We start from the raw sequence: 72,089 nt of genomic DNA, 5'->3' as shown, positions 1-72,089 counted from the left end.
GTGGCAGGAGTGCCAAATATACCAACCTTTGTGCAGACGATGGGTTCTGATTGGTCCCCCGAGTTCCTTTTGGGATGTTTAGGTGTATTAATAAAGCTAGTTCAACCTGAATGATCACTGCTAACCAAACTGCCATGGTGAACCATTCTGGCTTCAGTTTCAGCCTGACCACGCCCACTACGCAAGTTTTCACAAAAACACTGGGCATAATGGACTAAGTCTGGTCCTCAGTGCACCTCAGAAGCTCATTTGAAGCACCTCAGTCCATCACTATGGTCTGTCCAGATCACGGCTGATGATGGTAATTTACCAAACCAGACTCACATCCTTTGAAGTTTATGATTGTGACATCATGCTGGCATTAACGTGGTTCTGACTTCTGTCCTTCCTCAGAAGAGGTGAGGTGGAGGTGAGGGCTGCTGTAAGGTACATTGTGTGTGTGTGTGTGTGTGTGTGTGTTACATCCTTTACATCGAGTCACCATTGTTCCACAGTAGTGATGACAAGAGGACGACTTGCTCACACGCGTTCACTTTCCGTCTGTCACCAGTGGCGACAACACACACACACACACACACACACACACTAGAAAACAACAGGAAGTACATGTGCAAAACTATGTGGAAGTGTTCTCTCTTTAAACAGGCTGCCCATATTTTGGAAATGACTTCATAAAACTATTGATTACTCTGATGTCTGAGCTTTGACTTCATAAAACTATTGATTACTCTGATGTCTGAGCTTTTTTCAGTTCATTCCAAGTGTTTCTTTATGAAGCGCTATGTAAGCTACAGCTAGTGTTCTCCAGGCATCTGCCAAGCTTTATCCATCACAAAGACAGAACTAGAAGAAGTTTTCTGCTGCTCAAGAGTCCAGACAAGGTGTGCTTTACACCACTCCAGCAGCTGCTTGGCATTAAGCATTGTGGTTTCAGCCTCAGAAATCCAATTCATAAAGCTGCTAATAAAAGGTTCTAGTGCTGATGCTTCCAGAAGCAGTTTGGAACTCAAGGTGTTGCTTTGGACCAGAGATGTTCACAAGTCACAAAATACAAGTCCGAGTCAAGTCACGTCTTTAGGTTAGAGTCCGAGTCAAGTCACGTCTTTAGGTTAGAGTCAATATAATATACATAAAACATATATTGGAAATGTAGAGTAGAATTAATAACAAATAATATGTAAGTTACCAAGAAGGTACCAGTTAAAAGCTTAAACTAATACGTTTTGTTTTCATTGCAAAACAAAAGCTCACAATAAATCACGGTACAGCGACCAAAATCCAAAACACAAATAAATCATAACTACTGCTTATCTTAGCTTATGTTCTTCCAGATGCTATTAAATGTATAACCGTGTGTCCCATTAGGAATATAATCTGTTATTTTGTAAATGTGCTTATAATTAAACACCCCCAAACTTTTCCTGGTTGTGAAGTAAAACACTAACTAACGTTAGAAAGCCAATCAAGCGTTTACTGACACATCATCTGTGTGACACAAACTGAATAGATGCAAATAACAGCATTTCTCACTAAAAATTACAATCAAAAGGTCTGATTGGTTCAGAAAGCGGTCTTCCAACCATTAGTGCCAATTTTGTCGAAGCGTTTCATTCACCCCAGTTGTTCCTGTGAAGTGCACTACGTAGGGTATTCCAATCCAAAGATAACAAAACTGTTCAAATGAAGAGAACTTCAAACCGTGTAGGGAGTAGGGAGAGACGCTTCATCATACTGCCGGATGCTGGCTGTAACATTTATCCATTGCGTGCGTTGCAGGTTATATATACTGTATATAATTGTCACACATAACTAATGTTAACACATGCTGACACTAGGGACTCTTGTTGCTGGAAAACACTAAGCACAAGGCAGGAACACTTTGGACAGGCAGCCAATCCATCACAAGGTTTCGACCATCACCTCAGACACTTTAGCCAGTCATGTCTGTCCCAGCCAGCTGATAGCACCACTCAGATGCTGGCCTAGTAGAATAGATTGGAACTGGGTCCAGGACCAGGATTTTTTACAAGGTCAAGGGTCAAGTTTTCCGACCCCCTTGAACATTTTTTCACACTAAAAACATACCCAGTGCTTCAGAGAGAAGAGGCGTTCTTTACATGTCATTATGTTGAGCTTTATAAGCTTTTAAATTTGTCAAACTTTTTTACTCATCCTCCGTCTGTCAACGTCTCACCCTGAATCACCATCTAACCCCGCTGGTCTGACCTGCATGAACTCCTCGTACCCACCTGAGATGTGAAAAACAAGTTATTTCCAGTGTCACCCGGCCGGGAGTGTATGATTTCATGAAGCTTCTGTTTCAACACACAGGGTGAAGGTATGCACTCAGGGTTCCCAGCACAGGCTGATAATAACCCACTCTGACAGACAGATGATGGAAAAGATTTAGGAGTTGTCCTGCTTCAGCTTTCTACTCCCTCACACACACACACACACAAACACATACACACACATACACACATACACTATATGGACAAAAGTATTTGGACACCAGACCATGAGCTTGTTGGCCATCCCATTTTAAAAACAAAGGCTTTTAAAATAGAGTGACCTTTGTGTGATTTTTCAGCTACAACAGCAACACAAAAGCTTTTCACAAGACTTTAAGTGTGTCTGTGGGAATTTGTGCCCATTTAGTCAAACAAACATTTGAATGGCTGCGCACTGATGTTGGTCAAGAAAGCCTCAGGGCTCTGTGCAGGCCGCTGGAGTTTTTTTAAATCAAGCGTTTTACACACACATTCACTTATATACAATTACACACACACACACACACACACACACACACACACACACACACACACACATACACACACACATACACACATATATAAACTCACAGTTTCTTTCCCTATTTTAAGCTCTTAATCGTTTTTCCATTCTACTTCTTCTCTTGTACTGCTGTAAACAAGTTCATTTCCCTGAGGGAATCAAGCCTTTTCTGAATACACATAGATACACACACCTACACACTCATACACACTAATTACACATACATACACATATACACACACACATGCACGTTCAATTCTATACACTCATGCACACTAAATACACATACATACACATATGTACACACGCTATTACACGTACGTACATACCCTCATGCACATACAGACATGCATGTTCAATTCTACACACTCATGCACACTAAATTCACACACATACACATATACAGTGTATCACAAAAGTGAGTACACCCCTCACATTTCTGCAGATATTTCAGTATATCTTTTCATGGGACAACACTGACAAAATGACACTTTGACACAATGAAAAGTAGTCTGTGTGCAGCTTATATAACAGTGTAAATTTATTCTTCCCTCAAAATAACTCAATATACAGCCATTAATGTCTAAACCACCGGCAACAAAAGTGAGTACACCCCTTAGTGAAAGTTCCTGAAGTGTCAATATTTTGTGTGGCCACCATTATTTCCCAGAACTGCCTTAACTCTCCTGGGCATGGAGTTTACCAGAGCTTCACAGGTTGCCACTGGAATGCTTTTCCACTCCTCCATGACGACATCACGGAGCTGGTGGATATTCGAGACTTTGCGCTCCTCCACCTTCCGCTTGAGGATGCCCCAAAGATGTTCTATTGGGTTTAGGTCTGGAGACATGCTTGGCCAGTCCATCACCTTTACCCTCAGCCTCTTCAATAAAGCAGTGGTCGTCTTAGAGGTGTGTTTGGGGTCATTATCATGCTGGAACACTGCCCTGCGACCCAGTTTCCGGAGGGAGGGGATCATGCTCTGCTTCAGTATTTCACAGTACATATTGGAGTTCATGTGTCCCTCAATGAAATGTAACTCCCCAACACCTGCTGCACTCATGCAGCCCCAGACCATGGCATTCCCACCACCATGCTTGACTGTAGGCATGACACACTTATCTTTGTACTTCTCACCTGATTGCCGCCACACATGCTTGAGACCATCTGAACCAAACAAATTAATCTTGGTCTCATCAGACCATAGGACATGGTTCCAGTAATCCATGTCCTTTGTTGACATGTCTTCAGCAAACTGTTTGCGGGCTTTCTTGTGTAGAGATTTCAGAAGAGGCTTCCTTCTGTGGTGACAGCCATGCAGACCAATTTGATGTAGTGTGCGGCGTATGGTCTGAGCACTGACAGGCTGACCCCCCACCTTTTCAATCTCTGCAGCAATGCTGACAGCACTCCTGCACCTATCTTTCAAAGACAGCAGTTGGATGTGACGCTGAGCACGTGCACTCAGCTTCTTTGGACGACCAACGCGAGGTCTGTTCTGAGTGGACCCTGCTCTTTTAAAACGCTGGATGATCTTGGCCACTGTGCTGCAGCTCAGTTTCAGGGTGTTGGCAATCTTCTTGTAGCCTTGGCCATCTTCATGTAGCGCAACAATTCGTCTTTTAAGATCCTCAGCGAGTTCTTTGCCATGAGGTGCCATGTTGGAACTTTCAGTGACCAGTATGAGAGAGTGTGAGAGCTGTACTACTAAATTGAACACAACTGCTCCCTATGCACACCTGAGACCTAGTAACACTAACAAATCACATGACATTTTGGAGGGAAAATGACAAGCAGTGCTCAATTTGGACATTTAGGGGTGTAGTCTCTTAGGGGTGTACTCACTTTTGTTGCCGGTGGTTTAGACATTAATGGCTGTATATTGAGTTATTTTGAGGGAAGAATAAATTTACACTGTTATATAAGCTGCACACAGACTACTTTTCATTGTGTCAAAGTGTCATTTTGTCAGTGTTGTCCCATGAAAAGATATACTTAAATATCTGCAGAAATGTGAGGGGTGTACTCACTTTTGTGATACACTGTATATACACACACATGCACACTAAAAACACACGCACACTCACTTACTAGACACTTAGATCTAAAAGAGGGGATTAGATGTGAGATTGGATGCATGATGACATGGGCATAAAGTCTGACACACCTATCTGGGTTCTACTCTGTCAGTGGGTGCACACACACACACACACACACACATACTTTAGGCTTTGTGATCTCTGTTTATTTAGCACTGGAGAATCATGAACACTCCCACTCAGTTCATTCATTCATTCATTCATTCATTCATAAAAAAACAACAAATAAGTAAATAAATAAATAAACATTTATAATAAATAAACTACTACTAAAATAAATTCATAATATTAATTATAATTAACAATTATAAATTTATTTCTACTTTTGTCAATCAAATAAAAATTTAACACATTACAAATTCTTGTTTAATTGTGTTTTACAAAATGTTTGTATAATAAAAAATATAATTAATAATAATACAAATTAATGAATTAATAATAGTTATAATAAATAGATAAGCAAATTCAATACATTATTACAGTATTATTAACAATAGTTATAATAAATAATAATAATAATAAATTGTAAAACAACAAATAATAATTTAAATAAATTAGTTAAATAATAATAAATACATTCGTAATAAATAATAATAATAATAATAATAATAATAATAATAAGTGTTTTTAATGCAGTGAACTTCAGGAAATATGACAGTGATTAACGCCAGGTACTTTAGTTACTTGTTTAAAGCCAGAGACAGATATTGTCTGATCTAGCCACTCACACACACATACACACACCTACACACACAGGGCACCCTTATACCAGTCAAGCTATGGACATGGTTACATCTTACATTTGGCGAATTCCAGCATGATGATGTTGTGTCCCTAATCACAAGCCAAGATCAGAACTTTTTGCAGGCCACTGGAGTTCTTTCTTACCAAACTCATCAAATAAAGTCTGTATGGGCCTGACTTTGCATAGAGACACAATCAAGCTGGAACAGGAAAGGTTCTTCCCTAAACTGTTGACACAAAGTTTAAAGCATGTGTAAATACATTTGTATAATACATTTTAGCAGATTTAGACAATATCAGTTGGTGCTGTTGAAACCACCACCACTGTATCCTGGTCAAGGTCGTGGTGGGTTTCCCAAATCACTGGGCGCAATGCAGTAGCACAAAATGGACAGGACTTTGGACAGGAATTCATTGCGGGACCTCAGCCATCCCCATCAGACATAGCCATTTGCACGTGCATGTAGATGCCTGACTGGCCAAAACCACTACTGGGGATTCGAAGCCTGGATCCTAGTGGAAGTAGGCTAGTGTGGTTAAAACGATATTAAATCCTCCTGTTATAAAAAGAATCTTTACAAATGAGTACAATAATCCTGCAAAGCTCTGTCTTTCTTTCTCTTGTAATTTCTCTTGTAATTATTGTCTGAAAGCCGGTTGGAACCTCAGACGGGTCCATGGTTCTCCACGCTGTTTGTTCCTGTGGTTTGTGGATCTCGGGGATTAAGGGACGTTAAGGAGAGCAGGGTGATCACTCAGCTTCAGCCCTATCTGAGGGCTTTTTAGGGATTTGGAAAGAAGGAAGCGCACTTCAGTCTCTTTGTTTCCTTAAACGCCCTCATCCTGAGCTAAATTAGCGACATTCCTCCTGATCCTTTTGTCTGTCATCATTTTACATTAAATAAGAATTCAGCCACCAAGGGAAAAAAAAGTTTATGAACCTATTTAGATATTTAAAAGGTGAAATGAATTATTGCTAGCACGGCTGCGTCATGTGCTCCAGAATGCATGACTTCACTAGTTTTGTTGCACTTTGCAACCTTGCTGGAAGTTAGTCACTCAGTCCACTCATCCTTCAGGAATTAGAACATACTGATGGATTTTGCAATACAGAATTATTTCCTAACTTCATTATGTTATCATTCCAGATAGGAGACGATCGCAGAACAGCTCTGAACAAAGATCCACCAAGTGAGTCATGAATTGAGAAACCATGATGGCGTCTTATCATGATGTTGATGTTATTTACTATTACCAGATTGTATCAGCTAGAGCAGCGTCTGATGAAAAGCACTTTAATAATGGAGAATTCAAATAGTATGAAGCAACCAACAGAGTTCTTTACACTCTGAGGGGCCAAATAGTGGGTGCCTGAATTTTAAATGTATGTCTCGAACTTCATGACAGTGAACACAATGACAAACATTGTGGTCCTCAATAACAAGGATCCCAAATACCATAAAACTACAACAGCCTCACAGAACTAAGAGGCACCTCTATGACCCAAATATATTGTGATAGAAGCAGATGCACAAATATTCATAACTTGGTATAAAGAGCACAACACCTGGACTCCTGTTCAGCAGATTTAAACACCATTGAAGTTGCATTGAATGAACATTACATTTTCGGGATTTAGCAGACATCTTTTATCGAAAGCGACTAACAGTACTGGGACAGTATGCAGTCTGAGCAATTAAGTGTTAAGGGCCTAGCTCAAGGGCCCAACAGCAGCAACCTGCTAGGCTACAACTGATCCATGATTAACCAGATCCATAATGGAGTGAGCAGCATCTGGTGGGAATTAGGACCAGGTGCACCCTATGGTGCAAACCTGATGATTCTGATGATCTCATGTCTAATAGCACCCCTATATAATGGTCAGATGATTCAAGAGATGATGAACATTTATATTTACATTTTCAGCAATTAGCTGATGCCTTTCATCTAAGGTGACTAACAGAACTGGGACAGTATACAGTCTGAGCAATTGAGGGTTAAGGGCCTTGAACCAATGACCTTATGATTACTAGTCCAGGCTACAACTGCCTTATGAACATCTGGATTAAGCCAACACGAAAGCTCCTTTTATGTTCAGCGGATTTAAACTCAATTGAAATTTGACAGAAGGCTCTGGAGTGCAGACTGTGGAACATGTTCTTCTTGAAGAAGATCCAACATCTCATTACAGAACATTTAGAACTTGGATGGGAGCTTTCAAAGAAGTATTAAAACTGAACCATCCTGGAGGAACATCCTGGCCTTACACCCTGTTGGCATATTTATATTCATGTAGGATTATTATTTTGCTTTATTTTGTTCACCCCCTGCTGCTGGTGGGACATCGTGGTTCCACAACATTGTCTTCATGAGCCAATCCTGGAGAGGTCCTGAGGGCTTCCTGCCTGACAGTGACTACACTGTAACAACTAAACTTTTCTTTTTTCATAGATCTGCCTAAACAATCAGAATCAGAATCAGAATCAGAATACTTTATTGATCCCAGAGGGAAATTGCAGTTATTACAGTAGCACCCATTTATGTAGAAAGAATAAACACTCTACTAGCTAAAAACTTAGAAGAAGAAAAAAGAAGAACATTTTGTAAATAGAATTAAAAAAGTTATTTGCACATAATTAAATAATTAAATGCTTGCATTATTATTATTGCACATATGAATACAATTGCACTGAATATTGCACAGAATATTGCACAGGTGAACCACAGTGTCACATATTAAGGGAGGAATTATAGAGTTTGATGGCCACAGGTAGAAAAGAGAATGAGTCTTGCACTGAATGTGCTCCTTTGACTCATCACTGTGGCATAAACACACAAACATGACAGCAGTGTTGTGAAAAAGTATTTGCCCCCACCACTGTGGGCAAATTTGAGCTCCAGTTTCTTACTGCTTTAAATCAGACATAATAGACATGCTGGTTATCAGACATGAACTGCTGCCCTCAGGTCTCATCAGATCATAGCATTTCTGCTGGGTTTTAGTTGGAATTTAGATTTGGCAACATCCACAGCTTGCATTTTAATTTTTGTCCTGCTGCATAATATAGATGATCCAAGATTCTTCTCAAGATGTTTCTGGTAGAGTGTAGAATTCATCGTTCCCTCAATAACGTCAACTTGCCCATGTCCTGATGCAGCAAAGCATCCAAACAACCTCCATCACCACCAAGTTTCACTGTTTTTTTTTAATTCCGGGTGGTTTTGTGTGTCGGACGAGCACTGACGTTTCTCCTGGTTGGCAGTGACTTCCTTCTAGCTACACTTCTATGAATCCCATGTTTGCAAGGTCTCTGTCTTGTTATGGAGTCAATTTTACCAGACTGGCCACTCATGGGTAGATTCACCACTGGTTTCAGCCTTCTCCATTTGTAAATAATGACTCTTATAGTGGTTCTGTGGAGTCTTAGAGCTATATACAAGAATTAGTAACCATTTTTACAACATCTTTCTGGAATTCCTTTAGTTTGTGGCATAGTGTTCCTGAAGAAACTTTACGGTCACTGTTTAATTTACAGCCAGCTTGAATCCAGAATAAAATGGGCTCATAAAAGGGTCAAACAGGGCCCTCTTTTCTTTCACTGAGACGCTCCATCAGGTTATTACCCTCCTCTGCAGCAAAAACACCCCCCACCAGGCTAATGCTGATAATACTAGCACTGAGAAAACACCAAGGTGGATTCCTATTCTTCCTCCCTGATTCCTTGATTGTTTTTCTTCTCCACCCCACCCCCCTCTTTATAGCACGTCTTCTTCTTCTGCTTTCAACAGCCGCATCACTCTCACTCATTCATCTACACCGTTATCCAAGAAATCTATCACGATTAGCGTTATTAACACTGGCATTTTTATGGACTGATTTGTTTTAATCTCCTCTAACAGGCCACAGCTTTGCGCCTGGCTTTGGTTTAAAGAAAGCAAGTGGTGCTTTCTTGCTAAACTGCCAGCAGATTGGATGCCAGGCAGGATCGATTGGCTGGCAAACTTGGCACGGTGGCAAAGGACATGCCTGCGACGGTGGAAATGCATCCAAAAAGATGAAGGATGCACTGTTAGGGAAGCAGCACAGCTCGTAACTGAGCATGTTTTCCATCGGCGGGGTCCTTTATTTTATAAATGATTATTATTTATGATTCATGAATGCTGTGACCGCTTTATTAAAACTAAAAACAGAGAGAAAATGATAAGATGTGTTTAAACAGTGCTTGTTTCTTTATGTCACACAGCAGATCAGTGTGATTGTTTCCATATGAGCCCCGTCTTTTAAAAAGCATTTATTAATCAGACATGCCTACCTAGGAGGGCACATGGCACGGCGCGGGGCGGATAAAAGGCCGCAGTGCGATCCACGACGGAGCCGGGCGCATGTGCTCCGCATTATCATGTTGACTTATGCGTGCTTTTTATAATGGATCGTATCGTTTTTATCTAGCACGCTCCCAATCAAACGCTCTTCTGGATTTTAGCAGCAGATCCAGTGTCGGAGCGTATTACAGACCAGATTGTTTATGGGACACAGAGACGTCGTGTTTTATATCAAAAAACTCTCATAAACATCCCAGAATGCAAAGTAAGCAGAAAAGGAACCTCTGATATCACTGCCAATTAAAAAACAATGAGCGGACCGAGGATGGGATCTTTATAGTGCAGTACAGGATGGAAACTGCACTCAGGCGCAGCTGCTGTATGATCTGGATGAAGCAAGATGAAGATGCTGAGATGTTTCACATTGAAAACCATCACAAACATCCAAATATATACATACATTCATTCATTCATTTTCTTACCTGCTTATCCAATTAGGGTCGCGGGGTGGGTTGTGTGCTGGAGCCTATCCCAGCTTTTCAATGGGTGCAAGGCACACAGTAACACCCTGGACGGGGTGCCAGTCCATCGCAGGGCAGACAAACATACACACACACCCATTCAGTTATAGGGTAATTCAGTGACTCCAGTTAACATGACTGCATGTTTTTGGACTGTGGGAAGAAAACCGGAGCTCCCAGAGGAAATCCACACAGACAGGGGGAGAACATGCAAACTCCGCACAGAAAGGACCCGGACCGCCCCGCCTGGGGATTGAACCCAGGACCTTTCTGCTGTGAGGCGACAGTGCTACCCACTAAGCCACCGTGCCGCCCTCCAAATATAAACATAACTCAAGTCACTGGAGGACACACTATACGGTCAAAAGTATTAGGACACCTGAACATGAGCTTGAAGGACATTTCATTTCAACATTTCTTTCCACAGGATTCATCATTCCACAGGATCCATCCACTCACTGGCGTTTGTGCCCATTTAGAATCAGGCACCAATGTGGGATGAAAAGGCTTGGCTCACAATCGCTGTTCTGATTCATCCCAAATTGTGCAGACCACTGGAGCTCTTTCATACTAAACTCATCAAACCATCTCTTTATGGGTCTAGTTTTGTACACACGACTACAGTCATTTACATTTACACTTGCAGCATTTAGCAAATGCTTCAACTGAGCAAGCAATTTGAGGGTTAGGGCCGTGCTCAGGGGCTCAACAGAGTGGCAACTGTTTAATTTCCTGGAGGATCAATAAAGTATCTCTCTAACTAACTAACTTGGCTGAGGTAGGGCCTGAACCGGCAGCCCTCTGATTACTAGTCCACCTTAACCGCTGATCTACCACTGCCCTAGAGCTATAAGCAAAAGCTGTGCAGGAGCAGAAATAGGCAGGATGATACAAAACTTGCTTGACTATGAACAGTGTCCATTTTCCAGCAGTTCCCTTGCAGACCTTTATGTCCTTTTTGGATCATATCTGACCATTCTGACATTTCCGCTCAACATAAAATGACAGTTTGGGTTTTCTTCCCAGATGTTGCATAAGTTCACTTTTCAATGTAATTCCTAACAGGTGCAATTAAACTATCCCTAAATATAGGGGCACAGAGAAGTCACCAGCTGTAGTCTATGAAATTAGAAGACCATGCCATAGAGATTTTTTTAGACTGCCACGTTCATGATCACTGGATATCCGGTGACTTTGTTATGCTGTGGACGGCGTTTAGATGTCATGCATTGGGTCCACTTGTATATACGAGAACATTCTAATAGGAGTGGTCTCCTCCATAGTGGTAATGGTTTTATCTAAAGAGCACAAGAGCTCACTACCACAATCAGTGCAAGAACAGCTGATGAGGTGATGAATGAAGGGCATTTGGTCACTCTGAACGTGATGTTTCAAGGCAGCAGGTAGCAGCAGTGAGTGTCAACATTAACACAATGTCTCAAAATGACAGAGAGGATGGGTGTGTCACACCTGAGGTGTTTGAGATCACACTGCATGATACAATAACGTGTCAGTGCCACCTCAAACAACACACCAGCGAGACACACTAACGATATTATTAAGCCAGTGTGAGTGGAAGAGTTGTTTCAACTATGACTATACTATGGCTATGATCAGCCATAACATTAAAACCACCTCCTTGTTTCTACACTCACTGTTCATTTTATCAGCTCCACTTACCATATAGAAGCACTTTGTGGTTCTACAATTACTGACTGTAGTCCATCTGTTTCTCTACATACTTTTTACCCTGCTTTCACCCTGTTCTTCAATGGTCAGTACCCCCACAGAGCAGGTATTATTTAGGTGGTGGATGATTCTCAGCACTGCATATCCCAGCTTTTCAATGGGCGCAAGGCACACAGTAACACCCTGGACGGGGCGCCAGTCCATCGCAGAGCTGACACACATACACACACCCATTCACCTATAGGGCAATTCAGTGTCTCCAATTAACCTGACTGCATGTTTTTGGACTGTGGGAGGAAACCGGAGGCCCCAGAGGAAATCCACGCAGACACGGGAAGAACATGCAAACTCCACACAGAAAGGACCCAGGCCGCCCCGCCTGGGGATCGAACCCAGGACCTTCTTGCTGTGAGGCGACAGTGCTACCCACCGAGCCACCATGCCACCCTGTCTATGGAATATTCAACAAAATTTTTGGAGATGTTGCGGGTGCTTTTTTGTGTGTAGGACGAGCACTGATGTTTCTCCTGGTTTGCACTGACTTCCTTCTTCACACCAGTGGACGTTGCTTTGTGCACAGGGGGAGAACATGCTGGAATTAGATAAATAGGACAAGACAAATCAAAAGTACAAGCAGGCATGCAGTGGAACTCAGTAAATCCAGTGTCACCTTCTGCTTTCTGCCCTTTAGTCGTCAGGATCTGATTATTATTGTGCATTACGTAAACACACTCTAGTAATCCAACACACACACACACACACACACAGTAGAGCCGATGTTTAAGAATGGAGGCGAACAAGATCAGCTCGCAAGACAAGACAGGAACTGATCCGAGCTGAAGTATTTGGTGTGTTTGAAGCTGGTATGAGGGGAATGCAGGGGAATTTTATTCTCATTATTTATTTTAATTCCAGTCTCTTTGCTTTGGACGGCATCTCACAGCTTTCTAATCCGTCTCACGTTCAGGTTGCGGTTTCAAAGTTTAGATCACGTTCCATCACCGGGACATTTCCACCCCTCGCGCCCCGCGTGACCTTTCGACCAGACCCGTTCATTTTACCGAAAGGATCAAGTTCCAAAGCTATCTGTGTAAAAATAGCAGCATAATTCTTTATAAACAGGCTCGACCTTGGTCGATTCGAAGCCGCTCGCTGTTAAGCTTCTGGTAAGTTAACTTGATGAATTAAAAGGAGGGTTTGGGAAACACGAGTGGGCGCTTCTCCAGATGGTGGTCCGGCTCCAAACTAAATTCTGGAAGGAATAACTGTTGCAGGGTGGGAAAAGAAAGCGACTGAGCGATGGAGCCACGGGTGTGTTGGTTAGGGAGGAATGATCTGAAGTTATTTCTGTACACCGACCTGACGGATGATGTTGCAAGGTGTAAGAACGTGCTGATATACGGATTACTGAAAAAATAGACTACGTTTGAGACATACTGGTGCACTGCCAGTGTTACACATGGAAGAAAATCAGAGTGCAGAGGGCATTTTAGTGCACAGAGTAACCAGATAGCACTGATTACACCAATAGTCTCAGAATCAGACGTTCTAAGTCTTTTGTGTCTGGGTTTATCTGCTAAAAGGCTGCTGTATGCTCCAGAAAAGCTTGCAAGTGGGCACTCAGGTGGCACAGTCAAATAACACTGCCGAGAAGAGAGTTAAAGCATCAGAGTTCAACTACAGTTCATTACAACTTTTCAGCAGGTTTATACAAGGTGAGTTTAACATTATAGCACTTACGCAAATAAAAAGTCTATTAATTAAAGTGCTTACAAATTAACCAATTAATTAAGTCACTTGCCTTAGAATGAACTCTTCTTTACCTCACACATACCTGCACAATTATATGCCCATACCTATGTATAGTTATTTATTTAACAGTTCTATATTATTATTATTATTATTATTATTATTATTATACAAACCTAGTATTCCCACTCCCATGCTTATGTTTTAGTGACACTGACATGGTGGTGGTGTGTTAGTGTGTGTTGTGCTGGTATGAGTGAATCAGACACAGCAGTGCTCCTGGAGTTTTTAAATACCGTGTCCACTTACTGTCCACTCTATTAAACACTCCTACCTGGTTGGTCCACCTTGTAGATGTAAAGCCAGAGATGATCGCTCATCTATTGCTGCTGTTTGAGTTGGTCATCTTCTAGACCTTCATCAGTGGACACAGGATGCTGCCCACGGGGCGCTGTTGGCTGGATATATTTTCGGCTGGTGGACTATTCTCAGTCCAGCAGTGACAGTGAGGTGTTTCAAAACTCCATCAGTGCTGCTGTGTCTTATCCACTCATACCAGCACAACACACACTAACACACCACCACCATGTCAGTGTCACTGCAGTGCTGAAAATGATCCACCACCCAAATAACACCTGCTCTGTGGTGGTCCTGTGGGGGTCCTGACCATTGAAGAACAGGGTGAAAACAGGCTAAAAAGGTATGTAGAGAAACAGATGGACTACGGTCAGTAACTGTAGAACTACAAAGTGCTTCTATATGGTCAGTGGAGCTGATAAAATGGACAGTGAGTGTTGAAACAAGGATGTGGTCATAATGTTATGTATATAGACCTAATATCATATATGTAAATAGCTATAGTTATAATTTTTATACTAACCATAGATATGTAAGTCTACATATTGTTGCCTGGGCAAAATCTTAAATTTGGTCACTGGGACTGTCAACTAAAGCCAGAAATTTCTAACAGTTTGGATATAGAACCAGACAGGTTTTTTTTAGGCACTCATCAGACACATTTGGCCGTGCCTGAGGGACGGAAGTTCGGGTAGGGTTCCGAGTCATTGCTGCTGAAACAGGACCTTCTGCTGTGTATCCAACCACTTTAACATCTCCCAATTTGGACAGTTTTTCATTGCACTGGCAACCTGAGTATACCAGTGTACCTGAGTAATCCAGTCTGTCAATTCAGTCTTCTCTTCCTCAGACATGGGCAATTGTGCTTGTAGAGCAGCTGACTAGGACAGTGGCACTGCTAAAACTTGAACCCAGGTCTCTGTAGTCGTGGGCTAGCAGATTGCCCAACCCGACGCCTAAATTTGTAATCCTTTCCCCTCCTCGTGAGACCCGTCTTGCAGTTGGACCACTGTAAGTTACAGATCTACTGTTTGGTGTTCATAAATGATTGAGGTCTCTTAAAGATCAGCACCAAGTTGGACAAGATGCAGAACTTCTGACAAGCCACTGCAAGAACCTCCAGCAAACAACGAACATTAATAACTCACTTAACCCAGAAATGGATCTTCAACGACTGCTTAACGATATTCAGGCCTGGAACTGCTCTGAAAACCTAATCCCGTGTACAGCTCTCAAACTCTCAGTGTTTTCCACCAGGTTTGCCAGCACGCCGTCGGACAGGATGGATCCGAACCCGAGCTCTGACATCTATGAGCATGGACAGCGAGCTTTATTTTAGGCCGGAATTTGTCAAACATGATTTGAGGCACGTCGGGTGAAGCTCGAGAGTCTGTCATGGATCTGTAAAGATTCCGTTCTGTTCACCGGTTCTTGTCTTTCTCATGAAGAACAATGCACAGGGCGCAACCCGATATCAGCGCAAACATGCTCCGGCTACTAAAACCGTGTCATGTCGCAACGTAATAAAACAATAAACGCCATTCTTCTGTAGGAACCAGCTTTTTTTCCTGATATTTCGTAAGACAAACAGAGCAGAGATGAATCTCAGACTGTCAGAGAAAGAAAAATACTCTGGGCTTTGTCTCATCATCTTCAACATCGTGTCTCGCCCAATGTAAACTTTAATGATTAAATTCCTCTACATGCCGGGAAGCATCGTTTCTGTGCTTTATGAGCAACTTTTTTTTTACTAGTCCTTTACCAGCCTGATACTGGTCAGGGTCATGGTGAAATAACTGAACATGAGGCAGGAACAGGGCAACAGTTGATCTCAGGGCAGCACAGGGGCAGTTAAGTCCAGGCAATTACCAGCCAGTTCAAACAAAGTAGGTAAAGGAAACCCACACAGACACTGAAGAACAGCGGAACCTTTTTTGCACCTCGGACCGGTTTCATATAAGATATCTTTTCACAGAACGACGGGGGCGGGAGGATTAACAATAAGATCATACAACAAGCATAATAAAAACACAAAGTGCATACCAGTACTACTCACTATTGATGGATAATCAGCCTTTTTTTTGCTCATTTTAGCTTGCTTGTGGGCTTAATTTTTTTGTTACGTGTCAAATGTGTCAAGAGGAACAGATAGCTGTTATTAAAAAAAGAGTGTGAGTGTTAATTAAACAGAATAAACAATTAATTATTAATTATTTCTGTGCGATCTGGTAATAAGTCACCCACGGACCGGTGGGGGGATGGGTCAACTACATAGTAATGGCCATAGCAAGGTGACCACATTCAGTATGTCTGCAAAATACACCAATCAGCCATTACATTAAAACCACCTCCTTGTTTCTACACTCACTGTCCACTTTATTAGCTCCCCATACCATATAGGAGCACTTTGTAGCTCTACAATTACTGACTGTAGTCCATCTATTTCACTCATCATCATACTTTTTAGCATACTTTCACCCTGTTCTTATTTAGGTGGTGGATCATTCTTAGCACTGCAGTAACACTGACATGGTGGTGGTGTGTTAGTGTGTGTTGTGCTGGTATGAGTGGATCAGACACAGCAGCGCCGATGGAGTTTTTAAATACCGTGTCCACTCACTGTCCACTCTATTAGACACTCCTACCTAGTTGGTCCACCTTGTAGACGTAATTTGAGTTGGTCATCTTCTAGACCTTCGTCAGTGGTCACAGGAGGCTGCCCACAGGGCGCTGTTAGCTGGATAGTTTTGGTTGGTGGAGTATTCTCAGTCCAGCAGTGACAATGAGGTGTTTAAAACTCCATCAGTGCTGCTGTGTCTTATTCACTCATGCCAGCACAACACACACTAACACACCACCACCATGTCAATGTCACTGCAGTGCTGAGAATGATCCACCACCCGAATAATACTCGCTCTGAGGTGGTCCTGACCATTGAAAAACTGCATGAAAGGGTGCTAACAAAGCATGCAGAGAAACAGATGGACTACAGTCAGTAATTGTACAGTAGAACTACAACGTGTTCCTATATAGTAAGTAGAGCTTATAAAATGTACAGTGGGTGTAGAAACAAGGAGGTGGTTTTAATGTTATGGCTGATCGGTGTACAACTTTAATTAAATGAGATGTTCTTGGCTCTAAAACGGTACCTCAAGTGTCTGTGTGCAGCCTAAAGTTCTTCTCAAAAGATCAAACGATTTCACTCCACTGTTCCAGTCACATTAATTCCCAGTCCGATGTTGCAAACTGGGAAAAAGTGAATCACTGCTTGGTAAAACCGACTGTCAGCTCCAAATTTTTTAAGCTCATGTTTTGGAACTAAAGCATCGCCACAAAAAAGCGCCTCCTGTGCCACCCATCGTCTGACTGACAAGTGTTTCGTCTGGAGTGTGTGTTTTGGTGTGTTCGGGGTGCATCGGTGCATGTTCTCTGCGGTGAATATTTAGCCGAGGTTAGCCGCGTTGCTCTTGGAGGACGATCAGTCCCCGCTCGCGTCCCTCTGCGTCCCTGCTGCTTTTGTTGTGGTTGGAGTTTTAGATCGACTCGTGCTCTGGAGGAGAGGTGACTCCTCGCCGTGACTCGTCCCGGTTCTGTTTCGCCTCAGGCGTTGTTTTGGATGGGGTTTTCGACGTTAATAAAGTGAGGGCAGGGAGGTGATGGCGTCCAGGGGCCTTGGGTCTGTTATCGTGCGTTATTGTAACAGCGCTGCCGGCGTATCCAAGCTCCTGGAGAAACATCAAAGGGGGGCAAAGCAAAACATATGTTGTCATGCTCGACTTTGTCCATTTATTTATTGCTTTTTCGCCTGTGGATATTTGTTTCAGATTGATTGGGACACTTTTGGTCTAGCTATTTCTAACAGGTGCATCAAATCAAAGGCTGTTTTTTTACATGATGGCACCTTTCCAACCCTGATTAAAAACAATGGTTCCAAACTGGGTTCCAAAATTGGCTTTTGATAAACGAGCCAATGCACACAAGCTTAAGATCACCATGCGCAATGCCAGTGCTGTTTAGAATGGTATAAGCACTCAACACTCACTCACTTTCGTAACCGCTTATCCAATTAGGGTTACGGGGGGGTGCTGGAGCCAATCCCAGCTTTTCAATGGGCGCAAGGCACACAGTAACACCCTGGACGGGGCACCAGCCCATCGCTGGGCAGACACACACACATACACTCACCCATTCACCTATAGGGTAATTCAGTGTCTCCAATTAACTCGACTGCATGTTTTTGGACTGTGGGAGGAAACCGGAGCTCCTGGAGGAAACCCACGCAGACATGGGAAGAACATGCAAACTCCGCACAGAAAGGACCCGGACCGCCTCGCCTGGGGATCGAACCCAGGACCTTCTTGCTGTGAGGCGACAGTGCTACCCACCGAGCCACCGTGCCGCCCAGCACTCAACACTCAGGAGAAAAATCTGAAAAGAATCTGGGTTTGATGTAAACTAGAAGATCTTTGAAGGAGCAATAAAGATCTGAGGCATCAGTGCAATCCCTGATGGTGGGACTAAAGTAAATTCCTGCAGCCATGTTCCAAAATCTAGTAAAAACCTTCCCAGAACAGTGTTGGCTGGTGTAGTTTCTAAGTGATTCAATGAATTATGTACATAATATTATTAGAACACAAATTTCTTCTCCCTGTTTTTATTAATCCAGTTTTCCAGTACCACTCGTCTGCCAAACTACCTGAACTCCTCCACCACGCCCCCTCACCCATCCTACACACCCGGCCTGCACCCCCCATCTATAAAAATGGTTTTTGCAGGAATATACCAATCTCCGGTTACACACCTGCCAAGCCTTAAGCTGAAAGAATAACACTGGAGTGTTTGGAGGTATTTGCGGGAGGATTAGTGTGAAATGTAGGTACAAATCCAACGACGGACCAAAAATCCATCTAACTCCTACCTTCCAGTTCTGCCAGGTTCAGTGTTTTTGTAAATAGTGATTTCCTGTAAATAGTTAAGCTGATCTTAAAATCGAATTGATCTTAAAACATTTCAGAGCTGGTGCCTGTAGCTGGCTGAGAGCTCCAAACCGTGCCAAATAAAATGTGGCAAACTCTCTCACTCACTCGCTGTCTTAACCGCTTATCCAAATAGGGTCGCGGGTGGGGGTGTTGTGCTGGAGCCTATCCCAGCTTTTCAATGGGCGCAAGGCACACAGTAACACCCTGGACGGGGCACCAGTCCATTGCAGGCACACACACACACACACTTACACACACCCATTCACCTATAGGGCAATTAACTTGACTTCATGTTTTTGGACTGTGGGAGGAAACCGAAACTCCCAGAGGAAACCCACTCAGGCAAGGGGAGAACATGCAAACTCCACACAGAAAGGACGTGGGCCACCCCGCCTGGGGATCAAACCCAGGACCTTCTTGCTGTGAGGCGACAGTGCTACCCACTGATATAGATAGATATAGATATAGATGAGCCACCATGATGTGGCAAACTGTGGAAATTAAATGTTGTGAAGTACAAGACATGTCCAAAAGTATGTGCACCCATGCCCATAAAACTATTGGTCATCCCTTGAGCTTTTCACAAGACTTGAAGTACCACTGTGGGTAGAGATGTTGGACAACAAGGCTTGCACTTAACATTCCAATTCATCCTAAAGGTTGTTAATAGGGACGAGTCAGCTGAAGTTCATAGAGTGACGGCCTGTCCTGGGTGTATTCATGCGACCTCGAACAGGATGAAGTAGTTATTGAACATGATTGAGTAAAAATGGCTCTGGTTTCCTCGCGTTTCTCAAAAACATGCAGTAGGTGGAATGACCACAAATGTTCTTGCCTACTAATGACTAGAGCCCTACTAAATTCACATGGAAATGTGCTTAATTTCACAGACCTTGTTTTCAAAAATCACAGATTTTACAGATTTTAAAGAGAAGTTCCACATTTCACAGCAGTCATTAAATAACACTCATAAATTAAGTGATAGAATAAATGGAAGGTTCAATACACAGCACAGCCTACCTTAATAGTTGACTGTAAATTCAAAAATACTCGTATGCATCTCGCCCATCTGCATCCACAGAATTGTTTGTTTTCCAAACTCAGTCACTCAAGCAGTGTTTTAGCTCCGATACACTTCAACATCTTGGACATTTTGACTAGCCGATTACTAACTGAATTGCCGTAGGATTGCTTGAACCGCCTCATAGTGCAAACTAATCAGTAAACGTGATGCACTTGGCACTCAGGTGGTGCAGCGGTAAAACACACGCTAGCACACAAGAGCTGACATCTCTAACTCGTCTCGTGCAGGTGAAAAGATGTAGTCGGCTACTGCACAAGGGTCGGAGGGGGCGTGCGTTAGTCATGGCTTTCCTCAGTCAGGGTGGAGATAAACATCAGTAGAGAGGAAGCGTAATGCAATCTGGTAATTAGATATGACTAGATTGAGAGGAAAATGTTAAATCGCTAAACACAAACCTTACATTTTAAATTCTCACTCACTCACTTTCTTAACCGCTTATCCAATTAGGGTCACAGGGGGGTGCTGGAGCCTATCCTAGCTTTTCAATGGGCGCAAGGCACACAGTAACACCCTGGACGGGGCGCCAGTCCATCGCAGGGCAGACACACATACACACATAAACACACTCATATATATACACACACCCACTCACCTATAGGGCAATTGAGTGTCTCCAGTTAACCTGACTGCATGTTCTTGGACTGTGGGAGGAAACCGGAGCACCCGGAGGAAACCACACAGACACGGGGAGAACATGCAAACTCGACACAGAAAGGACCCAGGACCTTCTTGCTGTGAGGCGACAGTGCTACCCACCGAGCCAACGTGCATATTATATAGGAAACTGCTCATTTCACTGTCTGTGGCACGATTTTCACAGCTGTGAATTAGATAGGGCCTTACAAATGACCCTAAACCACCTAGACCCTGATCAGGATGATGCGGTTTGTGAAGATGAATCGAATTATTTCTATAATCATGGCATGACATCATACAGATGTATCGTCACAATTAAAATTAGCATGCTGTGAGACATTCTGCTCATTTTTACAGGAATTCATTGAAATGATAGATGGCAGTGTATGAGCCTGTGTGTGTGTGTGTGTTAAGTGCCAAGGCTGGGAGGTAGAGGTGCCCTCTGCGACTGTTTAAATTCATAAAGACATGAAACCTTCATGCGGGATGAAGTCTTTTATCCAGAGCTGTTTCTGAGTTCTTTCTGGGAGTGTCGAGCTCAGACGATCACTCAAAACAGAAGTTACAGAGTCGGCTGGCAGATGAAAACCAGACCGAACCGAGTCACGGGCCTGGAGGAACTGTCCCACTTCCTGTTTAATGTAGCTCCGGACAGTTTGACATACGGCCCTGCGTGCGTGCTTCTGATGTCGTAAATTCTCGTGAGTCCAAACCGTCGCCTGTCTTGTTTGAAGTCACGTGAGTCTTAGACTCTTTGTTCCCCTCTGTATTTGGAATGGGGGGGGGGGGGGGGGGGGGGTTCTGGAAAACTCTTTGTGTTGTTTAAAGTGTCTCAAAACCCATAATGCTTTTTATGCTTTTTTACGTGATTAAACCCCCAGATGCTGATTCTGATCATATACATTTGGGAATTTGGGTTGAATTGATCATTACTTTGGGGATGTATTCATTCATTCATTGTCTGTTTTACCACTGCTTTATCTTGGTCAGGGTCATGATGGGTATGGTGGGTTTACTGGCCCCTGACAGGTTGCCAGTCCATCACAGCCAAACACACTTACATATATTCACACCGAGAGCAATTTTGTATCTCCAGTTGTCCTGAATGCAAGCCTTTAGACTGTAGGAGGACACTGACCTGGACTGCTCCACATGGGAATTGAACCCAGGACCTTCTTGCTATGAAGTGACAGTGCTATCCACCAAGCCACCACGCTGCCTGTGGCGGTGTAACGTTTCTCAATTTAGAACAAAGACTTGAATACTCTCAACAAAAATAAATGTGTGTGGGGGGGGGGGGGGGTCTGATTTCATATTCAATATGACATCAGATATCAAAAACCGATCACATTTCACATGCTAATCACTTACTTTCTTAAACACCTATCCAATCAGGGTCGCTGCTGGAGCCTATCCCAGCTTTTCAATGAGCGCAAGGCACACAGTAAAAGCCTGGACGGGGCGCCAGTCCATCGCAGGGCAGACACACATACACACCTATTCACCTATAGGGCAATTCAGTGTCTCCAGTTAACCTGACTGCATGTTTTTGGACTGTGGGAAGAAACCAGAGCTCCCGAAGTAAACCCACACAGACACAGGGAGAACATGCAAACTCCACACAGAAAGGACCCGGACCACCCCATCTGGGGATCAAACCCAGGACCTTCTTGCTACCCACCGAGCCACTGTGCCGCCACACGCTAATCATTATTAGATATTGACAAACCTTTGCTCTGTAACTAAAGCAAGTTGGTACAGACATGATTGGTTATGTCTGTATAATTGGTGGGGGCGGGGGCTTTGACAGGGTGACTCGAAGTCCTGTGATGGATTGGCACCCAGTCCAAGGTGTTCCTGCCTTGCGAACAGTGTTTGCCGGTGGAACCGTATCTGCTGTGACCCTGCCCAGGATAAAGCAACTGATGAGAAAATAAATAACTCAAAACGATTTTACTGCTTTAATATTGAAGTTCAGAGACTCAAACATGTTGTTTCTGTTTGGGAAAAGCAGGAATGTGAGCCGGTCACGGCGTGAGTATTCTCGTGTGGAAGGTGATTTGGGAAAACAAACTTCCAGGGGATTACTCAGTCCCTCACTCAGGAAGAGTCACCAGTACAATGTCATAAAAGATGGAAAAATAACTCCAACCCTCTGTTGTACATTAATATAAAATATCTCTAATTAGAGGAAAACAGTCTGTCCTAAATGACCCGCGGCCCTGGATAATGTTCGGGTCGGCTGACTTGAATTTATGCCCCCTGTTTTGTGCACCACACCCTCGCTCGCTGTGCGTTTAAGTGTTTTCAGGGGGGAAGAAGTGAACTCCTTGATGCCCTCTGTGATTCACGACATGATGCTGGATGGAGCAAGTCCGCCTTACATCATTACATTTTACACTGTGTATATATTCATGTGTGGGTGGTGGGGGGGGCTGGGTGTGTATTCTTCTCTCGCTCTCTCTCTCTCTCTCTCTCTCTGTATATGTGTGTGTGTTTTGCAACCCGTTCCGCTCCTTTCTTCCATTAGCATAACATCTTCATGGGGTAGCTAACAAGCGCGAGGATAAACAAAATGAAAAAAAGCTTTGCGGCCAGAGAGAATGGAAAAAAAAATGAAGAAATAAAAGAGAAAGAAGAAGAAAGAGGAAGGAAAAAAGACAGAAGAGGATCCCCTTGAAGTAAAAATGGCCAACAGCGCTTGTGCCATCTGCTCTGCCCACACAGAGTCTCGCAAGAACAACAAGAAACAGACGGACAGACTTGGAAACACAGGATCACGTCTCGTTAGCATGCTCGCCGGCACGTCAGACGCTTTAGGAAGCTTGAAGGAACCGTTCTAACAAGAACATTGCTAAAAAGTGCTGTTCGCCGAGGCTGCGGAAGCATGTGTATTACCCATAATGCAACTATGGTACTCAGCACACTCCTATAGGACTCTGGATTGATGAATCACTACATACAACCATAATACATACATATACATGTGTACAGTACTATGAAATACTTTCTTCATATATTCCAGCTTGTTTGGAAGCTGGGGTCAGAGTGCAGAGTCAGATATTGTACGGCACCCCTGGAGCAGAGGGGGTTAAGGGCCTTACTCAAGGACCCAACAATGGCTGCATAGCAGAGTTGGGATTTAAACTCTACCATTTTAATTGACAGTCCAAAGCTTTACCCACTAGGCTACCACTGTCCACATAATACAATATCTCATAATATAAACTGTGAAGTATGGTGGAGGATTAAATGTTTGGGTCGTTAGTTACAGTAAATGCTTTGCAACAATACTTTGGGGAATACCATGAGTTAACACAAACACAATTCCAAAAAATTCAGGCCAGTAGGAAAAATTTAAATAAAAATTATGTTTTATGACTGCAAAGGCATTTAACAAATTCAGGACAGGGCCGTTTTTACCACATCAGCGTTCCTGTCAGCAGTGTTCTGTAATTATCTGAGAACTAAGGACACCAGTTGTTGTAGTTGTGAAAGTGGATTTTCATTCTATAGGAGGCGGATCTGGACTGCAGGCATGTCTGTCTAGCACCTACACTTTTTAACCGTTAGGGCGTATTCACATGGGAAGTATTGGCTTGAGCGTTGTGGTAAAATGTCATCAAAGTGTGAATATGAGACGAATCTGCATTTGTGTGGAATAACCATCAAATGCACTCTGAAAGCTTCACATGTATCTGTGTTTAGCTTGATTGTTCTCCTGTTTTACTTTTAAACTTGTGTTACAGCTCGGGGTGCTGAGAAATTGTGAGAATCAGCTTTTCCAAGAGAGTCTAAAACACATCGTTAAAAAAGCTTTACATGGTTTAATGTACATAAAGAACAACTTTGGAGGTGCTTTGAAAAGGCAGCAGCAAACTGGGTCAAAGTTCAATCAGCGAGTGCAAAAATCGCAAGCCCAACACCACAAAAGTGCGCAGTGTGGGCCACTCACAGAAGCACATCGGCAAGCTAAGTGGCACCACCTTACTCCATAGGAAACAACGGCGCAGCCAGAGCAAAAGCGGTTTTGCCACTTCTGACATGAATACGCCCTTAGATTTTTCAGTCATGCAGTTTTTTCAAAAAGTGGAAAGCCATGACCCCAGCTTGCTCAGGAACAACTGATTGGTGCACACACTGACCCTGTCTCAATTTTTTGCAATGTATTGCAGGTAACAAAGCAGAAATTAGTGTATATTTACAAACAAACAAAAAAAAAAGACGTTTTTATTAACTACATCAAATTTACTTTGGTCAGGGTTAAGGCTCGCCCTGGGTGCAAGGCAGTAACACCCTAGACAGGATGCCAATCCATAGCAGGTCACATATAGCCTGAGACAATAATGTCTGTGTTGAACCAGAATATCAGAGGTGGTGAGTTAACTCACTGCATCACTGCATTACCTGAGCGCCCAAATACTGTATATTGTTAATAAGATAAAACATTACATATCATTTTGTATTCCATATACTGTCCCAGCTTTTTTGGAACTGGGTCTGTCTGGGTCAGTCTGGTAGATTTTTGGGTAAACATGTTCTATTATGGGACTGTACGTCTTCTGTACAGAATGCAGTCTGAGACACAGCTCATTAATCCTATAGAGTTACGTATGTTTTCTGGAACATTAGAAATGAAGTAAACTTGCTTTTGAAGTCTGTGTGATTATCAGTAATTATAAAGAAATTATTGATTAATGATAATCAGGTGCTTCTCATTAACGACCCTCCGGCCTTCAAATGTAAACACAGCGTTCATTTCGAGGCAGAAGTTTATTTTACTGTCATTTCAGATTATGTAGATGTCTAACAATACCTGTGTGTGTGTGTGTGTGTGTGTGGGTGTGTGTGTGTGTGTGTGTGTGTGTGTGTGATGGATGGTAAGTCTTGGGGCTAAAGGTGATTAATATATATATACAAAGTGGGTCAATGAAGGGGAACCGAATCGACGTGCAGCACCTGTGCCAAGACAAAATATAATCACACGGTAATGAGATCCCACAGGGTTCACACACACACACACACACACACAGGGCGAAAAAAGGTTAGCAACATTCATTAATTTTCTCTGGCTGCTTTACCATGGCCAGGACTGCGGTGTGTCCGGGCCACCACAATGCAAAACCAATGTACTTAACCTCACACAGGGAACAACTACAGTCTGGGATCAAACCTGGGTTGTTGGAGCTGTGTTGCACCAACATGGTGAACAGATGGATGAAACTGCTACTCCCAAAAGAGGTGGCAGCATTGTGGCACAGCTGTTGGAGTAAGTGCCACACAGATTATGATGCACTGTCACCATGTGAATGTAGGTTTCCTTCGGGTCGTCCTGTTTCCTCCCACCTCACAGAAACACACAGATGTTAATTAGCTGCTCTGAATTACTAAATGTGAGTGAGTGAGTGAGTGAGTGAGTGAGTGGACTCGTGTAGAGTGTTTCCCAACAGTGGCCGGATTCACCGACACCCGCTCCAGAATAAAGCAGTTTGTTAGAATAAACAAACGAACAAACGATTCACTGAAAAGGATTCATTTTCATGTGATTCTTCTCTCAAACTGAGCAGAAACATGAAAGCTGTAAGGGCACGGCCTTGTGAAATGGGATCAATTTTATTTCGGGAGCAATAAAGCTGTTCTAAATCGCAGTGGCACGAAGGCCACGTGTTACTGTTCGAGTTTTGCACCAAAAATCTTCAAAATTTCTCAAACTGGATTTCCATCGGCTGTAAATAACGTACTTCTGCCTAATGCGTTTCGACGGAGCAAAATGTTGTATTAATTTCTGATAACCGACCAAATATGTTCTGAATTTCTGATACATTTTAACCAGGTGGCTTCGGGTTTTGTCCCCCAACATCAAAGTTTCCAACTGTTTATTCTTCATTCAGCGCTGTTTGATGAGCAGCTACCGCAGAACATTTGAAATCCAGAGCTTTTTTAGACCACACACACACACACACACACACATACAATCATATATATACACACACACACACATACAATCATATACACACACACAAACACACATCTCAGCCATCACTTCAAGTCCCCAAAAACTGCTCACACACTAATACACATTTACACACACACATCTCAGCTATCACTTGTAGCACCCAGAAACTGCCCACACAGAATCTAATATACACTTATTATACACACAACCCCACCGAACACACACACACACACAATCATACACACACATACAATCGATCATATACACACACAAACACATACAATAATATACACACACAAACACACACATACATCTCAGCCTTTACTTCAAGTCTTCAAAAACTGCTTACACACACACTCATACAATCATATACACACACACAAACACATACATACAAACAATTATATACACACACAAACACACACACACATACAATCATATATACACACACATACTGTACATCTCAGGCTTTACTTCAAGTCTTCAAAAACTGCTCACACACTCATACAATCATATACACACACACATACAATCATATACACACACACACATACAATCATATACACACACACATACAATCATATACACACACAAACACACACACATCTCAGGCTTTACTTCAAGTCTTCAAAAACTGCTCACACACTCATACAATCATATACACACACACATACAATCATATACACACACACACATACAATCATATACACACACACATACAATCATATACACACACAAACACACACATACATCTTAGGCTTTACTTCAAGTCTTCAAAAACTGCTCACACACTCATACAATCATATACACACACATACAATCATACACACACACACACATACAATCATATACACACACACAAACACACACATACATCTCAGGCTTTACTTCAAGTCTTCAAAAACTGCTCACACACTCATACAATCATATACACACACACATACAATCATATACACACACAAACACACACCCACACATACAATCATATATACACACACTCATACCATCATATACACACACACATACACATACACACACGTCACTTGAAGTACGCTCACACTGAACCTAATATACATTTATTACACACACACACAAACGACCCTTCTCCAAACACACACACACCCACACATTACTAGACACACACACACACTGACACACACCATGTCAAGTACCCAGAAACTGCTCACACTGCACCTAAAATACACAGATTATCTACACACAACCCCGCTAACACACACACATTAACACACACATCTCAACTATCTGAAAGTTTTCTTTAAACCTGATACGGAGGTGTTAGCGCCTGGCTACATGAACTAGCCCAGCTCTGAGACTAAACAATGGTTTAAGGGTTAAAACGGGGTCGTTAGTTCAGAGGTGGAAAATTTAATCTTTAGATTTTTATACTCTTGTCTTTTATCAGTGGACATTTTCTGATCAAGGAAACAGCTCTCTGTACAGATTCACTCTGTTGGCTTTATATTTACATTTTTACTTGGAGCACATTTCTATTTACAGCACTGATATTTTGATTTCTAGAATCCCAACAACACTGCTGTACCTGATGCACTTATACTAGTACCACATCTCCATATAAAAAATGCAGTGGTGACCGGATTCACTGAAATCCTGTCCAAAATAAAGCGGTCAGATGAAATAAACAAACAAATGATTCACCTTTGCTCTTTAAGGGGTGAATGAGAAGTTGTAGCAGTTGTAGCCTAGTGGTTAAGGTACTGGACTAGAAATCGAAAGGTCACTGGTTCAAGCCCTTCCACTGACAGGTTGCCACTGTTGGGCCCTTAAGCAAGGCCCTTAACCCTCAATTGCTTAGACTGTATACTGTCACAGTACTGTAAGTCGCTTTGGATAAAAGCATCTGTGCTAAAATGTAAATGAGGACCAGTGACATCACAGTATAAAGTCTGTATGAAGCAAGGTATGAACTTTTCACTAAAGATCATGCACCTTCACACACAGGTTTTCTCTGTGCTTTCCTCACAAATGGTTTGGAAAGAAGTTCCTCTTTAATAAAAGCCCAGTGTTCAGGTGAAGGTTGAAGATATCTTCTCCTCTGGTCTGAAGGATCAGTGCTTTATAGCTCTGTGTAAAGTTGAAAGCAAGCAGATGACACCATTTGGTCGAGCCACTTTGCTTATCTCCAGAAATGCACTGAGCCCTTGCAACCAGTCAGATCTTAGTCTGAGATAGTATCTCTAACACACACACACACTCACGTTGAGTTATCTAAATTATCCTAATCCAGGCAAGGACCTTGTGAACCCATCTGACATCAAAGCATCCTATCTTCATGATCAGCAGATCCCCAATTTAGTGTTTTTATTTTTCGTCTCTCCTACTGGGACACTTTACACACACACACACACAGACACACACACACACACATTAATATGCACATAAATAATTCCCCCCTTTCCTTAGCCGCCCACTACACTTTGGAACACGACTGCAGGAATTCATTTCCATTTCACATGGAACACAATAACAATCTCAGGCGCTGATGCTGGGTGACAAGGTCTGGCCCGCTGTTGACATCCTGTCATCGGACTTTTCAGAGTTGTTGAACGGGGTTGGGGTCAGCGGTTGAGGTTCAGCCCAGGCTAGTTGATAACTTATTCAGCTATTTATTGTACTGAGTCAGGTAAAGGCATTCCCCAAACTGTTAGCACAGAGCTGTAATCGTCTTGAATTGTATATTATGTGCTGTAGCATGAAAACAGATCATCCCAATGAGATGTAGATTAGTACTGCTTTATTCTTCCTCCATCGTACTTTACAGCTAGATCCATGCATGTGGTGGTAATCCAGTAGAAACCAAACCTAGACTGATCAACCAAACTGGCAAAAAAAAAAAAAAAAACTAAATAAATAAATAAATACATACATACATACATACACACATAAACATGTACATACGTACGTATTTATTTTACATACATACATAAATAAATAAATTAATAAATACATACATACATACATAAATACATATAAATAAATAATAATATATACTGTATATCATATAATATAATCATATAAATAAACAAATAATTTTAAAAAATCCATTTTGGACAATAAAATACATCAAATTATTCAGTCACAAATTCAGAAACAATTTTCTAATCTTTTATTACTTTAGTTTATGAACTTTATATGTAAATATGTAAATTATTATTAACTGCATTATTCTGGGTTAGTTCCATCCATAAATCATCAAGCACAAGGCATGAACACACCCTGGACAAGGCGCTAATCCATCACAGGGCTTTGGCCATCCTGCTCCTTTAGGTATATCCAATCAGGTCTGTGTAGATTCGAACCCGGATTTCTGTGGTTGTGAGCTAGCTGCACCACCCGAGTTCCACTGTTTAAGCTGCTGTTATTTATAATTGTGAATTTGTGCTCACATACACACTCAGGTCTCTGGAGATTCGCGTGTGCTTGTGTAAGTTTGTCTGTCAGTCCGGTTTTTGTCCATCCTCTCACCCTTGACTTCACCCCAAGCAGAGTGTGTGTGTGTGACCCCAGTGGGTGGTGCATGATGCTCCTGGATTTTAAACATGTCATCAAACAGCCACTGTTAGCTGACCTAAGCTCATCTGTGAGTGTGTGTGTGTGTGTGTGTGTGTGTGTGTGTGTGTGAGGAACAGTGCTAGGTTTGCTACAGTTTACCAAAAATCTGAAAACTTTGACTCCTTTCCACACCTGTAACAACTGTAAGTCATTTTGGAAATGTACATTTCTCACACCTGATGCCACTTACTGGCATCTTTTTAAGGCTTTAAAGTTGTACAGATTTCTATTTGTACTAAGCTAAACATATTCTGTACAGTGTCGCTGTAACATCAGGAGAAGTTGAAAGATTTCCACCAGCTTTGATTTGTTCTGTGGTGAAAAAGCTTCTTAAGATCTGCAGCTCATCTCACAAACCATTCCTGACAGAAACAGTAAGTTTGGTTCCTTCATTTGCTTTACAAAGTAGCAAAGAACTCCCTTAAAAAACCCATCCGAGATTAAAACCCCTGATAAATCCGGCTTTACGATTCGGCTGAGAGTTACGTCCTGATTCGGCCTCCCACAAAACAAAACACTGAGCTAGCTAAAACAGAGGCCCTTCCTTTCCTAAGCGGCGTCCCTCAGGTCTCGCTCCTGAGGCAAATGTTTCCTCTTTAAAACAGCATTTGTTTGTATCGGGTGTCCCGTACGTTGGGGAAAAAAGTCAAAATGTCTCCTCTTACAGCTCATTACCCTGACCGGGTCCACCTGCCCTGGGAAGAACATGAGTCCGACTTATACAGGCTAATAAATCGTAGCAGAAGGTCAGCTACTTCAGGTTTAATCATGCTAGCATTGGACTTACTGAAAGATCAAATCCTGTACATGGAAAACCAATGATCTCACACAAAGCAGCCTGTGTGTACAGTATGTTCAAATACTTTTAAATAACTAAAGCTAAGAGGCGCTAACCACTAGCAGCTACATCTGGATGAGGTAAAAAAGTTTACATACACATGTATAGGTAGTGTATTTTTACAGTAGTCTTGGGATTTTGTTAGTCATGCTGGGTCTTTCACACATACCCAGTGCTAACAGGTGTAAAGAAAAAAGTCTACTTTGTGGCAACAGTTTGGGCAAGGCCCCATCCTGTTTTATCATGACTGTGCCTCATGCACAAAGACATGTCCATACTGAACACATTTAGGATTAGAACATTGACTGTGAGAACCTGACCTCAATGGTGCTTCTTGTGGTAGCCTAGTGGGTAGTGCTTTGGACTTTCAATTGAAAGGTTGAGAGTTCAAATCCCAGCTCTGCCATACAGCCACTGTTGGGCCCTTGAGCAAGGCCCTTAACACTCTCTGCTCCAGGGGCACCATACAATGGCTGACCCTGCACTCTGACCCCAGCATCCGAACAAGCTGTGATATGCGAAGAAATAATTTAATTGTACTGTACATCTGTATATGTATTTATGACAAATAAAGCAATTCTATTCTTATGGGCTAGTATGGCCTAACTCCATATTAATGCTTATGAATTGGAATGGGATGTCCAACAAGCTTGTTGTTTGGCATCTACATATTTTTTAACCTGCTTCATTGAAAGCTTACCTTGGCAAACTAGATTGGCATTCATCAAACCAATATCCATCCATCAAAATTCTCCAGAAAAATTATGCTGTTGGTAACCATGAGTGCATGGTCGGGTGTCCAAATACTTTTGGCCATATAGTGGCCATGTGTTCCCTCTATGAAGTGCAGGATTTGCATTTTGCCAGTTGTAATGAGAAGTCAACCTGGTCAGGACATCAGTGCCATGGTAGCTGAGCGGTTAAGGTACTGGACCAGTAATCAGAAGGTCTCTGTTTGGGCCCTTGGACAAGTCCCTTACCCCTCAAATGCTTGCACTGCATTCGGTCACAGTTGCTGCCAACTGTATGGATTGTTTTGATGAGATGTTGTTGTTTCTAGACATTTCTATGTATCTACTACAGCCCTGACCAGGCAGCTTTATTAGAGCAGGAATTTGATTAACTGAGCTCTTCAGGACGACCCATTTTCCAGCCAATGTTCGTCTATATGGAGAAACTATCAAAAAGGTTGAACCCCTCCCCCTCCCCCACCAGCACCCCTGTACATGGATCAGTGGCTGTAAGCACAGCAAACTTACATGTGTGAATGATTACACAGGAAACATGGGATTCATAAATAATAATCTCTCTGGTATTTTTGGATATGTCTGATTGCATGCCAGTCTCAGAGTGCAGCTGATTGTGAGGGTTTCGGTGATAGATCTGAGAGAGAATTGCTCTGATCTGATTCACTTTCAAACTGCTGCGGTTAAACAATGTGTAGCGGCATGAAACAACACACACACACACACACACACAGATGGAAGGCTAAAGAAATATCGCTGCTTCAAACCGTTCACACAGTAAATTTTGTAATACTTTCAGTTCAGCTGGATTTCTCAGTGCTGTGCAGCCCTCAATTTTATCAAGTCAATTATATGCTCATAATTTTGTGACAACAGTTTAGGGAAGGCTGTTTACTATTCCAGGCTGGCTGTGCATCTCTGCACAAAGCGAGGTCCATAAAGACACGCTGTGGTTTGACATGCTGACGTTTAGTGTGGAGGAACTCCAGTGGCCTGCACAGAGCCCTGACCTCAACCCCACAGAACACCTTTGACATGAATTGGAATGTTGTTTGGAAGGCAGCACTTTTTAGCCAACATCAGTGCCTGACCTTACAAATGTTCTTTTGACTGGAGGCTTTTAGAGCAGCTTTATATTAATGTCAATCTGCTGTCCACATACATTTTGGCTATATTAAGGATTTATTTATTTTTCTGTAATGAAGTTTAAAATGTAAATACCTGTCATGCAGTTTAGGTCAAAAGTTTACATACACTAGAAAAGTACGTGTTTGGGGGTCAGTTTTGGTATGTCACTGATATCTCCAACTGCTCTTTTTTGAGACTGAATGATTGAAAAACACATCAAAAATAAACTAAATTATTTTAATAATTTCCTACATTTACATTTTCGGCATTTAGCAGACACCTTTATCCAAAGCGACTTACAGTATACAGTTTAAGCAACTGAGGGTTAAGATCCTTGCTCAAGGGCCCAACAGTGGTAACCTGGCAGTGGTGGTGTTTGAACCAGCAACCTTCTGCTTACTAGTCCAGTACCTTAACCACTAGGCTACAACAGCCCTAATTACTTATTTCCTAATTACTTGATTATGATTGACTGCAGGTGACTCTTCTGTGCCCATTTGAACAGGGCTAGTGTGACTACACCTATTAGCTGAAAGCACAAGTCTATGAAAGATCTGTCAGGAACGTCAATTATTTTTTTCTAAGCAACTAAGTGAAAAATACATGGAACAGTGGTCTCCTGTTCAAACCAAGACTGTCATTTTATACTGAGAGGAATCTTGTCCAGGTTATCAGATGAAAAGTAAGTCTGTCATGAATTTTAAGACACTGGAATATGAATGGTAATATCTGTATGGTTCACTTCAAGGCTGCTGTGATAGAAAACAGGTCTTCTGAATGAAAAGGTTTGTGGTCAGATGCGAAAGGATGAGATTAGATTTTCAAAACAAGCTGGGATATGCGAAGAAAGAATGTCATTGTACTGTACAACTGTATATGTATATATGACAAAAAAAGTATATATTAAGGCCAACAACACTGTGTCTACTGTAAAGCATGGTGGTGGTAGTATTACACACTGAAGTCCCAAAAACCTGGTACAACAGGAGACTGTAGCTGCTGGTGGTGGTTTCTTTAGTTGGCTACCATGGGACCCCTGTTATATCTATAAATGTCTCTGACTGGTGCACACTATGTGCCTCTTTTCAGGACAATGCACTGCCACACACTTCTAGAGACACCAAATAATGGTTGGAGGAACACTCATCTGAGTTTGGACCTTTTTCTTTGCCATTCCCACTTAAGTCACCAGATCTCAACGTTATCAAACACATCTGGAATGCTGTGGATCACAGAAATCCAACACATTTGTGGATCGTTCTGCAGGAAGTATGGTGTTCATTGCCTACAGAATATTTCTGCAAGCTCATGGAGTCCATGCCCCGTCATATTTCTGCAGTCCTACGCTCTTGTGGGGACCTATCAAGTATTAGACTGGTGGAGCAGTTTTTCTGGCACTTCAGTGCATTCTGCTGCTGTTTTGCTGCCAGTGAATAATGAAGACAGAAATGTAAGCTCAAAGTTCTTCTTAGATAAATTGAGTGTTCAGATAGGACAGAGATCCAAAACATGTTTCTAGAATGACCTTGACAAAGCCCTAGTCTCAACCCTGTCAAAAAATATGTAGACTGTATTAAAAAGCCAACACATGCCAGAAGCCAGAGTGGTCAACGATCCAACCAGAATTCCTCCAGAAGCTTGTGTACGTAAACTTTTGACTTCTGGATGTAGATATGAGAGATAGTGACCCTGATTATAGGGTGGCCAGCCAGAGCGAAGCGTCACATTCTCAGTCCCAATTTCAATTCCACTTATCTCCAATCGCAGAGACTGGATGTGACGTGTAGGAGTGGAAGCATCACATCATCTGGTCCTCATCAATCAGAAGATAAAGTGGTCGTAAATCACACACTCGCAGATCAGCGGAGCCATAAACATCGCTCCAGCTCAGCGGCTTGGGATTACGCCATGCTTTACCTACCAAAACACACAAACACCCGGCGGGTGGCAGAGAAAACACTCCTGCTGGGATGAGGAGAGAGGAGGAAGGCTCTCCGGGGGGTCACTTCTTCAATCTTCTGCATGAAGTGCTAAACGGAGAAAGGGGGAGGAAAAGTTCATGAAGATAAAAGAGCCAAGCTGTTGTGATTGATCCGTTTGGAACAGGTTACCGAAACCTATGAGCTGCGGAGGTTGTGGTTTTTTTTCTCTAATGTTTTGCAAGAGCTAAGTTGAACATATTTTGTTCCATTTTCTTTATGACCCTGAAGGATCTGATCCAACCTAAAATGTTTCTTTTTTTTTTGTTTGAAATTGAAAAGTGCATCCACCTGTTTGGGAATCAGAATCTGAGAATGAAAGGGCTGCCGGAAAACGCAGTTGGATTCCATCTACGCATGATGGCTCGGCCAAACTTCGTCATTGCGTTCAACTTTTCCTTTAATTGATCCACTTTTCCTCTGCATTTCCACCTGAGAAATTTTGTGCATGGAACGGAATGGATTAAAAGACGCTTATGAAGTAAATTTTCTCTATGAGATTTCTTATTTCGCCTCCACATTTGTATTTTGTGTTACCACCTTTGGAGAAAAATAAACAGGCATCAGATCCGAAGCACAGGTTGCCTGAAGTTCATTCGGAGGATGCTTGATGTGGACTGTAAAGGTATCATGTTTTGGAGGGCAGCATCATGCCAAGCTTATGCTGAGATCTAGTCAATCAATGGGATGGAATTTATCTTGATGTCTTGACCTTTTAGAATCTCACATTTTAAAGACCTTTGAAATGAATGAGGTCTTCTACATTAAGGTAAACTGTTTGTGACTACTGGTTAATAAAAAAAATCTGATAAAACCTGTATACACCGATCAGCCATAAGATTAAAACCACCTTCTTGTTTCTACACTCACTGTCCATTTTATCAGCTCCACTTACCATATAGAAGCACTTTGTAGTTCTACAATTACTGACTGTAGTCCATCTATTTCTCTGCATGCTTGTTAGCCCCCTTTCATGCTGTTCTTCAATGGTCAGGACTCTCCCAGGACCACCACAGAGCAGGTATTATTTAGGTGGTGGATGATTCTCAGCACTGCAGTGACACTGGCATGGAGGTGGTGTGTTAGTGTGTGTTGTGCTGGTATGAGTGGATCAGAAACAGCAGCGCTGCTGGAGTTTTTAAACGCCTCACTGTCACTGCTGGACTGAGAATAGTCCACCAACCAAAACAATATCCAGCCAACAGCGCCCTGTTGAAGATGACCAACTCAAACAGCAGCAATAGATGAGTGATCGTCTCTGACTTTACATCTACAAGGTGGACCAACAGTAAGTGGACACGGCATTTTAAAACTGTCTGATCCACTCATACCAGCACAACACACACTAACACACCACCACCATGTCAGTGTCACTGCAGTGCTAAGAATAATCCACCACCTAAATAATACCTGCTCTGTGGTGGTCCTGTGGGGGGTCCTGACCATTGAAGAACAGGGTGAAAGCAGGCTAAAAAGGTATGTAAAGAAATAAATGGACTACAGTCAGTAATTGAACTAGTGCTCCTATATGGTAAGTGGAGTTGATAAAATGAACAATGTGTTTAGAAACAAGGAGGTGGTTTTAATGTTATTGTTGATCGGTGTATATGAAAGCACTTAATTGTGTAACAAGGCGGTGAGCACCCTGTGACAGAGGCACCAGGTGTAACCTTGCGTCAGCAGTACTGAAGAATTAACTCAAAAAGACTGCACTCCACACAACACCATTACCAAAAACAAAGAAAACACAGGGTCAGACTCGAGAAGTAACCAAAGTGCTGGGTGCAACTCCTCCAACTAACCAATTCACTGGTGAACCACAACCCAAATGCTCACCAGGAAACCAAAACAGGTGAACTCAGACCGCCCAACAGTGTCTAACAAACTTGAGACACTTTCCAATAACCTACGTTAAAACTCAATAACAGAGGAAGGTCCATGACAGAGTGCATCAGGGACTAAACTTTCCAGATGAGTGCAGCAGGTGAGGACGTTTCAGATGGTCTGTGATTGGACAGAGCCATCCAAACTTCTACAAATTATTTGGATAATTTTGGACAACACATTTGGGAAAACACTCGCTTTGTCTCCTTGTGTTGCAAGAGTCATGAAGGAAAGACGACAAATGTTGAGACACAGACCTCTCAGTCTCTTTTTTTGATTGACTTTGACAAATCGTAAACGTGTGTGACAACATTCTTACACACACACACACACACACACACACACACACAAACACACACACTCACACCCATGCCAAGCAGAAAAAAGACAAAGTAAAAGCCGACAGCATTTCATTAGAAGGAAAATATTTATTTGGAGATGATTTTTTCAGCTTCAGCAGAAACACACTCACTTGGCAGCTCTGAGCTTCCTGCACTTTCAGAGATAATTAAACAAACATGGCCACAGCGTGGTAATAACCACTGCAAACTCCAAAGCTGGAAACTTTTAAACTGAACCAGTGTTTTTGGATTGCTCTGAGACGCACCTGCTTTCAAAGAGAAGAAACACCATCAGAAATGCATCAGATCGACATTTTCTGCTGCTTTTTACAATGGATGCCAAGTAGCGTTTTCCTCTTTCAATAACAGACACTTACCCAATTATACAGTTTCAACACCAAAGACACTAAATGCAATACGAAAAGCACCAGATCCAAGAAACAAATGCTCCCATTCCAGCATCAGTTCATTCAGTAAAGGTGCAGGTCCACAATTACATGTTCTGCTATTACTGCTAAATGTTCCACTTCCAGGACCAAAGATGTAAGTTCCAGTATTAAATATCCCAGGTAAATCATGTATAAATTTAGTTCAAATGTTTTTAATCATTAATTAGTTCAACAGATTACTTAAGTACCAAATACTTTAGTTCCATTTTTTAAGTTTTTAGTTCTAGTAGTAAATGATTCCAAATGTAGCAAACATTTTTGATACTGACACAAAGAACCTATTTTTAGTACAGCAGAGTTAGTTTTAGTACCAATGAACACAGTTCCAGAACCAAAGTCATCAGTTACACTACCAAATATCCCAGTTTCAGGACCAACGCTTCCAGTGGTACAAATGACTAAATAATGAATGAGGGAATTAATGGGTAAGTTGATGAATTAATGCATGGGTGAGCAAATGAATGGGTGAGTAAATGAATGAATGAGGGAATTAATGGGTATGTTAATGAATTAATGCATAAATGAATGAATTAATTAATGGGTGAGTCAATGAATGAATGAATGAATGGGTGAGTCAATGAATGAATGAGGAAATGAATGGGTAAGTTAATGAATTAATACATGAATTAATGGGTGAGTCAATTAATGAATGAATGAACAAATGAATGGGTGAGTCAATGAAAGAATGAATGAGGAAATGAATGAATGAGGGAATTAATGAATGAGGGAATGAATGGGTGAGTCAATAGATTAATGCATACTTGAGTGAATGAATGGGTGAGTCAATAGATGAATGCATACATGAGTGAATGAATGGGTGAGTCAATAGATGAATGCATACATGAGTGAATGAATGGGTGAGTCAATAGATTCATGCATACATGAGTGAATGAATGGGTGAGTCAATAGATTAATGCATACATGAGTGAATGAATGGGTGAGTCAATGAATGAATGAATGAATGATGAAATAAATGAATGAGGGAATAAATGGGTAAGTTGAAACTTTTTTTTTATCCCATTTGCACTTACATTGGAGGCGGATCTTTTACTGCTGATCTGCATATCTCCCAGCATGCCATGCACCAAACACATTAAAAGGTTTTTTTAGATTCTGTGCAGCATTATTCTTCTAACAGTAATTGTATTCATGTCATTTTTTTTTATTATTTATTTATTACTATTATTTTTTGGTGACTGCTGATAGCTGATTGGTTCTCAGATATTGTAAATCTATTAATCAATTTCTGCAACTGTTCTTTTCCTCTGACTGAATAATCATGACAGATTCTGCTTTCAAACATATACATACAGCACAGCTAATATTTATATGATTGGCTTCAGAAATCAGTGGAATCTGATGGAATGGTATACATGTCCTTTACAAATGTGTTTGTGTGTGTGTGTGTGTGTGTGTGTGTGTGTGTGAAACATTTCACTTTACTGTACAATACATGAATTCACCAGGATATAACATTTAATGTATAACTTGAACTTAATCATCAGTAAATCAGACCTTTGTCATCAAACAATATACTTTTTTGGGGGCCAGGTGTGTAAACATATGACTGTCTGGTGAAACAAAAGTGAAGTTCATCTTTGTAACTGAATAACAATAGGATCTAGGAAATTATTTTTTAGGAGAAATTAATGATCGCAGGACTTTTGTTCACATTTGGTGAAAATATTATCAGGGTCATTGTGACCAGATCAGAAGAGAAACGTTGAATGGTTTTGAGAGTCTCTGACGTTGTTGTGAGAATGCGGAAAGAGATAGTGAGAGAATAAAACCTCCCAGATTTCTCTACAGTCTCGTAAAATGCATGAACACCCGCAATATTGTGCAACATCTATGATTTATTTTGGCTTGCGTTTTTACAGCCCCTTGTACACTTCCTATCTGCAATCAGGGGCCAAAATATAAAACATACACGCAGGCCAAGTGTGTGTTTGTGTGTGTGTGTATACCGCAGCCATTTGCACTGCATTCCTGAACGACCGAATCAAAGCAAAGGTACAAATCCATCACAGATGATATCAGACAATTTGAAAAATTGAGATCGGAGGAATTTTAATTAAATATTTTCTGCTGAAATACAGGAAATACCACTCAGATAAGTGCAAGATTTTACATACTCATGTTTCTATACAGCATCCGCCTTTAATCGCATCCTACACGCTATATACAATTGTTACTCTTATTGTAAATCATTTACAAACCATACAGTATTTATTGTGTAAGGCACAAAAACTAAATACTCCACCAAACATGTCTCAAATCAGACACCTCATTCTGTATATACTGGAGATGTCATCCATCATCTGTCCACTGTGGACTTTTATCAAACCAAACAAAGCACATAGTGCTTATTATGTGTGATTTGGAACACATCCTCAATGACTACATGTGTGTCAGCATTGTGTTTGGTTTGGGAAACATCCACTGTATAGTAAAAGATGATTAGCTTGGGACATGATTACAATTATCAAATAATAAATAGGTTATTTGGTTTGGGACATATCCACTATGGTTATATAGTGTATGGATTGTGTTGTATAGGACACATCCACAGTGACTATATAGTGAATGGAGTGTGTGGATTGGGGACACACCCACAGTGACTATATAGTAAATGGAGTGTGTGGTATGGGACACATCCACAATGGCTATATAGCAAATGAAGTGTGTGGTTTGGGACACATGCACAGTGACTATACAGTATGTAGAGTGTGTGATTTGGGACACATCCACAGTGGCTATATAGTGAATGGAGTTTGGGGTATGGGACAGATCCAGAGTAACTATAAGTAAGTACAATGTGTGGTATGGGACACATCCACAGTGACTATACAGTGAGTAGAGTGTGTGGTTTAGGACACATCCACAGTGACTATATTTGTATATGTTTAAGTGGCGTATTTAGTAAATAGAATGTGTGTTATTGAACATGTTTACAGCTATGTTTTGTGATGTACAAAGTGAACATTTTATGATTTAGAATACGTCCCCGATAAAATTATCCAATAAAATATAAGCAAGATGTTTATGTAAACATATATATTATTACCTGAAGAATATACCTGAAGTTTTACATTAATTTGTCACTGTATTTAGGTTCTGTAAAAGTGAAGGTCGATTACATCATCCACATGTCCATCAGAGACAAGCTCGCCACCCACGGAAGAAAGCGCAACAGTTCTGAGATGAAAGAGCAGTGGCTTAAACTGTGGTGTGTTAGTGGTGCATTTCATGATTTAAAGGCGAAAACCAACCCGACCCAGATCCTCTCCCACTTCCTGCTTATCTCAGCCAGAGATCTGCTGTCAGAGCCGTGCCGAGTTCAGGAGAAAAGCAGCTGGTGGGTTTGTGGTGGCTTTGAAACGTGGGAACGAGAGCCAGAGAAGCAGTCAGGGGGGTGCACACTAAACCTCAATCGCTTTACAAATGTTCTCTCCATGTTCTTCTGTTGGAAAGAGCAATGTGCTTGGTATGTAGGATGTGGTGATGGGAAGAGGTAGAAGGAAAGTGGAGTGAAGCTGGAGTGAGCTAGGAAGGATCCAAGCTGGGTCCCTGGAGCTACTGTTTGTGGCACCCAAACTTCCTGCCACACAACGGTGCCAGGCTAAATATAACTGTCTTTGTAAATGTAACACAAGTACAGCCTTCAAAACATTGACCACTTCCAGTATTACCCTGTCAGCGTAGGTCCAGATTAAGATCGTTGGATGGGCAGTCTACAGGAAGGCTATTGACACATTAATGCCAAAGCAGGGACTACAGAATATGTGTTTGAAGCCAGAGATTGTTACAGAGGGGTGACGTGGGTGGTCTAGATTCAGGTTTACCAGCAACTAGTGCAAACTTTATCTTTAAATCATTTTCGTGTCCACCATAAGTGTCCACATACCTTACCGTCAACAAACCTAAATGATCGCACGAGAAGGACAGAATGATAGCAACCCAACATCTCTGACAGCACGAATCTTTATGAATTTGAATCTTCAGGCCTTTGTCTACAGTCCTAATGCAACCTGCCTTGAGACCGACACTTAGGGTGCACTGATATGTGTTCCACCAACATCTAAGTTCACATACTAATTCTGTGTTTGTGTGACCAGACGGGATTCAAACCCCTGAAACTATCGGCATGGATAATACAGTATATACAATACTTATTTTTATATTTTTCAGTACACTGCGTGTTAGAGTTGGACAGCTGGAGGTGGTACATTCATACTTTTGGACCTGACTGAACCCTATATATCTATAATATGGAACAGAGTTCCAGGCTTCCATGCAGTGATATAAATTAGTTTTTAATAAGCCCACAATCATAAACGAACCCCCTGGACCAACACATAAAAATAACACACACACACACACACACACACACACACACACACACTGCTGATTAAAATCTACTCCTGTTGAGATTCTGATGTTTATAGGTTCCCATTTTGGAACACTCCCCCTGGTTCTCAAGTCCCCACTCTGCTGGAGCCTGTTCATCTCTAACTGTTTCAGGTACACATTAGATCCAAATACTCATTATTTAAAGCGTATATCATCTCAGGGGGAGCAAAAAGTCACTTCGCTTCCATTTAGGGTGCAAATTTACAGGTAGAGCATATCGGTGGCTTTTTGTTTTACGAGGGTTTGTGTTCGTTCGTCCCTAATGACCAATTAGGCAGTTTATTTCATTTGCTTGTTTTCATTCTGCGTGCCTGCCAAACATTAACGCTCAGAGCCAACGAAGCGAAGAGGTCCTTCCAGAGGTCTCTCAGGCTGAATTTAAATATTTTACTTCCAAACAATGAGTGAAAAACACAAATTTTTACAGCTCAGATTTTTTTCTGTGGCATTTTCTCTTTCTCACGAAGCAGAATGTGTATACACAATGCAGCAGCTAATACTTTTTTTTTCTCGCATGTCTGGGGCAGTTTTTAATTGTTGTTTTATTGTTTTTGTATTTTTAATGCAATAAAATTTTATATTAAGCACCTATGCAAGTCTGCAATAGATTACCTGCCTGTCCAGGGTATTTCTGTCATGTGACCCTGACCAGGATGAAGCATTTGATGAAATTGAAAAATGAAATGATTCATGATGCAGTTTGAAACTGGTCATGAGAAGCTTCACGGATTAGTCTATTGCACACAAACCTGCAATCACCATGCATAATGGCAACTGATGTTTGAAATGATGTTTAAAGCACACCATTATTTGACTCTGGAGCAGTAGAAACCCATTACATAAAGTGAACAATCATACCTCAATATGATAAAAATAACTGATTTTGACAGATTTCAGATCACATAACAGTTGGCTACCGTAATGCGAAGTGTTAAGTATCCACAGAGAAATGAAAACCTAGTGAGCTGCCTACCTAGATGGCTTATTCTGCTAATGCTTCCACAGCAGTGAAGGCAATCTCAGCATTCAGTGCAGCACAACAACAAAAAATTCTAATATGATAAATGGAAATAGAGCAGCAAGCCGAGTTATGGTTTAGGGTTAGGGCTGGTGTTGAGGTTAGGGCTAGGGTTAGAGTTGGGTTAGGGTTGGTAAGTGTTCAAGTCAGGGTTAGGGTTAAGGGTTGGTACTAGGGTTAGAGTTGGTAAGTGTTAGAGTCAGGGTTAGGGTTGGAGCTAGGGTTAGGGTTAGAGTTTGGTTAGGGTTGGTAAGTGTTAGAGTCAGTGTTAGAGTTTGGTTAGGGTTGGTAAGTGTTAGTGTTAGGGTTAAGGGTTAGGGCTGGGTTAGGGTTAGAGTTTGGTTAGGGTTGGTAAGTGTTAGAGTCAATGTTAGGGTTAAGGGTTAGGGCTGGGTTAGGGTTAGAGTTTGGTTAGGGTTGGTAAGTGTTAGAGTCAGGGTTAGGGTTAGGGCTGGGGTTAGAGGTTAGAGTTGGGTTAAAGTTGTTAAGTGTTACGGTTAAGGGTTGGGGCTAGGGGTTAGGGTTAGAGCTTGATTAGGGCTGGGTTAGAGTTAGAGCTTTTGGTTGGGGTTGGTAACTGTTGGGGAAAGGGTTAGGGTTAAGGGTTAGTGGTTTGGGTTAGGGGCTAGGGTTGGGTTAAGGTTAGGGGCTGGTGTTGGGTTAGGGGCTAGGGTTTGGTTAGGGTCAGGGTTATGATTAAAGAAATTTTTAACATCTTAAAACTGAACACATCTGGAAAAACCAATTGTTGTTGGCCCAAGTCTGCATTGTAAAATCACTTATTGACGTGAATTTAGCTCACAGAATGTTACTGAAGAGCCGGTGTTAAGACTGATGTATGTTCGCTCACTTATCGTAAAACGTACATGTTATTTCTGCACTTGCCTGCTTGTGTGCAGGTGCAGATGTTTTGGTGCTTTGATGAGGATATTTGATGAATTATGGGCTGAGAGAAACAACTTTTAACGGCTACAATTACAGTGCAAATTGCAGACAGGGCTATTTTACTCTTAGAAAGGCATGGCACTCCAATCTGGACGTAATTGCTTTTCTTTTTTTGGCATTGCTCACGTTTTCTCAAGGCTTCAGTTCCATTTCAATTTCACTTCAGCTTATTTCTTGAGTTCGTATCAGAAATTGGTTTGGGCGCAATAAATCTGCGTGTTGTAAAGTCAATGTGAACATGAAGGCATGGGAACGCTATGTCCTGGAAGGAACGGAGCTTAGACTAAACGCTAATAGGCTGTGTAAAATATATGATCGCTAAGTCTTAGCTTGATGTTCATGTTAATGGCTCTCTAAATTAAACCACACCGTTTACACAATATTTAGTGCAATATTGCATTTCCTGTGTGTTTACATATTTTTGGATTGGAACACAGCCCAGGGAGGGATAATGTCACAGACTGAAGTTTGAAACACACAAGGAAAGCAAAGATTTGGGGGAAGAAAGGGCTCAAATTTGAAAATGATTCATTTGTGATGTAATTTGCTAGGACATTTTCCCACATACCTTCTTTTGTGTACACTTTTGCACTTTTTTCTGGCCAATTGCTGCTCATTTGTGTCCTTAAATTCCCCCTCAAGGTTAATAAACGCTTTTTGTGCTCGAAATTGCAAACCAGTCTGGTGATTTAGGACTCTGGTCCATATTCAGCAGGTGCACTTTTGACCGCAGTATTTTATTTAGCATGTGCCTGTTATACTGTGTGTGTGTGTGTGTGTGTGTGTAGGTGTGTAGATGAGTGTAATGTATGCTGAGCTAAGTTCGGCTCTGTCTCATTACTCAGAGTGTAAAAGCAACACCCAGGCTTTCTTCTCGCGGGCGGCAGCACAAAACTTCGTCTTCGAAGCATGTGGTTCTTTTTCAGCACCATATCAATCAAAACATTTATACAACAAAACTGTCAAACACTAACGGCAGAGTATGCGCGCCCACTGCCATTAAAATACTTCTGAAATGGCGGAATGGGGAGTTTTGGTGCCACATTCCCTAAGAAGGTTCATCAAATGCAGTTTGATGCCTTGTTTTTTCATGCCGTGCTATTTATGGCTCGTTGGCATCAAAATCTACGCTGATTTTTTCATTTTATTTAGCTTTGTATTCAGTTTTTATACAGATCTACACTCAGAACTGACATACAAATTCACATTTGACCCCTGACTTAATAAGGGCGCATTTACACAAGAAGCGACAAAACCGCAAATCGCCACTTTGTTCAGCACTTGCCATTTGTGTGAAATAAACGTCAAATCCACTCTAAAAGCATCCAGATGTATCTGTGTTTAGCTGGATTTTCCTCCTGTTTCAATTTTAAACTTGTGTTATAGCTCGGGGTGCTGAGAAATTGTGAGAATCAGCTTTTCTGAGAGTCTAAAACACTTATCGTTAAAAATGTACAATAAGAACGACACAGGAACACTAAACAGAAGTTAATTATTACTGTTCATAAGTTCTTTCCACTAATTGAATTCCTCACTTGTTGTTTTAATACAATAAGTCGTGTTAAGTTTTGTTTACATTAAGCGTCATTTGTATTGCCTGAGTCACTTTTAGCGCATCATATCAAACAGGTCGTCTATTTGGAGGCGCTTCAATAGGTCAGCCGCAAATTGGGTCAAAGTTCAGTCAGGTAAACTTTGAGTGCCATGGCAAGCACAATAAAAAGCTAAGCATCACCGCCACACCCCAACAAACATCGGCACAGCTGGCACAAAAGCAGTTTTGCCCTTAGGCTGGCCTCAAATTTGCCCCAGCTTGAACTTTGATCTCATTAAAGACAGCTAAGTACATTGTCCTAAATACTGACTGCAGCTTTGTCTACTGCATAGATCTATCCAGAACGAGGAGTTTTTATTTATCTTTATACATTAAACGTCCTCAGACTAAAGCCCTATTTGTATTTCCTAACAGTGTTGGATTGTAACGCTAGAGTCAGTGACAAACTAAATAAGTGTATAAATGAATGATTCCAAGCTAGGCTCATCAAACAGCATTTCCACTTTCTCTCACTTTATTCTATCAGCTCCAGCGTCAGTTGTTGTGTCCGTTTAAAATAACAAACCACAGCAAAGATGTAACATCACCAATGATTATGCAAGGTGCTTCTCACAGTCCACTGGTCAATGTCATTTACATTTTCGGCATTTAGGAGACGCTTTTAGCCTAAGCCACTTACAGTACTGTGACAGTAAACAGTCTAAGCAATTAAGGGTTAAGTGCCCAACAGTGGCAACCTGGCAATGGTGAGGCTTGAACCAGTGCCTTAACTGCTAGGCTACAACTGCCCAACTGTAAAAAAGTCTATTATTTATTTCAATCACACCAGAAATTCAAGTTCATATTGATTTGTGAGGTGAAGATGGACATGTGCTAGCTTGGTGGTTAGATTACTGTAGAGCTGATTGTTGAGGGTTTGGGTACTAGACTAGTAATCAGAAGGTTCCTGGTTCAAGCCCCACCCAATTCAAGTTGCCACTGCCAAGTCCAGGAGCAAGGCCCTTAACCCTGACTGGTTTAAACTGTATTCATCCGCAATCGTAAGTCGCTTTGGATAAAAGCGTCTGTTAAATGCTGTGAATGTAAATGAATTAATGTAATGTAACCGCCATGGTGATGCACGTGGGCCCCTAAATAATCCCTCTTGTCCCTCAGTTGTTGGATTGTATCCTGTCCTACTTGTGCGTCATATGAAGGTCTTTGGTTCATTGGGAAAAAACTTGACTGATCTACACAGACTTCATCAGTGACCTCACTATTGCTCTTGAATGAAACTGAATCCCAGCAGTCATCACAATCCAACATCTTAAATCTAGTCAAAAGCTTCACAGAAGAGTAAAGGATGCTACAGCGACAACTTCATATCGATGTCTGGGTGTCCACATTGTTTGTGTCTTCTTATTTAAATATGCATTTCCACCCCAACTGAAGGGAATCTAAGTGCACCCACTGCACCACCCGCTTCTGGCACTGTGCTGACCTCAACTTCACATTTCAGTCCTAAATGACGCAAGTCACCAGAAGTAATGTTGGTTGTTTCTTTTTTCCACTCCTGTCCAGTTCTCTTCATGCTAACGAGAATCGATGTGGCCTCAGCGTCAAATTAAGCCCGTTAACGATATAAATATAAAATGAAGGGGTAAACGTGAGGTAAGAGGTTACAAGTTTTGGCACGTCTGCGTGTGAAGGTGTGTAACTGCCGTCGCTTTACATCCAACATGACACGTTTATGCTTCTGGACGTCAACGTGTGAAATTTAATGTTCAGTTTAACTGTCGAACTGGTTCCAGTGTTATTTTTTATTGATTGGACCAAACCTTGTTCTCTCTCTCTCTCTCTCTCTCTCTCTCTCACACACACACACACACACACACACTTATACACACATTTCAGCAGCTGAGTCACCATGGTTCATTGCTCGGACATGCAGATCTTCCTGTCAAACAGCTGAAAGCTTTATTTATAACCTGCTATTGACAGCTTGACACTGTGTGTGTGTGTGTGTGTGTGTGTGTGTGTGTTGTAAGGTCATAGAACGGATGCAACTTTCACCAACAACAGCTTTCACGGTTCATGGTTGTGACCTCAGGCAGTTTAGCGCAGCCAATCCACCTACTACCCAGAGGAAACACAAACAATTACAGGAAAAACATGCCAAACTCCTTACTGATCAAAGGCAAGGATTGAACCCATGTCCAGAGAACTGTGAAGCTGTGCAGCACCCACACTTCCTGCAGCTGCTTTATTTTTAATATACTGATAATAGGAAAATTTGAATGGATCCACACTAATTGCTTTATTCTGGTCAGGGTCAAGGTGGGCCACCCAGAAACACTGAGCACATGAGAGGAATGCAGTCTGGTCTGGGATTCTACAACACCTTCTGCATGACATAGTGGGTGACATAGAACACGCCAAACTCCACACAGGCAGTGACCAGAAGCATGGATCAAGTCCAGGTCCAGAGTACACTGAAGCTGTGTTGCACCCACACTGCTTGCTGTGCTATAAAAAATCATTGGATTTATTTATTCAATTCTGGTCAAGGTCACAGTGGGACTGGAGTCACCCAGAAACGCTGAGCACATAGCAGAAATTGACCCTGGGATGGACGCTAGATTATGAAAGCAGATCACACTCACTCACAACCAGAGGTGGTTTAGAGCTGCCAATCCACCTTCTGCATGTTGTGGCAGGTGCAAGGAAATCTATTTAAGGAGAACATGCCAAGGTGCCCAGGAACCTGAAGCTGCACCTGCAGCACCACAAAAGTATATTTAATACTCTATACAGCCATAAATATGAGGACACATCACCCATTGCTAACAATTATACAAAATCAACTATGATATATGCAACAGTTTAGGGAAGGTCTTTTCCTGTTTCAGCATGACCTTGCAATGGTGCTCCAGGTAAAATCCATAAAGACATGATTCGATGAGTATGATGTGGCCTGCACACTGAACACCTTTGGGATGAATTGGAACATTGATTGTGAGCCAGGACATCAAACATTATTTGCTTATTAGACTGAATGGGCACAAATTTGATGAAATATGAAAAAACAGGCCACATCTTTGTGAGGTCTATCATTATGGTAAATATAATAAAACAAAATAAAGTGAAAGAGCATTCTAAATAACTCAGAGAATTACTGATGTTCAGGCCATACTGATGCTCAGAAGAAACTACAGACATGATACCTATGTCAGAATGCATAACGTGTGTGTGTGTGTGTGTGTGTGTGTGTGTGTGTGTGTGTGATGCCGTTTTCTCTTTCCCTTTATTCCGAGGAAGTGAAAAGCTCTGGGGATTTTAATGCTTGTGTGTCTATGTCAGTCCATCTTGTGTCTGTGGTGCCCTTGACTTCACCCCAACCTGTGTGTGTGTGTGTGTGTGTGTGTGTGTGTGTGTGTGCAAACGATGATGGACAGATGTGTTCTGGGCAGCAGGAGGACGTATCTTCATCCTGTAGCCTTCACACACACACACACACACACACACACTCACACACCTAGCTGACAGTGGCTATTTGATGACATGTTTAGGATCCAGAAGCAGTGTGTAAGCAGTACACACCACCCACTGGGGTCATGCTGATACATTTAGAGCTTACACACACACACACATGAACACACACACACCCACCTTACCTCTCCGTGACCTGCTGTTGCCTCTCAATAACTACATCCATAAACGTGTTTTTACAGATATTAGCTCAACGCTAATAATATATCAATCAGTCCGGCCCATTGAGACCCAATGAGTCACGCTACAACGCTCGTGTGTGTGTGTGTGTGTTTATCACAAGACTTTGGAGTGTGTCTGTTGGACTTTCTGCCAATTCAGTCAAACCAGCCTTTGTGAGGTAAGGCACCAATGTGGGACATAGAGCTCTGGCTCACACTTGATGTTCCAGTTCATCTCAAACATGTTTAGTTGGGTTGAGGTCAGGTCACTGGAGTTCGACCACCCCAAACTGATCAAACCAAACCATTAAACCATGTCTTTATAGAACTTTGGAGCAAAAGATCTGACTTATGCCAATAATCTTGAAGTCGACTGTTCATTCAAGTCCCACTCATAGTCCCTGCTGATGGAGCAGCTGAACTTCAGGACAGGATATTCACACACACACAAACATATACACACATACACACACTTTAACCCACCCGGTCCAGCTGTAGAAACAGTGCAGTGATGAATTTTTGGTATTTCTGAATCAGTGATAGAAATCCCGGCCAAAACACACACAATTTATGTTTCAGCATTTCCAAAGAAACACTTTTTATTTTCTCTGATTTATTAACCACAGATATTTAACTATGCTCACACTGCAGGTAACATTAGAAGAATTTAAAAAGATTTGTAGTTTTCATGAGCGGTGCGAACTGCAAAATGACATAAAACTGAGAACTTTTTGATCCTACAACTCTAATTGTGATGGATGGATGGATGGATGGATGGATGGATGGATGGATGGATGGATGGATGGATGGATGGATGGATGGATGGATGGATGGATGGATAGATAGATAGATAGATAGATAGATAGATAGATAGATAGATAGATAGATAGATAGATAGATAGATAGATAGATAGATAGATAGATAGATAGATAGATGTGATTAAATACAGTGCAAGCAATTAAGGGTTAAGGGTCTTGTTCAGGAGCCCAGCCGAGACAACTCGGAGAGCAGTGGTCAACAAACTACAGTAATTCCTGATCTGCTGAGCTACTAACGCACTTAGAAAAACAGCTGATTCATACATATACAATTCTCGAGCAGCAGCCTGTTACAGCAGCTCCTTCATTTCTTTTTGTCATTTTTATATAAATCACTGTCTTATTTCTCACCTTTTTTTTCTATTTATTGTCCCTTCATGCAAACCAGTGCAACCATGGACATGAAACTGGTAAAATTAGCGGCCTTTTTATTTATTTTCAGAATATTAATTTCCCTTAAAAAAATCAATAACGTCTTTTCTTATCTTATTAACATTAAATGCATTTTGCAGCCGTTTTTAATCAGAACGGTTGAGATTAAGGGCCTTGCTTAAGGACCCAACTAAATGTGGGATATCTTGTGATGAATTAGAACCCTGTTTAGGGTGCCTTTCATCCACAGCAAAAAAAAATGCTTATTTTTTATAAATAGTTCTTGCTTTTTATGTACTGTGGTAGTTACTAATACAATACACATGGACTCCACAAGACACCTGAAAGGTTCTTGCAGGACATTACCAGGAGGTCCTTCAATTTCTGGATGCAGTGAGGTGGATCGTCCTACATCTCATCCTGGTTCCATCTTTTCTGCAGGTAACGATGCACACTTGCCCAACCATCTTTGTGATTTTGGAGAACATATAGGAACAGAATTCATCAAACCTAATGACATATGTGGTGGAAAAACCCTTAATAAAATACCTCAAAGGATATACCTCACTGGATTGTGAGTGTAAGTTTAATCTTGTCTGCAGAGAAGGATCACACCTACCGAGTCTCACACAGAGGCTCTGTGGATGCGATATCTGTGTTTTGGAGGTCATACAATGCAATTGACCCACTTCTTATCATGTACACATCCAGTAACATTCTGTTGTAGCAGTATTCTTGGAATATGACTACTGGCAAAAATGCCCTAAGCATATCCACATTTTCTAAGTAGTAATTAATGTATTAATACTTCTTGTGTAAATAAACATTTAAATAACACATCTTCTTCCTTTGCTCCAATGTCCAGTTCACCATGGCCGCCTGTAACACCACTTGCTGTTTGGGAGATACTTCAACCCAGTTGTCTGACATAACAATCTAGTCCTTATCAAAGTCACCCGGGTCTTTATGCTGATCGGATCTGCTGCATTTAACACATGAACTACGAGGATCTACCATCAGCCCAACATCTAATAGATCCCTCACCCTCACATGTACCAGTGCTACAGAACAGGCACTGCCGAGAACATTTCTGGAGGGTCAGCCTAACATTTTGGTTCACTATAAAACATTCTTTTTTGTCTTGTTGGTGTCTGTTGTTTTTTCTCTTTATGAATGACGAATGTTAGCGGGAGACTAGAAAGCATTTACATTTGAAACCACATGGCATGGCAGCTTGCGTCATGCACACACACACACACACACACACTCACTCGAACTCCTTTTTGGAAATTACGCACCCAAAGAAAACACAGCTGTTGTTCAAAAACTGACAAAACATGAGCAAACGTCCCTGCCGACATAGGAAAAAATTAAAATTCAGACATGATACCCACAAGGAAAATTTATTTCACACAAATAAAACTTTTGTAATTAAAATGAAATAATAATAAAGAGCAGTTTGTTTTGGTTACTGGTGTTCAGTTTGTTAGTGTTCAGCTTGAAAAAAAATCTCCAGGATTGTTTTTGTTCACTTCCTCTGAGCACTCTGAGGAAAAGTATGACATCCAGAGTTAAAAGTTTATTATTAATTTAAATCATTTATTTAGCTGTGTGTTTGGCAGGATTGCTGAATGATTAAAATGTACTTTTAAAGTATTCTTCTGGGAAAAAATCTACATTCAACGACAATACAAGTTCCATAATGTCAATTATTTTGTGTCATGGTCTTTTAATTTCTCTTTACTCAATTTAATAAACCATAGCTGGCAACCTCTCTGTGCCCATTTAAATAGGACTAGTTTGTCTGCACTCATTAGAAAAAGTAAACAAAAGTCTAATTTCTTTTGCCAGGTTTGAAGAAAGAAATTCGGTCTGGATGGTCACAATACCCATAATCACTGTTAGAGCAAAATAAATAAATGCTTGCTGTAGATTTGTGGATCAGTGCCACAATTATATGCAGCTTAAAGCCAATGAGCTTTTCAGAATAAGAACTAGATCTCAGTGGAACTCTGACTGGAACTGAGTTCCATGGTCAGGAAATGGAAGCTGGTTATACAAAGGCCCTTGAAACCTTGTATGAATACACAACATCATGGACTGAATAAAGCACCAGGATGTTTTCAGTGTTATACAAGCATGAGTGTGATGTGTTTTGTGCTTGTCCTCAGTTGTCTCACTTTTTTGTGTTTTTGCTTTGATGTTTGTTCTCATTAAGTTGATCACTTCCTAATTATCACGTAGCTGAAGTGTGAAGAGGAAAAGCCACATTCGGTAGAGGGTGAATTGTGTGTATTCGGGTTCGATCACAGTTCGCCAGTGCAGCTCATCTGAGGGGTGTGTTTGTGTGTTTAAGCATGGGTGAGGGGTGTGTATTCAGGCCTGGGTGAGGACTGTGTGTTTAAGCATGGGTGAGGGGTGCATTAAAAGTTTGACAAGGTGAAAGATTTGTCTGGTGTGCTTGAGGATCTTATGATTGTTACTGCATATCACACAAATGATTTCTGGCCATGTTGGTCAGAACTACAGGAATTTATGGGCATCCTGACCCAGACCCCACCCACCCAAACAATGCAAACATGATGAATTCATGCATGTTTGTAAGATGAGTATTTTACATCGGACACAGGTCATGTAGGGTAAAACAAAGAGTTGTTTAGCAGGATTGTGGTGAGTCTAGTTCAACCAGGAAACACTGGGCACAAGGCAGGAACATCCTGGAAAGGGCATCTATCCTATTTATAAAAAATATATAACAGTGTGGCACAGTGTGTATGACTGTTGCCTCACAGCAAGAAGGGCCTGAGTTCAATTTCCCGCCTGGGTAGTCAGGTTCTTTTTTTGCTTGGAGTTTGCATGTTCTCCCTGTGTCTACGTGGGTTTCTTCCAGGTGTTCCGGTTTCCCCCTACAAGTTGAAAGACATGCAGTAAGGTTAATTAGAGCAACTAAAAATTGCCCTCAGTGTGTGTGTGTGTCTTCCCTGTGATGGACAACCTTTCTGGGGTGTTTCCTGCCTTTAGCTGGTGGATCAGACCCACTGTGACCCTGACCGGGATGAAGTGTGGTATAACAGACAATCCAGTGGTGCAGTGATTTATTACTCCAGCCACCATCACTGAGATCCAGATTTAAACCCCAGCAGTGGTACCAGCTGGGCATCACACACAGGGTATACTTGCCTTGCACCCACTGTTTCCAAACGGAACCGAACCCTCTATGAGCCATGACACTGACCTGGATAAAATGCCTGATAAAAAAGGAATAAAATTAAATTAAAAATAATAATTAAAATAAAACAAAAATTATTAAAGACATTTTGAACATTTGAATGAATTAATAAAAAGTATTAAAGAGAAAACTGACTATAAAATAAGAAGAAAAAAAATTTTTACTGTGAGAAGCAAAGGAAAGTGAAAAGCTTCTCCAGACTTCTTGTTCAATTGAAACTTTTTGTCTTTTGTAATTTTTACATTTGAATTATTCAGTGATTGTGTTTGATTTACGAGTGTGTGTGTGTGTAGGACATAAAAGATCACATGGCTTAGCATTTCATGACACACACACCAATCTATACAAATCAGTTTTAAATATCTGCTACTACGCTGCATGTTTTAATTAAATCTAATTAACATCCAGCCTTCCTGAAAGTCCTCAGACGCTCTGCACAGCATCAAAGTTCAGCCATTGTGTGTGTGTGTTGTTGAGGTGTGTGTGGGTCTTTGTGTGTGTGTGTGTGTGTGTGTGTTTTCCTAGGTGTGTGTGAATGGCTTGTTTTCACTAGCATGCTAGGTAATGAGTGTACTTCTACAGCCTTTTATGTGTGTGAATACACAAGTCTGAGATCTACAGCAGGACTGGTCTGTAGTGAGCATGTGTCTATTATCTGGTTTACCTTTATAGTATGTGTTTAAAATATTACTTTAATATACACAGGCTAACCACCCATTTAAAACAATGCTCATTAATATCCACACCTTTAAAGCCCTGCATGTTTTTGGGAGTTAGGTGGAAACTGGTGTACCTGGAGGGAAATCCACAAAGACATAGGGAGAACATGAAAAACTCTTTACAGGCATATCTATAGCTTGATTAATTTGATGGAATCTCTCTGAACATTGAAACCTCTTGAATTCTGAATAAACAGATTTGCACCAAATTGTTCCCCACAGTCCAATGGCTACATTTTACCCTCTTACAGGAGAATAGCACTTCTGACTAAGTTAACTTGGCATAATGCTATGTTGCTAAAACTAAAAGTTCCTGGTCAGTAGTGTAATACTGTCTGTATGTTTGACATTTGGCATCTGCATTGCGAAACCATTGGTAGTTTGCTAATCTGACAACTATTTAAAACAGTTGTACCTGTGTACTTTGGAACACAGCCAAGGTGTTGAACGCTAAAAAATGTATAACATTCAGGTTTCCAACCTGCACATTTGTAAATATTTATACAGTATATTATGGTACTCTGTAATTAAGGTAATAAATTATTATTTAAAGCAAGTTACATTTGTGACCAAATGCAATTCATTTACGATTACGTGAGTGCCCTATTGTGAAAGACTGACACTGCTAGTCCTTAAACCAGAAGTCTTTCAGTTACTAGTTTAGTATCTTATCCACTGAGCTTCCACTGTCTTTGTATGCTCTAATGATCTTGTAGAAATTGTAGAATCTTGGACACTGTTCAAAAAGTACAATGGGCCAAATCACCAGAACTGGTTTTATAATGACTAAAGCAGACTAAAAGTGAGCTTTCAGAATGGCCTTCCCAAATCCTGACTTAATCCCTATTAAGAATATTTAAATTGTACTTAAAAGTCAAGTGTGTGCCTGAAACCTGGCCAGTTTAGTTCAACTCCAAACCAGTTCTGATAAGTAGAGTAGGTCAGAGATCTAAACAAAATTGTACCAGAAGGTTTTGGTGGCTATGAAAAGTAGCTGACTGAGGTAAAAAGGGTTAAAGGACATAAAAATAAAAAAATAAAATAAAACTTAAAAATAAAAAATAAAATTGTAATTTTATTTGTAGTTTTTCTAATTTTGCACATTTTTACATTTTAAAAACATTTCTATATTTTTTGTACAATATATATTTTGACTATTTGTACGTTTTTGTAACTAATGTGGCTGAGCAGTCACTAAAGCATTTCACTGCCAGTTGTACTGTGTATGACTATGTATGTGACAAATAAACCTTGATTTGATTTGATTTGAAAACCAAATGCTGGGTGTTAGCTGTATATTTTTGACCCAACAGTTTACAAAACCCCACTATAAACTTGATATGTTGTACATACTGTATATAAAATCACAAGAAGAAACAAGGTTTAACTTGGACCCCCTTTCTACACAGTGTCATTGAATCATCTGCCTTTATCAGTATTGTGGTGCCACTGATGTGACTGAGATGTTCAATCAGATGTGTAAAAAATGATCTGAAAGGGGGAGGGGGGGTCATTGACATTAATAAAATTCATTAGAAAGGAAAAGGAAAAACAGACATCCACAAATACGTTTGTTAAGAAAATGACTATTTTATTAAAATAAGTTTAGAAATCCAGTGATATATGTAAATAATCCATAAACAGATTAAAGTGCCAAATAATTATACAAAAGAAAAATCTGTACAAAAAAATTTACAAATTTGGAATGTAGCTTTGTCAAGTCAAGTGAACACCTTTGGTTTTTACTTTTTTATGATTGTCTCAGAGGCCTTTGCTGGCATCTACAATTGGTCTTCATCAACCAAATTCAATCAACCTTGAAAAACTGATAGATCAATCAGATCACATTTTCTCAGTCTGTCCTCTGAATCTGATTCACTGGTATGCTACAAAACATTCCAAGATGTATTCATAAATCCATAAGTCCAGAAGAATTATGCATTAAAAGTCAGAGTACATTGTCACTTGGATATAAGTCTGTCCAATATTGAACAAGTTCATTGTTTTGTAACTTCAACGATACATAAATCCATTTTGGTCTCATAATAATTCAGTCTTGCATCCTTTCACCTTTTGGTCAAAACCATTATTTTGTTAAAATAATCAGTGTCAGTTGCTGTCCTCTAGATCTTTGCAGGGACTCTAGGGACCTTAAGTGGCCCTATTTGATATCACAGGGTCGTTGGAATTCCATTTAACCCCACTGGATGGCGACATCAGCTATTTGGATATACAATGACCAGTGAACAGTGACCCAGTTGGATGTTGCTCTCGACTGTTAGGATGTCCATTGACCTCATTGACCCTATTCACTGCTGTCATCTGTTTAGTGAAATTCTATTGGCTGACATCCTAGGTTCATTCCATGAGCAGTCATTGGTCATAAAACTTCTTGCCTATTTGCAGTATCAACAATCCATTTAAGGCACTCGTGCACCTTTCACTCTTGGGTCATAATGAAAAAGTCTCTTTTGGCTTTGGCTTTTGCTACTGGCTCTTGCTATTGTCTTCACATCTCTGGACAATTAGCTTGACCTTAGCTTTTAATCCATATCTGTCCACTTATTCAGATTGTCTGTAGATTTGGTAAGCTCTTGGATCTGTAAGTCGATATTTTTACAGCATTTTGTTTTGCACCTTTCGCTCTTTGGTCATGTTGCTGCTATTGCTATTGGCTGCTGTACTCGGGTCTTTGGCTGTCCAGTGTCCCCATTGGCTAATACAGCGTGACCTCACTTTATCTTGGCAGGTTTGAGCTCTTTGACTTGCATGTGTAATGTTTTGTGGACAGCCAAAGTCCTGGACTGACAGAAACCTTTTCCGCACTCCTGGCACTTAAACGGCTTCTCTTTGGAATGAATGTACCTGCAAAAGCAAGAAAGGAAGAAATATGTCAGTGGAAATATCCTCTCTGGAAATATTGGCTTACTCAAATGCATTGTGGCTTCATGATTACAAAAAAGGATAGAGTTTTAGTAGCAGAGTGTATCTTACCGGTGGTCTCTGAGATGATCCTGCCTCCTGAAGGCCTTGTGGCAGATGTCACATGTATACGGCCTTTCATCTGTGTGTGTACGCTCGTGGATCAGCAGGTTGTATGACTTGGTGAAATGCCGGCCACAAAACTTACACACAAACTCCTTCTTGGTCTTGGATGGCAGTCGCCCTCGACTGGGCTTCCTCTCAGGAGAAGCCAGCTTGGCCACATCCAAAAGACAACCCAGTGAGGCTGCATTCGTATGGCCTCCACTTGCAACAGTCAGATCCTCTGCCTTAATGGGCTCCTCCTGAGTTGCAGCAGCAGCCAAGTTGGCAAAATCGAACCGTGGCTTACTTTTGGTTTCCTGCTTGCCCGGATGCACAAGGTGAGGGAGGAGCGGGATGGAAGGAAGAGGGAAACGAGAGATGGTGCAGCGTGGCAAAAATGGAGGATATCCCAGCGTCCAGTGGTGCAGGTGGACGGCGTGAAGAGCACTGAAGCTGTAGATGCCAGGCATTTGATCGGTAGGAAGATGGAAGCCATTAGATGATTGCAGAAGGGAATAGTTGGCCAGCTGGAGGGATGGATGTAGAGGTACAGGAGCAGGAAGCGTTTTACTACCCATGATTCCTATATTGGTGAATCGTGTGGATAGTCAGAAGGGTATGTGTCCTGAAAAACAGATAAATAAATGTCTAGTTGCTGATTTTCTTGACAATTTTTTACACATACACAAGCCAAAAACGTTTGCAATTTGGGCTCCCAATAGTCATTGTGGAAATGTAAAAAAGCTAGCAAATGTCCCTACATATACTAAATTCAGTGTTATATATCATTGTTAGTTAAACAGGCATTTGAAACATTTACCGGCCAACAAAACAATTTACTTCGAACAGTAGTTTATTCCAAAGTTTTACATAGAAATAAGTAAAAGCACTGAGGTAAATAATATATAGGGCAACTGTAGCCTAGGCCCTTGAGCAAGGCCTCTGACCCTCAATTGCTTAGACTGTATAGTGTCACAGTACTGTAAGTCACTTTGGATAAAAGCGTCTGCTAAATGCTGAAAATGTAAATGTAATGTCAAAATATAATAAATCAGGCATATATTATCAGGAAACTTTATTGGACTGATTGGGTCACTATGGAAATGTGTTAAATATGTGAACTTTTAAAGTAAATAAAGTGTCAAAGCACAATGTTGCTCAATCAGGCAGCCATTACTTGGAAAACCCATGGGTTAGGTCCCAAACCACATGCTAATTTACTTTAAATAGCTTGCCGAAATAGTAGCCACACAACAGATTGCTATGTTCTCATGAATCCCCGTGGACATGTGTAAAAGCAGTGAACTTCTGCTGGAATAATGTTTGAAAGCATTATAGATTAATTAGTGGCCCTGTCTAGGTTGTATGCCCATACTACATAAAGACACAGTAAAAGTCAGTACTGGGAATTAGCACATTAAAAAGAATTATAACACAAAACACATACTTTTATAGTCAATAAACTACATTTGATAACTTATCAGGAATGTTTTTTAACCATTACCACAGATACTGGTACTGAATAAGTATTTGGCAAGAGCCAACATTGACCTTAGAGACATGTTTGTTGTTTTTAACTAGCTAGCTAACTGTAGATTCACTTAGCAATTGCAAACATGTTGGTCTTCCAAGTTGTTTGACCTAACGTCAAGATCTGGCCTGTACAACAGACACACACACATACACACACACACACCAGTCTACCTCAAAACTTGTTGAGCAAAAAAACTTGTGTCTGACAAGGTTATACTGCCAAAACCTGTGTGTGTTTGTGTGCGACAAAGCTGCCAGACAAACAGTGTGTGTGTGTGTGTGTGCGTGTGTGTGTGTGTTTTGGTGAAGATATTTTGTATAAAATACGCCTGGGGCGTTGAAGCTGACAGATGGGGAAAGACGGCTGAGAGGAGTGACATACCTGTACTGAGTGTTTAATCTGCCAGATAGACACAGACACAAAGCACAATAACACTTCTTTGTTTCACTACAGCTCTGTGATAGACACACACTCACACACACAAATACCGACTCGAACTTGTTTACTGTATTGCTATGATCATTTGCTCTTTTCTTCATTTCTAACCTATCACATGAAATTCAACCTTCTGTGAACTTTTTAAAGCAAAAAACGAAAATACTTTATTTAAAACAAAAGTAGTTATTCATAAATTAATTAATGCATTGTTTATATCTGCCAGTCGGCCTTTCAGCTTCATCTCTCCAATTCTCCAGTGCTCTATGCTGGGAGAGAATAGCACACATCGTGCATAAAAATAAGAAAATAGCTCTAGTCTCTTACTGTACACATTTAACCAGTGCCAATCAGGTGTGTTCCTGATAAAGTGGCCAGTATAAAGAGGATTTATAAATCCCAACACTGTTGCACCTGGAAAATTAGAACAACACACACTACCATGTTATTACCATGTTAGTGTCACTGAAGCAAAAAGAATGGTTCTCCACTCAAAAATCATCTTTAAAGTTAGTCTGTTTAAATCTGTGCCCATTAGTCAAAAGTACATCTGCCAGGTCAGGTGCTGATGTTGGATGACAAAGTCTGGCTTACAAAACGAATATGTACCAAAAATAATATGTATTTAAAAATGCAACAAAATACTTTGATTACTATCAGATAAACAGGTTGTTTTTAGAGCCTGTAAAATAATTACAAGTTGTTGTTTTTTTCTTTTTTACAGCCTGAAGAAGAAGTAAAGTCAAAATATTAAATGATGCTTGCCACATTGATTCTAGGGCGAAATATGGAGTGAAATAGCTCTAATTAGACTCCCTAAAGCTCAAAGCACCCCCAGGGATTTGGGGCACTCTGATCACCAGGCAGAAGTAATTGACTTTTACTTGCCAGGTCATTAGAGGAGATCAGCACCAGACTTGTACCTTTTAACCTTTTCAAGTTAGCAGAAGCTTCACCCAAGCACCCTTAAGCCTTTAGAATGAACGCCTTAACCAACAATGAGGTGAGACTCTGAACGGAAAAGGACGAGTTAACCATGATTAAATCACAACATTCTACACACAGGCTCCATGTTCACTCCACCTAGCTTTCAAGAGTCTTTAGTAGTAAGGTATTATGGGGATTTCACATGCTAATTAGTCAGATTTGTATAAGGCCATGTCACATAATGCCAGTAGGAATCAGTGTCAGGGTCACAGTTCCTGCCCTAAACATTAAACTTAGGTAAAGTGATGAAAGAGTATCAGAGGCTAATCCGAAACTGACATACTGCACACTGCATGGTACAAATCATTATTTAATAACATGCAGTGTATTGTGATATTGAAGATATTAGGTTGAGCTAAAAGTAATGGGTGATAAAGACTAAAATTATGGACTTACTCTATAGTGCACTTTATATGGTGTACAGACCACAATTGTGTACACCATACTATATATGGAAAGTTTTAAGGTATCTATTTGCCTCTTGCACCTGTACTTTAGGGTAGTGCTTGACATAAAAGTTTTCCTATTTGACATACAGTGCTCTAAACTGGACACGAAGTCTTTATATCCAGACTTTATCAATCTTTATAGCAACCCCCTAAGTAGTACTCTTACATATGCGGTCAGAAGATAAATCACACAATTAGCATATATTACACAGGTTTCAATAATATTCCATTACTGCATACTTAATGTAGCACTTCTATCATACATAGAACATATAACAATACATTTTAAATGGATTTTAATGGGACATAAAGTCCACCATATAAGTGAACTGCGAAACATACTACCCTAAGAAATAAAACAGAATAAGACAAATCCATATTAGACAAATGACTCCACATAGGTCACTCTGTACTGTTAGTGTGTAAAAGCATTTTTCTATTATGACAGTGAACTAATAAAATAAGTAAATTGCCAAATATTTAACTGTTGAACATTTAGTACTTTGTAGTGTTCTTTTGGGATGCATACCCTCTTGGCTGACCCTGTGTGACCCTTGCTAATTCAACTTTTTCAGAAAATTCTCTCACTATCTTTGTAGCCTTCAATAAATCCCTTAAGACTCATCACCTCTAAAAGCGGATTGTGGTGAACATTTGGAGCCAAAAGGTCAACAATGCTCGAGTGTTTGGGAGAAAAGAGTGTGAACGATGACCCATCATGGCTTGAACACATCAGAAAAAGTGAAGGTGTTCAATTGAATGTGTATTGAAGGAATTAACCTCTAATTTCAGGCTTCAAGTGTGTAAAATATCAGGTGTTTGAGGTAAACTGACTAGTTATTATCTGTCTTAATGAATCTAGTTCAACTAAACCATTCCTATATGCTCATCATTATATGTTTTTAAATAAAAAAAATTTTGTTTAGATTTTGAGCAGATCTTACAAGAGTTGTTTTAAAGGTATAAAACAATTTATCAGTGTAAAAAATAAAATAAATATTTATTGCTGAGAGAGTACAACGTGTCCTACTGTTAATCTCATTGAAAAGTTTAAATTATATATTTGAAAAATTGGTTCAGATTTATATGACTATTAAAAAGACTGACTGTTAAAGCTCATAACTATAAATATAAAAATAAAAAAGCCTGTTGTTTAAATAAGCTGGTACTTGTATGGAATAAATTACCATCTTAATTTAAGCTTCATATGAACATGTTTAGTGTTTGCTGTAAATAGGGAAGTTTCTCCAAAAAAGCTCTTAAAAAGAGGGAAAAAATCGTTAATAGTCTATTAAAAGACTTCTATTTATATCTGAGTAGAACTAAAACTATTTCTGCCTCCATTCCGTTCATATTTGATCATAAGGCTCAAAATCTCTTTATAAAACATTAATTACTGATGTGTGTATTAAATATTTATAAAGTAACTGGTAATTATTTTACTCATCAAATGCTAATAGCAGGCTAATAGTTAATAACATCGCACACTTCAGCAGACTAGTAATTACACTCCTATAGTAGCATACTACTTTCACCTTCCACCCTATGTAGTACACTCAGTAGTATCCACTGTACTCTTAATGCAGTTTATTTTGTACGTGTACTAATTAGTACGTTAGTATGAAGTTTTGAACCTGTTAAGATAAAGGGCGCGAAATGTGATGCGCGCGCCTGTGTGAGAGAGAGCACGAGCTGAGGACGTTCTGAGGTAAGTCTGAGAATCCGTTATAAATGAGTTAAATCAAAAAAATATGTCACATAAAACGAGCTTTTGTTCATTTTTTAGTTTGTAATCGATTGAAGTTTTAGTGAAGATTACATTTTAACAAAATTATTCAATATTTTGAGATTGAATTATTAATTAAAGGAGGGATTTCAAAATAGGCTAATTACATGCTAATACACTTTCAGGAATAAACAGGTAGGATCACAGTGTTCCGTGCAACATAGCTTACAGGTTGCGAGTATGTAACACTGTGACTTTAGGTTAAATTTTTAATAATGAGACTTTTTTTGAACCCCTTAATGTACATTACATTATCTACAAAATAGAAAAAAGTATTTCATCCACACAGTCCACATCCATGCAAATAATAAGCAGACTTAAGGCCACGAATGTACCATAAAGCCAACTGATATGGTCTACATAGGCTATTTAGATTAATTAAGTTTAAGCTAATGCTTTTCGATGTTGCTTGGTCATGTCACAGTTGTTAACATATTCGCCTAATCACAATTATTATACTTTAATCGTGATGGTGACTTCAGTGAACTGTCAAGAGTTTCACAAATAACTGGTCAATTATGAATGACTTATTATTGTGCCTTACTTTTTTATCTTGAGTATTTTTTTCTTGTTGATGTGACCTTATTTTGTATTTTACTGAAAGTTTTTATTTACGAATAAATATTGGCTGTACTTCACAATATAATATAGTGTAATATAAAATAATACAATATATTATAACATAACGCAGTGAACAGGTTAAACAATACAATTAAAAAAATGTCACAATATATAAATAAAACTTCTATTTGTTCTCCAAAAATGTGACTGTGAAAACAATCATCTAGAATGTACCTAATTTGAATGAGTATATAATTTCAACATTAAAAAAAATTACATCAGCACAATCAAAGCTTTCATTTAAACAAAAGTTATGTTTAAACAATATACAAAAAACTAGTAAATGTCAGTTAAGTTTAAGGTAATTATTTTAAGAGCTTGTTTCACATACTGTCTACCTGTAGGCATTTAAGGTGCAAAGCTGGATCACATTGAGGGTAAACAAAAATGCACCTGCACTGCGAAACATTTAGTGTACAAATGATCTCTATTAAGTTATTTATTAAGTTTTATTGATTAAAATTATTTGTCATAAAAGTAGTAATAAGTAATAATAAATTGATGCTAAAATGTATTATAATAACTGAAAATTTTCTTACTTTACATATAACTCATAATCGTATTTCGTTTCTTCTCCCAGTGATAGATGTGTTTTATAATTTTGTTAATGCAACGAGCGAAGAATTGAAGAAGAAAAAATTATTACTATTATTATTAATTTTGTGTATGCTCTAAGTGGTTGGATATTATCCCCAATTTTATCTGATTGCACCAAAATAAGGATGCATTAAATTGTATTAAGGAACCAAAAAATATACTAGAAAACATCAAACAACATTAAAACTAAAACAAAAATAAAATTCTGTTTTACCAATGTACAGTTAAGTGGTCCTTAATGTCCAATTGTGTATTTTAAAAACCAAACACTTATTAAATACCCTTTTCCCTTTCCCCATCAAGACGTTATATAAAAGTGTTGCTGAAATATATTTACTGTAGGATTCGTATTTAGGACATTTTACACAAACCTAAAGTATTACATTATCAAAGACATAGGGATCGTGATATAGTGCAGGTTGTTTAACTTGGACCGAGTCCACGATCATGGATCTCTTAGAAGAATGTAAATATTGACTCTATTAATGATATAATGTATATTTGACAGGGATGGAGATGTTGATCGCAAGAATTAGCCCATTAAAATCGCAATGTCAGAAATTATATCGAATTAATTAAACGAGTTTTAACAATAACTGAGGGTTTGCTTTAAACGAAAATGCAACATACACGAGAAAAAATACACAATACAAATTATTAACGATGTAACTTTATGTTAAAAGCGTTTGTATTAATAAAACAAACGAAATGTTTTATTTTATTAAATTACTCTTGACGAATGAACGGAATTAGATTATATTCAGATCAATCACCCAGTCACATAAATAAGGGTTATTTGTTGGGTTGAAGTAATGTGCTATTTAGTTTTAAACGAAAAATATGCATTATTCATAATATAAATATATAAATAATATAAGACTTTTTAAATCTTTACTATATTGTCTGTTTTGTATTATTATCACAGTTGTTGCTGTTTCATCTGCCTTTGCAAATATATTTACTTAAATTAATCAAATCAGATCAGACCAAACTGATGTTCATAAAACATGCTTGCAAGTGGATTGAAGTGACAGTGCACATGAAAACACTGTAAATTAACTTAAAAAGCAAATTACTGCACACGCAGAAACAACAAAAATGCCTGGAGTATCCTGATTGTTATAATTGCATTATGCATCCTTATATATTAAAACAGACAAGTGTTTAGAAATGCAAACAACCTTTTAAACACTTGGGCTTGAGGACCACAAACTTTCGCAAAAGTTTCAGAAAAGTTTTGGACGTTGCAATTCGCGCTTGATTTGCCTTTTTTCATTAGACTGAATAATCGATCATATACTGCATACAATTAAACACACATTATGTAAAGACCCCCCGTGCTGAGAGACCAGACAAGATGTAACTTCAATGCACCCAAAATATTCAAATCAATAACTAATATTTAATAAATATTTACCCGCTATTGATGCGACAGGACGATCCGGGTAGGTTTGCAGCAAAGCGAAAAGTCTTCCAACGCAAAACATGCAGTATTAAACAAGTTCATACACACCAAACACACACTGAATACTGAACACACCGCGCACGCACACACACAACACAACGCACACACTCAGCCAGCGCGCAGCCGCTCCACACTGCTGTTAGTGCAGTATTAAACTTTCTCCTTTACTGCTTCTCTTTCTCTCTCTGTACTGCGGTCCCAAAAAGCCACACCGCCTCTTTATGTTAACCAAACCCTCCCGCGTCATTATGGCCAAACCCACCACACACACACGCACTCACACACATAGTTGTAAAACACTGTTTTACATGCAATTTTCCTCATCCTCCTTGATGGGACTGTGCATAGCAGAGAAAGTTTGCACCAATGCATCAGCTATCGCTCTGTATTGATGATAATAATGTTTAAGATAATGATGCGGATTAATATTATTAGTAGTATTAGGGATGCATTTAGTAGGTAACTTTATGTTAATCTATTATTTAATTAAGTTACACGTGAATACAACCGCCATCATACAATCGTTTTATTATTATTATTATTATTATTATTATTATTATTATATTATTATTATTATTATTATTATTATTATTATTATGGGCTATGGTTGAATACTGAACATGCGGAATCAAAAAGGCATAATTTTAAAAATAAAAATGTTTGAATATATCAATAAATACGAGGCGGTATAGAGCAAGCATGCAATAAATCAACATAATTTAAATAGAAACTGTAAACAAAATGTATAAATGTAAAATATGATTTTGTTTTAAGATGGTTATATTATTTTATTGTATCTTTATCAAGGAAATTATTCATCTGTTGTGGGAGGCAGGTTGTTCTAATAAAATAAAATACAGAGCATGCTAAAATAAAACTAAAACCAATAAAAAACATTAATTACAGCCTACAAAAAACGCAGTCTAAAAATTAAGAAAAACGATTATTAATAAAAATTTGTAACAAAATTACTAATAAAAATATTATGTAACTTATTATTATCATTAATCACAATAATCATCAGCATCATTCTACTACTTTTTTTTTTTTTCTTCTTCTTCTTCTTCTTCTTCTTCTTATTGTTATTATTATTATTATTATTATTATTATCATTGTCAATCATGTTGTGCATCAACTTTAATCCTGACTTTTCATTTAAGCTAAAGTTGTGGAAACCCAAATGAGATTAACACCCCCCTGCACCCTGCACTAGCTCAATGTGTGAAGTTTCTTTTTGAAAGCCGGAGCTTCTGTGCGAGACGCGCACACAAATCAAAGCTCGCCTTGCGCTCATTAAGCCAAATATACAACTGTCACTTTGAACTTAAGAGAGGGGGGTAGGAGCCTAATTTCAGTTCTCCAAAAGAGAAAATGGAGAAAACTCTGTTATTCAATTTGTCATGCGTTCAGGGTTGGGTTACACCATAAAGCATGTCGAAGTTGAACTTCTAAGTTCGGCACCACACGCGTTATGGTACATGTGCGGGTAATTTAAAGAAGAAATGCATGACATGTATAATATGCACTTCTGCAGGTTCACATTCTGTTAGATTTTATTTCAGCATTTCAGATCTAAATGTGATGTTCCATGCGTTTTAAATTTCCATCATTTAGTTATTTAATTTCTGCTGCGCTTTTAAAACAAGACTTTGTCGTGTAAACATGTGTGTTTATGTGGCTGGTAAATGTGTCTGTGCTGATATGGGTGTAGGTGGTTTGCAAATTGTCCTGTTGTGTTAGTAAAAAGGTGACAGTTCAGTTTTGTAGGTGCATTTCTTGTAGGACTAAATCACTGTATGCGGTGGTGTAGTGTATGCGCCTGTTGGTTTAAAAATGCTCAAAATGCGCCACCTAGTGGAAACAAATCCACTGTGATTTATTTTTTTGCTGGGATTGAATGTATAAAAGTTCAAATGAAAATACTAATGGCTCCAATGTTTGATAGAAAAAAAACAGATAGATAATTCTTATTCTGCATCGTCTTACATTTGTTTTATGAACAAGTACGCAAGTGAAGGTTAAATGTTCATAATAATGCCGCAAAATGTTCTGGTGACCATCAAAGATCAAGTAAAAAAAATCTATAATTATTAGTTGTGATCATGGAGTAATTATGGTAAAATTCTTAGGGACAAAACCATTAGGCAACAACTAAACAGAAAAAGCTTTAAAGCTGTAGCAAACACCTTAAACATCATTAAACACCTTTAACGAGTTTATGAAACTACAAGCAATTGCCTCCCAACCAGTAGAAAGTAAAGAAAGAAAGAGAGAGAAGCCACAAGTCATTTCATAAGAGTTGCAGGATGACCTGAAAAAGCAGAAACAACAGAAACATAGTGAACAACAGAAAGATGGTGAACAAAAAACAATGAACTTTACTGCGGTCATATCACTTGTTATATGCCACACAAAACTTTGCTAATAAAAGATGTTAGCGCAACCAACATTTGCACATAAGCATTTAGACCAGCATAACATTTTAGCTATAAACAAAAAACTCAGCTGAAAAAATAATTCAGCTGCCCATGTTTGAAGAAAGAAGGCTTGTGTATGCATTTGATCCCAAGAACACCAATGAAGCATGAAGTTGGAAGTCTTATGATATGGAGCTGCTTCCTCACAAATCATTGAAGGAAGCACAAATAAAGCAAAAGTACCTATTAGAGCAAAAGGTCATATTAGAGGAAAATTTTATTTCATCACCCAATAAACACAATCTGTGCATGAAACATTCCAATATAACATTAAAAACAATCTAGACATTTGAAAACAATTTACTATGTGATCTTTTGACCATATATTTTGAAAGATCAGAGCACATATTAGAGTGAGGATTAGGGGGCTTTTTCATCATACCTGACGCTAGGTAGTTATAAGCTTTAATTATTTATTAACAACATTCTTCTCATAGCTCCAGTCCAAACCAAGACATCAAATCTATTTTGGCTAATGCACTACATGACCTAGTCTGCAGCACTGAACTCATTTGTACTAGTAGCTGACAGATTTGTTTGCTTCTAAAACTAGCAGTTTGCATTCAGTAAGTGCAAAAGTGTTTTTCTTACAGTCTTTCTTGCTTGTGTTTGTTAACCTTTCCTTTAGTTTTGTGTAGAGATGGGGCTAATGGTACACAAAACAAGCAGGAAGCAAAAACTGAAGAATAGTTTATTTAAATGTAATTTAAAAAGTAGAGGGCGAGAGGAGGCATACAGCTAGCACTCAAAATTGCTTTGTTGATCATAGGAGAAAATCCATACGGCCATACTGAGGGCTGGAGTGCGCTGACCTCAGGGAATTAATCAACCGCGGAAGCCGCACAGTCTCTTCAAGCTGTGTATAATAAAAAACAGTGGCAGGACATCATTTACATTTCTGAAGTGAAAAGAGAAATCATGCTGTAAACCACAGGCTTGAGCGTGAGCGGCCATGTCTTGTTCTTTCTTCACATTAACTTGAAATAAAATATAATAAATGTTCATAAATCACTGAATGTAATTCATAACTGTTGTTTGGATCCCTGTAGACCAGCATGTTTACCCTTTTATTAGAGTTTGACTCTCTGAGGCTAAAACACATGCAAGTGTGCAGACATGCAGATGGGCGTGGTATCTGTTCTTCATGTCAGACTGTAGAAAAACCCATAAAAATGTTGCATCTTCTTCATCATGTGTGTATGTATGTGTGTGTGTCTGCCCTGTGTTGGACTGGCGACCTCTCTGGGGTGTTTTCTGCCTTTTGTCCAATAAATTGTGACCCCGACCAGGATAAAGCAGTAATAAATGAATTAATGAATGAAGGTTACATTACATGGGTGTTTTATATAAAACAATGATAGCTCACCTGAATAATTGCAATTGTTTAAAAGATTTCTTTATGAATTTGGTCAGAGCTATGCTGCAACCAAATACCATTTCTAACCTGTAGAAGGAGCACTAACCAGGATATGAAAGTTAATTATATTTATTTAAACCACATTTAGAGAGGAGGGAAACATGTTTTTAACCACTTTTGCTTTATTTAACATTTAATATTTTCCCCGCATAAAAATACACTTTATATTCGCACGCATTATTAATCTTCTTCTGAGAAACACGAACCAAACAAGCATGTATGTACATATTTAAAAACTACATTGACGGTGAAAAGGAGCATTCAAACACTGAATTAAAATGTACAATAAAGTACACAAAAGTAAAGTTTTATATATTAATTCTGCAGTATACAAATATATATAAAAAAAGAGTTGGAAAGATTTTCCATTGATAAAAACTATTAAACATCTCTTACATTTTGTACGCTAATATGAAATAATGTAGTGTTTATTATTGGAACTCTATTAACTAACAATGGGGCCTTTTCACTGATTACTGGGTGTAGATGGAGGTCAATGCATTGTACAGAACACCAGACGAATTACAGTCAGTGAAAGAAAAAAATCCCATCGGGACAGATAAAGAAGTTATTACTTCAAAAATCTTTCATTTCATTTTATTTTCTTAGGTGGTGCAGCAGTAAAACAGGTTAGGACACCAGTGCTGACATCTCGAACCCACAAGTTTAAATCTCAGCTCTGCTACCAGCAGGTTGGGCACCTATAATAATAATGACTGGCTCGCGAGATGGTGGGAATGTCAGAGGGGATTCCTTATGACTGCTGTAATTACGAGCTATGCTGGCTGATCAATGGCACCTGTACAGAGACGTGGAACAATGGAGATTGATGTTTGACTTTCTTTGCGTGATATAGCTCTCCATAGGAGTCCACCTTGTGCAGGTGAAAAGAAACAGTTGAATACTTGTTGGAGTGTGTGTGTGTTAGTCACGGCCCTCCTCAGTCAGAAATGGTGGTCAGCAGCAGTAAATAAGAAGAAGAAAAAAAGGGAAAAGTGCATAAAAAGGAACCTTTTATTTTAGATATGATCATTAAAATTGGGTTGGGATGTCCACCAATGGGAAGTCAAAAGACCCCTTCATCCCACCTAAGGGTAGTGATAATGCATTAACAAGACATCAAGTCCTAACCACCCAAATTGTACGACCAATTAGGTGCTAAACTCCTGGCCAGGGTTATCAGTTGCATTGTCACGATTTTAATAATAGATTTCCTGTTTGCTGTTTGCTGGAACTGTATGGAAAAGAAAATATCTTCCCTTTTTTGATGATGGTAGTGGAGATGCTAACACATTTCAGAGATGTTTACCTGGGTTGAGATCTGCTAACAACAGTTGATTATTTACATAATTTCACAGCAGATTTTTAAAAATCCATCCCAAGAAGGGCACAGTTAACAGGCTTAGCAGACTGTACATCTAGTCCTGAGTTTGCTTGTAATGGTTAACAATGGACACCTTCAGGTCAACAGTGGCAAAACACATTGTGTCTGAAGATAAAGCATCTTTCCAAAATGTAATGCTTTAAGAATGTTTTTGGTAAAACTCATGAAAACCAGAACACTTTGTGTACACACAAAACTGTTTAGCTTTCCCGTGGTAACCAAATCCTCCCCAAACCTCTGTCTCATTTTAACTGAGCTCTTGTTTTCCCTCCCTCACAGTTGTTCATCGTTTCATCCTTCCAAAGTGTCACTTTCAATTGCATGGCTGAACAGCGATCACAGCGGCACTTAAGAGTCCACAAATTTACCCATGTATTTCCTTCATAATAAAAGCAATCGCTTGTGCTCGTATATTAGCCAGCAAGGGCGTAGGGCCCAGTTTGCTTGTGTGTGTGTGTGTGTGTGTGTATGGCTCAGGGTACAGCTGTGTGTGTGTGTGTTTTGTGTACAAATTCACCTATTAACCTTTCATAATAAATGGCAGGACAGCAGTCATATATTTTTGAGTGTAGAGCGTGTGCTTTGCATGCGTGTGTGTGCACGTGTGTGTAAGACTCAAGAAGGCAAATGTAAACTGAACTAAATGAAACAAAATTGTTGGATTGGATTTTTAGCCATTTGTTAGAACCAAATGTTGCCCTAAAGGTGCATGAGGTGGAATTTTGGCAAAATACTTATAACATTAAAAATAAGCATGTCAGTGGTATGTGCAGAGCAAACACACATAACTAAACTTCAATATGCCTTCGCCTTCCATTTTGGAGTGTATTCGTGGAAATTTTTAAGATCAGGTACTGATGTTAGACAAGAAGTCCTGGCTCGCAATCGACATTCCAGTTCATCTTGTAGGTGTTTATTTGAGTTGAGGTTTGGGCTTTGTGCAGGTCACTGGAGTTCATTATTTATTGGCTTCACTTTGTCATGTTAAAAAAATTTTGCGACAAATTTGGAAGTATGTAATGTATTTTTATACATCACCCCCCACATTAGACATAGCCAATCATGTTGGTGTGGACACCATACAAGCTGACAGCACTGCTTGAGATTCAAACCCCGCATTTTACCACTGTGCCACAGCGCCAAAAGTTGTTTAAAAATAACAATAAAGACAAAAAATTAAGGTCATCACCTGTCATGTTATTCCAAGAGTTTTGAAGCAGTTTGCACACATAGCGAGCGCTTGTTGGCTTCTTTTCTGTCACTTA

The 72,089-nt window shown here is 40.0% G+C and overlaps 1 protein-coding gene and 1 long non-coding RNA gene across 2 annotated transcripts; one reads left to right on the top strand and one right to left on the bottom strand.

Moving 5' to 3' along the window:
* Nucleotides 1–56,261: 56,261 nt before the first annotated feature.
* osr1 (odd-skipped related transcription factor 1) lies at nt 56,262–59,668 on the bottom strand. Its single transcript, XM_062994891.1, has 3 exons — nt 59,588–59,668; nt 57,640–58,297; nt 56,262–57,510 (listed from the first exon to the last, which is right to left on the bottom strand). Exons 2-3 carry the CDS (start codon nt 58,248–58,250, stop codon nt 57,378–57,380), a joined length of 744 nt encoding a protein of 247 aa, XP_062850961.1. The 5' UTR covers nt 58,251–58,297; nt 59,588–59,668; the 3' UTR covers nt 56,262–57,377.
* A 3,090-nt stretch (nt 59,669–62,758) lies between these two features.
* On the top strand, nt 62,759–69,305 carry LOC134314314 (uncharacterized). Its single transcript, XR_010012365.1, has 3 exons — nt 62,759–62,785; nt 68,793–68,965; nt 69,073–69,305. It is a non-coding gene; the product is annotated as an uncharacterized LOC134314314 (long non-coding RNA).
* Nucleotides 69,306–72,089: the final 2,784 nt, after the last annotated feature.

This window comes from Trichomycterus rosablanca, chromosome 5, assembly GCF_030014385.1.
Source record: "Trichomycterus rosablanca isolate fTriRos1 chromosome 5, fTriRos1.hap1, whole genome shotgun sequence".
NCBI classification, from domain to species: domain Eukaryota; kingdom Metazoa; phylum Chordata; class Actinopteri; order Siluriformes; family Trichomycteridae; genus Trichomycterus; species Trichomycterus rosablanca.
Note: the sequence above shows the minus strand (reverse complement) of the source record. Positions and strands in the feature narration are given on the sequence as shown.

Excerpts from the sequence above, each read along its gene's own strand:
- osr1 (XM_062994891.1), bottom strand. The coding sequence starts at position 58,250 with ATGGGTAGTAAAACGCTTCCTGCTCCTGTACCTCTACATCCATCCCTC. Across the intron at positions 57,511-57,639 it reads GATCATCTCAGAGACCACCG|GTACATTCATTCCAAAGAGA; the intron begins GTAAGATACACT and ends TTGCTTTTGCAG.